This window comes from Plectropomus leopardus, chromosome 3 (assembly GCF_026936395.1).
Source record: "Plectropomus leopardus strain MGB_pleo_1.0 chromosome 3, ASM2693639v1, whole genome shotgun sequence".
NCBI lineage: Eukaryota > Metazoa > Chordata > Actinopteri > Perciformes > Serranidae > Plectropomus > Plectropomus leopardus.
Window position 1 is genome coordinate 15,594,733 of NC_142178.1, and position 59,694 is coordinate 15,654,426.

General features: G+C 39.1%; 7 protein-coding genes and 1 pseudogene across 13 annotated transcripts; 1 reads left to right on the plus strand and 7 right to left on the minus strand.

Moving 5' to 3' along the window:
* Positions 1–1,402: 1,402 nt before the first annotated feature.
* On the minus strand, positions 1,403–6,533 carry LOC148189945 (uncharacterized; annotated as a pseudogene). Its single transcript, XR_015776102.1, has 8 exons — positions 6,525–6,533; positions 5,507–5,592; positions 5,335–5,384; positions 3,485–3,778; positions 3,244–3,322; positions 3,053–3,142; positions 1,916–1,974; positions 1,403–1,833 (listed from the first exon to the last, which is right to left on the minus strand). The product of XR_015776102.1 is annotated as an uncharacterized LOC148189945 (transcript).
* Positions 6,534–7,130: 597 nt separating this feature from the next.
* On the minus strand, positions 7,131–9,601 carry LOC148189946 (uncharacterized). Of its 3 annotated transcripts, none has more exons than XM_088075270.1 (6): positions 9,369–9,601; positions 8,788–9,120; positions 8,603–8,704; positions 8,431–8,484; positions 7,673–7,789; positions 7,131–7,515 (listed from the first exon to the last, which is right to left on the minus strand). In XM_088075270.1, the coding sequence occupies exons 1-6, from the start codon at positions 9,406–9,408 to the stop codon at positions 7,304–7,306; spliced, it is 858 nt and encodes a 285-aa protein (XP_087931396.1). In that variant the 5' UTR covers positions 9,409–9,601; the 3' UTR covers positions 7,131–7,303. The 3 variants fall into 3 exon arrangements, with proteins under 3 accessions (XP_087931396.1, XP_087931395.1, XP_087931394.1); XM_088075269.1 differs by having other exon boundaries at positions 7,131–7,518; positions 8,788–9,117; positions 9,369–9,600; XM_088075268.1 differs by having other exon boundaries at positions 7,131–7,518; positions 9,369–9,599.
* Positions 9,602–9,779: 178 nt separating this feature from the next.
* LOC121942485 (uncharacterized) lies at positions 9,780–13,082 on the minus strand. Its single transcript, XM_042485702.2, has 5 exons — positions 12,902–13,082; positions 11,516–11,827; positions 11,212–11,268; positions 11,031–11,129; positions 9,780–10,404 (listed from the first exon to the last, which is right to left on the minus strand). The coding sequence occupies exons 1-5, from the start codon at positions 12,996–12,998 to the stop codon at positions 10,058–10,060; spliced, it is 912 nt and encodes a 303-aa protein (XP_042341636.2). The 5' UTR covers positions 12,999–13,082; the 3' UTR covers positions 9,780–10,057.
* Positions 13,083–13,230: 148 nt separating this feature from the next.
* On the minus strand, positions 13,231–15,862 carry LOC121942531 (uncharacterized). 2 transcript variants are annotated; one of them, XM_042485759.2, is made up of 6 exons: positions 15,657–15,862; positions 15,218–15,550; positions 14,925–14,957; positions 14,779–14,820; positions 14,477–14,604; positions 13,231–13,892 (listed from the first exon to the last, which is right to left on the minus strand). In XM_042485759.2, the coding sequence occupies exons 1-6, from the start codon at positions 15,721–15,723 to the stop codon at positions 13,569–13,571; spliced, it is 927 nt and encodes a 308-aa protein (XP_042341693.1). In that variant the 5' UTR covers positions 15,724–15,862; the 3' UTR covers positions 13,231–13,568. The 2 variants fall into 2 exon arrangements, with proteins under 2 accessions (XP_042341693.1, XP_042341695.1); XM_042485761.2 differs by lacking the exon at positions 14,925–14,957 and having other exon boundaries at positions 15,657–15,840.
* A 2,821-nt stretch (positions 15,863–18,683) lies between these two features.
* On the minus strand, positions 18,684–21,955 carry LOC121941665 (uncharacterized). Of its 2 annotated transcripts, XM_042484492.2 has the most exons (6): positions 21,744–21,955; positions 21,336–21,656; positions 20,536–20,670; positions 20,410–20,451; positions 20,154–20,302; positions 18,684–19,818 (listed from the first exon to the last, which is right to left on the minus strand). In XM_042484492.2, exons 1-6 carry the CDS (start codon positions 21,778–21,780, stop codon positions 19,390–19,392), a joined length of 1,113 nt encoding a protein of 370 aa, XP_042340426.2. In that variant the 5' UTR covers positions 21,781–21,955; the 3' UTR covers positions 18,684–19,389. The 2 variants fall into 2 exon arrangements, with proteins under 2 accessions (XP_042340426.2, XP_087931398.1); XM_088075272.1 differs by lacking the exon at positions 20,410–20,451.
* Positions 21,956–24,215: 2,260 nt separating this feature from the next.
* On the minus strand, positions 24,216–27,545 carry LOC148189947 (uncharacterized). Its single transcript, XM_088075709.1, has 5 exons — positions 27,100–27,545; positions 26,197–26,373; positions 24,708–24,803; positions 24,570–24,589; positions 24,216–24,457 (listed from the first exon to the last, which is right to left on the minus strand). The coding sequence occupies exons 1-5, from the start codon at positions 27,137–27,139 to the stop codon at positions 24,308–24,310; spliced, it is 483 nt and encodes a 160-aa protein (XP_087931835.1). The 5' UTR covers positions 27,140–27,545; the 3' UTR covers positions 24,216–24,307.
* A 2,315-nt stretch (positions 27,546–29,860) lies between these two features.
* Positions 29,861–33,535, minus strand: dnajb1b (DnaJ heat shock protein family (Hsp40) member B1b). Its single transcript, XM_042485833.2, has 3 exons — positions 33,154–33,535; positions 30,813–31,405; positions 29,861–30,646 (listed from the first exon to the last, which is right to left on the minus strand). Exons 1-3 carry the CDS (start codon positions 33,371–33,373, stop codon positions 30,413–30,415), a joined length of 1,047 nt encoding a protein of 348 aa, XP_042341767.1. The 5' UTR covers positions 33,374–33,535; the 3' UTR covers positions 29,861–30,412.
* A 3,863-nt stretch (positions 33,536–37,398) lies between these two features.
* Positions 37,399–56,122, plus strand: tecrb (trans-2,3-enoyl-CoA reductase b). Of its 2 annotated transcripts, XM_088075711.1 has the most exons (12): positions 37,399–37,501; positions 42,239–42,289; positions 49,816–49,867; positions 49,990–50,034; positions 50,147–50,250; positions 50,564–50,679; positions 52,657–52,762; positions 53,585–53,657; positions 53,757–53,800; positions 53,951–54,008; positions 55,296–55,384; positions 55,577–56,122. In XM_088075711.1, exons 1-12 carry the CDS (start codon positions 37,487–37,489, stop codon positions 55,748–55,750), a joined length of 927 nt encoding a protein of 308 aa, XP_087931837.1. In that variant the 5' UTR covers positions 37,399–37,486; the 3' UTR covers positions 55,751–56,122. The 2 variants fall into 2 exon arrangements, with proteins under 2 accessions (XP_087931837.1, XP_087931836.1); XM_088075710.1 differs by lacking the exon at positions 37,399–37,501 and having other exon boundaries at positions 41,990–42,289.
* Positions 56,123–59,694: the final 3,572 nt, after the last annotated feature.

The window sequence follows — 59,694 nt, forward strand, 5'->3', positions numbered from 1 at the left end:
TGCAGCATGTGAAACGTGAAATGCAAAGATGCAAAAAAGTTCAGATAAACTTTTGAACAAATAAGTACAATTTTAAAAAGTATTTATAATTTTTGTAAATGCAATATACTATTACTCTGTTGTTAAATGGACATTACATTTGGTGAAGAGCACAGACTTAAGAGTATTGACTTGTGACTTGCAAAGCAATGACCTGGTCGCACCTATGCCAGTAGTCTTTGGTCTTCTACCATTAGCATGTTAAATTCAAGTGATGGGAGACAAAATCAATAGCAATGGCTTTGTGCAAGATTGCATTAAGAGGATTATCTGAAGCTTCAGCAGAATAAGTTAATCAGGTAATATAGTTATATGGTTAATATCTGCTCGATAATTTAAGTTACAGTCCTTTCAGTGTAAAATCCCTTAAATAAAGCAACAAGAAAACAAGATTTATTCATGATATTCAGAACACATCCCCATTAATATTCATGTTTATAAGTCAAATTATTTGCTAAACAGTCTTAATAAATGCTAACTAGCTAACTTGTAAACTCTACATTGCGTCAGATTTTAGGGTGCATCACTGAAAAATGCTACAAAACTACTTTTCTATATTCTAGTTTATATGATATGTATGTACAGGACAAATGAAATTCCCTCACAGCAGGTTTGCCTCAAACTCCACAGTTAAATGGATAGGTTGGACTTTTTGAAGTAGGGTAGTATGGGGTACTTATCCACCTTACCTACAGTAGATGGTGGTCGGCACACCACACTTTGGGGGAGAAAGCTGGAGTCTGACAAGGAAGCTAAGCAGTGTGCTGCAGTGGATGGGGTCAGCAACAAAATGTATTTTAGCCACCTAAAATAATCAAAATCTTTCAGTACAATCAATACAGTGTTTAAGTGTACATTGTATTGAGTATATTGTCAATGCTTTACCTTAACGTTAGCGCTTTTTGACCTGGAACTAAAGCTGTTAAACTGCCCTCTTCAAAGCCATCTAGAAAAACAATGATTTAACATTGCTGAACACAGGAGCACTTTGCTGCTGCCTCCGTCAGTTAGTTAGTTTGTGTTATTGTGTGACTTTGGTGTTTAAAAGGGTTACTTCAGATTCACCAAAGTCACACAATTACATAAACGTAGTAACTGTCGAGGCAGTAGTAGACCAGCAGCTCCTGTGTTCAACAAGCTAAATTGTTTTTATGAATGGAGTCTGGTGGCTTTGAAAAGGGCATAAACCTAACTGGAAATGAGCTGGTTAATGGCTTCCCTGTTGAAACGGACTGTCTGATGGGAAGGTAAAGCTCTGAAAAATACTCTCAATACAGAATGACGTTATAAATGTGGTAGGCAGGACTTTTTTTAAGTGGCTAAAGTTTTGCTACTGCCTACATCCACAGCAGTACATTGCTTAGCTTCTGTGTCGGACTTTAGCCTGCTTCTCCAAACTGGTAATGCGCCAACTGACATCTCTTGATATAACTATGACCTCATTCAGTCCCACTTCAAAAATCAGAACTATCCCTGAGACTTCAACAGGTATCTAACTCACGCTTCCCGAGGCTTTGTGACAATAGAATAGAGAGTCTGCTCTGCTGCTGGAGGATGGTTGGCACCCTGAGACCTACTGACAGAGGAGTAGTCACAGGCCAAGGAAACGCTTTTATCCATGTCAGAGAGTTCATTCCCGTTTGTTGAGACACCCACAGAGTCCATATGGAAATTGACGCTGGCATAGTGGAGCTGCTCTGCTGGAGGGTTGACGATTGCATAAAGTGATGGCAGCGCGTCTCCTGAGCTCACCTGCTGGTTCCGCATCTGTATGTCCTCATAGTGATGATTTTCCTACAGTGGAACAAGGGGAACGGTGTGATAGATACAGCCATTGTACTCATATGCAAACCCATAAACACACACACACACACACCTCTGTATTATGGTGAGCGTTTGTCGTCTCCTCTGATAAGTTATCTGCAGCGCAACACCCTGAAAGAAACAAACATTTGAAAAGATGGAATCATCCAAATATTTTTAACTGTCTGTATTTAAAGTCATTACAGTTGGAATCATGTGCAGCTTTTCATTTATGTCCCTAACACTTAAACGTCCTGCTTAACTGTTTGGTGGAGCACATTTTTAGTCATAGCATCTCGCACACACAATAAAGTTCATATAATTTCTAACAAAATATGCTCTACCAAAAAGTTGACTTGGCCTTTTATGGTGAAAACAGTAAAGCTAAACTGATGAAATCAAAACAGACTATTTGCTAAGAAATAAAAAAAAAAACCATTCTGATCATTCATATTTGTTGTTACATGACTCATTTGATATTATCCATTACTTATATGATGAAATATTTTTGTAATTAGGATTTCTTTTTAACTAAAACCATGCCAAGGCACTGATGCAAAGATCATAAATGACATTTTTTTTATGAAATTAAGGAAAAAAGGATCAATATTCACTGAAGTTACTACCATATATTTAATGTTAGTCCATTATATATTTGATGAAAGAAATACTATTTTTTCATAATTTCTGAGATATTTTAAGTACTGTAATAGTAAATATCTAGACTACATGCTTGGAAATAACATTAGTGTTGGCAACTTATAATTCTATGGTCACATTTATATACATTTATATATACTTTGGCATGCTAACATACTACAAACATTTTAACAGTAAATGATTTGTAATTTTGATTTTTTTCTTTCTGTTTTAGCATTACCATAAATGGTCATCTCAACCGTTTGGTAGAGGCCTATATTTAAAAAACTATGACGTCTGTTTAGAAACTAAACATGAATTTATAGCCCCAAGAACATACAAAATGCAAAGAAAAAAAATTCAATTGCTTTTTTCTTAGTGAGGACTTTTATGCAGTCATTCACCATTAAAATCAAATGATAGGTTTTGTGAGTAAATATTTTAATGACTTCCAAGATAACTTTTTGCCATTGGAAAAGAGGATTCAACACAAGAAGAATGTTTATAAAATTACAAATTCATATTAACACTTTTGTGTGTATGTGCGTGTGTGTGTGTCTATGTGCCTCACCTTTCCTGGGGAGTTTGTGTCTGCACAGTACAAGTACAAGCACAAGTATCAGGATCAATACCACACACACGACCACAGCGACAAGCTCTCCTGCAACCAAGAGACGACAAATGAAGCTGTTGAAAAATGCATGCTCTCAGCAGAGTTTTATTATCTGCAGAGGTTTGAACAGTAGTAATCAAAGTTGGCACCCATTTTCAAGTGGTCCATTTTGTTTCCTGCAGAATTTCTCTTTGGGTCTGATGTCTTTGTTTTGATTTCACGTTTTAGCTGTCAGAAGGTTAAAAAACACCAGAGGGTTAGAGGTGTGACAAAAAGAACAAACAAGATTACTGTATGCAAAACACACACACACACACACACACACACACACACACACACACACACACACACACAGCAGTATATGTCAGGAAGTCAATACTCACTCAAAATATGCAGGTGGATCTCAGTCAAACATGCAGTGGAACTGTCAGCTCTTTCTGTAACACACCAGTATGCACCAGTATCATCCTGGGTCAGTTTGGAAATGATCACAGCGTAGACTCTTTGCTGTTTGCCGTCTCTCAGAGAAAACGTGTTTTGTATTGTGTAACTTGAAGTGTGAGTTGCTGTCAGATTTTTGCAGTGAGGGTTGTTTGACGTTGCTTTCCTCTGCCGTTGGATAGTTGCAGTTGATGGTAACAGAGCTTCCATGAAGCGCATTCAGGCTCACTGGAGGTTTGTAACCTGCCAGACAGTTCAAACAAGCCTGATTATGAAACTGAAGCCTGATCTTTGCACGTGAGGCAGCAAACGTAAATCTCATGGTCTCAGATTCAGTAGCTGAAGGTTCATGTCCAACCCAATCCTGTCCCCACCACACACACACACAGTTTTCTGGTGAATGCACACAGAATCTGTCTTTTTTGTGGTGGTGGACATATATTCTAGTATTTTACTTAAAGGGATTGTTGAGATTTTTTGAAGTCGGGCTGTATGAGGTACTTATACATAGTGCATTACATACAGTAGATTGCAGGTGGCATGCTCCCAGTTTGAAGAAGCAGACAGGGCTACCAACATACTTTAGGCACTTAAACAAAGGCTTACCAAAAACAGTCTTTATCCATCTAAATGGACGCTATATGGAGAATATTTTCATCTCTTTACCTTACTGTCAGAAATTCCTTTCCTCTGGCACTATTATTTTCACAACTTATGTATTCCTGTGGATAAAAGCACAGCTGTGCTAAACACTGTATTATACTTCAGGTCAGCAACACTCAAAACTTAAGGCCTCTATGCACAATGGAGGTGACCAATAAATTACATGAATATGTAAAATACTTGCTTGAATCAAAATGATTTATACCTACAGTAATGCAAATATGCTACAGCTGCAACAGGTCTGCTACCATCATGATGCTCTGATGTGATGTTCATTTTGTATAACATGATCGGTGGATTATTTACGGCACAAAAGCTCAGAAAAATGAGCTTATTCCAAACAAAAACATTACCTCGCTTTAACGACATGTATTATTCACTATACGTAATAAAGCACTCACGACATAAAAACAACAGTTCGAAAAAAATAGATTAAAAATAACGATGACTTTAGCCTGCTTTGTTAGCACAGTATCGGGGTAGTTTGATCAGATTTGATAAACAGTAAAGAAGCAACCAACCAAATGTCAATAGATTCTGATTCAATATTGTTAAATCCTCAGTGCATGTGAGGGCATGTTATTACTGAGCCATGCCCAGTTCAAACCATCCAGTGAAACAGAGAAAAAAGGTGAGCTTGCTCCTGTGACATCACCTGCAGATGTTTTCAGTGCTTTAGAGAATATAGAGAATAGTGTGTATATACAGCATAACAACTCTGTCACTCATAGCGGACTGAGAAAATATCTTTTCATGACCTCTAACAATTACAAGTATTCTGAAACAGTTGCAGTTTGTTATGATGAAGCTTATTTTAACCACACAGTTTATATAACTGGACAGTTTAATCTATGCTTCATATTTAATAGACTGATTAAATGATTTGTATATAAAGTCATATAACTGTATCTTTTAAATGAATATTGAGTGAAAAGTACATTTCTGCGCTGTAGTATAAATTAAGTATAAATTAGCATGAATAGAAAAATCTCAGAATTGTTTTCCAGTGCTGCACTCGAGCATGTCCGATGTTTGAGCTGCCAGATGTATGATTTTCTAGCCATTATTTTATTATAACATCCAACAAGTGAGCGCATCTCTACAAAAGTATCTTGCATGATGTTTTACATACTTACAGTTAATGTTGCAATGTTCCCCTTCATTTCCTGACAAGACACTAAACTCACTGGATGTTAGAAAAATAGCAAAAAAAAAAGTTATTCATCATAACACAGTCAACGAATTTACATCAAAATATTTTTTTCACACTCATCAAAAGTAAACACAAACAGAGAAAAATGTAATTACCTGTTTTTGGGTAAATGGTGACTTTTAGAGATATTCTCATTGTCTAAAGCTAAAATTCTCTCATTTGTCTCGACGTCAGTGCTGTACTGTCAGGACCACTGTCGCACCTTCTGTTTCTCTGTGCAAATATTAGTGTGTCAGCCTCTGCTCTCTAGCACATTACTAGAAATTTGCATTTGCATTTTAAAATGAGGATGTAAAGAGAGAGATAGTGAAACAGAGCGAGAATGGTCTTCCCCTCTGCTCCATCACCTGTTTAGATGTAAAACCCAGTACGGCTTTACTTCACAGAGCAACGTCCACAATGATTCTCTTATCATTTGATCAGAATAATTATAGTACCATATATTTATATGAAGACTGCAGATATTCTCAGTATGTGCCTAATACACTAATGTGTATTGTTCCCAGAGGGAGGGTTCGCAGCGCAATGGAATATTCAAAACTTGGTCTGAGGTACAATTGAAAACCTGTGTGAACATACTGTAGGTATGCCGGTATCATGTGTGCACCTGGAAGATAGCAAAAGAAATCCACTTTGATATTTCCTTGAATTCCTATTTACAAAAAGTGCTTTTATTGTGAGCCTCCTTTCTGCATACATCTTAATTTTCATTAAAGCAACTGGCAATACAGTATATTATTGTAAAAACTCATAACATCACATGCAATCAACTGATTCAAACCATTCAGACCCAGGCTCCATTGTAATGGACATTAGAGCGTTATGTAATATTTAATACTTTCCTAAAATTCCACCAGGGTATACTATATGTCTTTGTATCAGTATGCGTCGCTAATACTCATCCCCCCCTACGACCCCCAACGGTGAGTGCACTACTTACTTTCAGCTTTTCAAACTAATAAATACACTATAGAAACCAACAAAATGTAAAGAAAAGTAATATTCTCACACCTTTTTATCATATTAAATAGAAAAATAAAATTGTACACCTTTTGAATTCAACTTTCTCACAGAAGACTAACAAGGCTCAGTTATCGCTTGATGGCGTTTTACCAACTTCATTCAAACTCAACAGAAACAAAAATAACTCGTTCAAACCATCTTGGTTACTCATGCTGGTAATCTAGCTACTAACTCCACTGTTCCAACAATCACCAGCTCTGGTTTGATTGAAATAAATCTCTAATTAACCAAATTAGATGTTAATAAACAAACATATTTATCTCGGGGCTCTCCCCTGGGGACCATTAGCTTTTAATGTTAGCAAACTTTAGAGATATATTACTGTGGAATTGACAATATGTGGACTTTTAATTTTAGCATTTATCACTATCCTGTACAAGTGAAGCCACAGGGGCTGCTGTTTATTATAAGTAACATAGTCTTATTTTTGACATTTCAGTGAAAATATCCATCATGGTAGACATGCAAAAAGACATTATGAGTTAATTTGTGCATAAAAATTCTCGCCTCATTTGTCATTGGAGAGAGCTAAGAAGCGAAATAGAAAACGAATGTCTTATGACTGGAAAAAAAGCTTGAGGATGAATTGGATCTTTTATGACACTTTTTAAACTGCTTGATAAAGGGTAGTCAGTGTTTTAGAGAGTGTGGTACAGCATGAATGGTGGAGGAAATTCAATTTAAAATCCCCCAAGCTGTTATATTTTTTTATTTTTAATTCTATATGTAAAAAGAAATGAAACAATACAGTCAATGAATAAAATACCACTGTGATCATATTTACAATGATTTAATTGCAGGCATGAATGATTGACAAGCTACTAACTCAAACAAATGAGGATAAAAATCAATAATAACAGCAGCAGGAACTATGTTTGTGGGTGTGTGATGGTGGCGTACACGTCAGAGGGTCCAGCGGCAGATGTGCTCAGTCTCCTGGGCTCAGCAATTGCCTCTGTGCTGAAGCAGATTGTGGAGTACAGCAGATGTACGTTCTCGTTGATGCGCTGGTCTCCAGCCTCATCGGAGGGGCTGCTGACGCTGCAGATGTTCTCCTCGTACCTCGTCGCTGCAGGAGCGTCTTCTAATCGAAAACATTCATTAGATCTCAACCTATATGAATTTTCATGACTGCTTAAAGAATAAATTAAGTACAGTTCCCTTGATTTTCAGTCAAAGAATCATTTGGTAACAAATAATGTAGACAGAGACATACGAGTTAAATCAAGGTCACTCACCTTCTGCTGTATCATGTCTGTGTTTCCTTGGTCTAAAGAACCAAAACACCAACAGACCCAGCACTGCAACAGCAACAGCAGCCGCAGCAGCTGCCGCAATCAGGTACAGCTCATTTCCTGCCAATGGTGACCATGGAGCGAGGGGAAATAAAACATTAAACACCACGTGCTCAAAGCAAAAAACTATAAAAAGATAGAAAATGTACATAAAGAGTGGAGCCTATAGTTATATATCTCATATCTATTAACAATTTAAGTTTAACAGTTTGACAGAAATTTTTATTTAAAGGACCAAATTTAAATTTTTTTAAAAAATCGAAAATGCTTTTTAATTTATTATGATTGCTGATTCTTGCTTTAATTCAGTAAAAACATATGTAAATCACATTTAGTATTTGAATAGCAAAGTAGCATAAACTCTCACTATTTAAAACCTACAAAAATACAAACCTCTGAAAAGAAACTAGGTGACATTTCAGCATGTCACTATGCTTCACGCAGATGAAACCCATTTCCTGATGATCTTAAACCTTATATAAACCTATTTTAAAATGTACGTAAAGCTCTGTTTTTTAAAGGTGATTTACAGAAAACAGATAGCATCTTTGCCCAGATTTTTTAAAAAGAAAATGTGACTTTTTTTGTGTCCTTTTTTTAAACTGGCTCATTAGATAACCTTTTTTGTTTTTTTAAACTAGCATGCTCCTCAGACATTTTCAGATTTTTTCCTGAATAAAGTGCTGTGTGTGACATTTTACCTGTGTGCACATCTGCAGGTGATGTGGACCATAGTGTTGTATTGATGGCCATCGCTGTCATTGTGTAAAAAAAAAGCCATATATTTTTTGTTTACATAAATAGCATGTGAAGATCTATATAGAGTATATAAATCAAGCTGGACATTTCTATATTACACAGCATTTAAATAACCTGGGGTTCGTTTTGATTGTTGCTGGTTCCTGGTGATAGTTTGAACTGTGGTTGAAACAGGAGGACTTGATTTGACCGGTGGAGGTTTAGGAGCTGCAGGAGCTGTCAACAAAAGATTACAGATGTTCAGGAAGGAAGAATGAACACGAGTTCAGTGAAAGAAAGAACAGCTAACTTTGACATACCTTTGTAGACTCTGAGCTCGATTTCTGTTTTTGGATCAAAAAAGTTTGCATCTATTTCACACCAGTAAGTCCCAGCGTCCTTCAGGGTCAGTTTATAGATTGTGATGTGCAGGATCCTTTTTTTTGTATCATCACAGAGTTCATATTTCCCTTTCTGCATCCCCTCTTTGCACATTTTCGTAGTGGTTCGTAGGAGAGTCTTCCTTTTACCGTAATCACCCTTCGAGAAAAACTTGGGATATTTTTCATACCCAGAGTCATATGGACAGGAGATGTGAACCGGTCCTCCCTCCTGGGCTGATCGATGCACCTTTGGTTGTTGGCATCTGACTGCTTTAAACAAAAATAAATACAGGAGATTATTGTTATTATTATATTTTTGGTCATGGCTACATGTGCAGAAAGATTTTGCTTTGTCTCTCAAACAATGTCAGCCTTTAACTAGATGCCGTCATTGACATTCCACAATCGTCTCTATCTAAAATGGCACAAAATATTCCCAGCAGTATAATAAAGGATATTAACACTTAACACTATAGCAGGGAGATCATTTCAAATCTGCAGCTAGAGTGTGTACTCACCAGAGAACAGCCAGACGCTAAGAAGAAGCATTTTCTTCATTTCACTCCTTGTTACTTCACCTTCGCTTTTCCCTGGAGTCCACTCGTTTCTCCACACTTAACCAACTTTTAAACCACTTCACTTAGTTGAAAACCAATCTGAGGATTTCATCCTTTTCAAGAGACACTACTGAAACACCACAGTGAACCAGGAAGTGTTGGAGTTGATCACAAAGTGTGGGAAAGTCACACGATGGCCTCTTTGCTCACATCACCTTCTTAGTTTCTGTCTGTTTAAAACTTTGTGTGTATGTGTGTGTGTGTGTGTGTGTGTGCCATATTGTGGGTGTGAACGTGTTGCACTTCTCTACCATCTTGTCAACAGCAAACAGACACATGGAAAATACAAAAAAAAAAAAACAAGAAAGAAAATCTAGTACACATCAATTTTATTTTACAATGTGATTTCATTAAAACATTCTAAAATCTATTGAACATGATGTATAATTATTTATAATTATATAATAACAATAATATATAATTTCAGAGGAGTTATCTACATATTTCCAAGAATATCTGTCCTGCATGAATGTTAAAAAATGAATAAATAAATTCCAAATTTTTAAAATATCTATTGGATTTGCTGTTTAGCATTACACAGACTCCTACAGCAGAGGAAGGTACGGCTCTGAAGATTAATAGCACCCAGGTCAGACATTATGGTAGATTTTTGATTCATCTGTTGCTGTGTGTTTGATAGTGGAGTATGTAGACGCTGCAGTGCGAGGTGTGACAGTGCTGCAGTCTGTGTGTTTGTTGAAGCTAACAGTGGAGTAGAAGAGGCCGTCAGGTTGGATGTGAGCCTCTGATGAAACGGCCACGTTGGAGTAAACATCGTCTGAGTGGTCTCTGCTGGTATCTTGGTGCTGAACGGGCGGTGAGCTGTTAATCCTGCTGTCTGTGTCTTGATCCTCATTGGCTGTTGAAGAAGTAGTAACATGGTGTTCATCTTGTTTCTGACTGGATACTGTTGCATAGGCTGTGTCATGGTCTTTTCCTGTGATGATACATTGACAAAATTTTAGACCCCTGTGAGATGAAAACATTTTTTTAATTTCACTTCCTGAAAAACTATAAATCTTTCTGGTATAATGAAGAGAGGGTGGAAGGTGGACTACTGCATGCAATTTTATTGTGTTTATATAAAACTTACTTAAAATGGTGCATTGCCAATTTTTGACCCACCTAACCAAACGGCTGATATTTTCTAGTAAGCTTAACATAACCCACGGGATGTGGGTTGACCTGCACATCAATATTAAAAAAAGTCTGGGAAAAGATTTTTATGTATGTGACATCATTGTGATGTCTACGAGTGGAGTGGTAACATGATGCGCAACACAGTATATGTGTACATTGGGCTGCACAATGTGGAGGCAACCTTTATTGACTAATGCACTCTGTAATGTTTTATTCAACTGACTGGCCGCAGTATTTAATAATAATCCATGGGGTTGATGCTTGTGGTGGATCTTAGGGTGTTCTCGACAGTTGTTAGATCATCATGAGGCTGTTTCAAGGTGCTTGTTGTAGTGCTCAGGTCCGAGTGTTGCTAGGTCACTTCGAGGTTGTTTAGGATAGGTATTTTAAAAATATTATCATATGAATCTTTTAGTGTTATACCAGAAGATGCAGCCTTTCGATGCCTGAAGAATATTAGAAGGACCATCGCCAGAGCCAGCACTGTCACCCCGAGACCTGCTCCAATGTACACCAGCTTCTCTGAAAAAGAGACAACATCCTGTCTCAGTGATGGTGTGTCACACACACATACATATTTACACACAACCACACAGTTGCTTACTAGAGGATAAAGCTTTAAAATTTGACTTTGGCGCATCATCCTTAGGGTCCCTGTTCCCTGAAAAAAAAAAAAACAACTTATGTTAATTTTGTTCCTTGTCTCTCAGTCACGTTTCATCTGCTGTGTCAGAGTCTCATTTCTGTACTGTCTGTGTTGCAAAAAAGAGAAGATGTGGGGGCAGACTATGTTGTGAAATAGCGGCCATTTTCTTGCGAAAAGGAAATGGGACATAGGTATTCATTTTTTAAGTGATGAAATAGCAACGCCATAAACACTATTCATAGACAGCGCTCAATCAACTCACCCGGTATGACTGAGAGCCTCACTTCAATGTATGTGTCAACACCAACTCTGTCTATTCCACACCAGTAAGTTCCTGAGTCATTTTCCGTCAGACGAGAGATGGTCACGTGAAATGTGTTTCCTGTATCTTTGATACTGTATTTCCCATTTGAATCCTTCTTATTATTGCTGCTCCTTATTAGGACGTCTTCATTTCCACATGCTGCCTTGCAGAAATATTTGATGTTGGAAAATGCGAATGTGTGGGAGCAATGTATTGTGACCTCTCCTCCCAACATGCCTGTTACTGTCACAGCCTCAGTTTTCCATAATCCTGCACAAAACACACACACACAGCAATAGAGGTTAGATTACACTGTATATTACCAACTACTAACTAAATTAACAAAACAGGCATATCCTGTTCTTCAAAACAGTGGTTTGCAAATTTTAGAGGTTTTTGATCCTCTTGCCTCCTGGCCTCTTGACACAGGGTTTCTGTGAGTTGTAGGCAGTTTATTCTGTTTTGATTGTTTGATTGTACATTTTGTATTTTTTAACCTCGATCACCATTTCATTCGCCCCTGGGGATTTGGGAAAGGCTCCCCTAGAAGTGCACGCCAGTCGCACCCCCACAAATTTTCGTAGGGATGGCCAGATGGGGCCAGTGAAAAGCGTGGCACACCAAAACTAAAAGCCATAACTGAATTCTCAGGAACTTTTTAACAGGAGCTGTTAAAAATATATCCGCTAGTTGAAAACTTCGTCAATATGAAGAGCTAAGAAGTGGCAACCAGATATACTTTGTTTTTTTATTTTACAGTTAACATCACTAACTATCCAATGTGTATAGACTGTGACTGGTACAACATTTTGAGTTTCACACCAATCCTGTTTTAATGTGTTATGTATCCGTATAAGCGTGTGTTGGGCAAGTCATTGCTCTTAAAATAGACCTGTCGTCCTTTTTATAAAAAAAAAAAAAGAAGAGAGACAAAAATACATTGGAAATCATTGGATATCTCCAGGTGAGATTTTAAGGGATCACCAAAATTTGGCCTCAATTTGGAGCGTTCCTTCCTGACAAGCAATACCGACATGAGCACAGATGAAATTGTCCCCATTTGAAGCAAACAAATCTCACTGACAGATCTCAAAAAACTCCAGCTCACTTAGAGTGTTTTAAAAGTCAATGAAATTTGTGAAATATGCTCAAAAGCAACAGCAAGAAATGATTGGGAGTCAGAGGCAGCTTCTATGACCCTTTCACAAAATCATGAAGGTCAATTAAGAAAATGAAAACAAAAAACATTCGCCTGAGAAAGCTCACAAACACAAAGACACGAAACATTTAGATAGAAGCAAGAGAAACAGCGAGACATAAGTTATAGTATCTCTGTAAACTTACCTCCCAGAAGAAAGGCCGAAATGAGGAAAATCATTGTCATGTTGCTTGTATGATTCGTACTTCTGTCACTTTCTTTTGCCCGTTCTTTTCTCACCATAATTTCATGTCTTTGTAATTTTCTTCGGTTGAAGACAACTCTACACTTATCTTAGGTTCCTCTTTGTTGTTGCATTTCCTATTTTTAGCCAGCTTCCTCTCTCGATATCTCCCCATCAAACCACTTAAACCATGTGAGAGGCATACCAAAACAACTCTCCCATCTCCTGCTTGTTTAAATGTTAAGAGATCAGTAATGCTTGCAGGTCAGTAACACAAGGACAACCATTAGATATTAGCACTTGGTTTATTTTGGTGAAATATATCAAAAAGCAGAGAGAGACATTGAATCACTGGATAAAACAGCCAGTCAGTTCTTCTTCATTGATTTTGTTAGCTAACTCTGTAATTTTGTCTGTGCCGTCGCAAAAAGTTTCTTCAAGAAATAACAAAAAACAGCAACAATTAACGCACTACCATCCATACACATTAAAGAATCATTCTGGTTTTTTTTTTAAATACTTTTAATGTTGCAGTTTTGGTCAACCTTCCTAATAATAAAACGTATCTCATCATTGATGAGAACTGGTGAGATCTGGGAACGTGTCATTAATTAACCTGGAATAATGCTTTAACAGTTAATCTGCTCTTTGACTCCCATGGGTCCATGTTTAGGATCGCTGTTTCCATGCAGGCTGTAATAGACGTGCTCCTCAAATCGGCTGAGATCCAGATGTTGGTACGGACAGGTGTGTTTTGGTGCATCCACATCAACATATTCACCAAGGCAGAGCGTGACGCTAGACTCCCGCTGCTTTGGTGTGAAGTGGGAGCAGAGGTCAGGTGGTGGCGGTGGTAAGGCTGAAAGATCGGTGCAGTCCAGAGTCGAACAGCTGCAGCGGAGTCCAGGTTCAGCTGCCACACCAGGCATCATTGTCTCGTAGTCAGATGATATCTGTGGGAACAGCAGAGACCTGCTGAGACTGAACTGCTTGTTCTTAGCACCTTATTCAATGTTTTCAGGAGGCCAATAACGCTGTATTTGAAACCGTAACACAAACATTATTTGTGACCGTTTCAGTGCTTAACATTTTGGCATGCAGTAGGCGGAGTAGTCCAGACTGATGCATACTGGATTTTATCTAAATCATTACAGCATCCTGGTATTTTTGGAACACTGTAGATTTTGCCGTTGTTTACATCCTACACGCTACATTTTGGCCGAATTAGTACGTACTACTAGTATTGGTTGGTTTCGAATAGCCTATGAGTCTACAGCTGCATGCTAGCAGCTCTATACTTAGGCACATTGCCACTTAGAGCTAAATGCTAACATCAGCATGCTAACATGCTCGCAGTGACAATGCTAACATGTTTATGTTCAGCAGAAATATAAAGAATATGGAATATGACCATATGATCATCAACAGGTGACATCAGTCACTCAACTATAAATCTAAGACAGACATTAAATGTCTGCAGAACAGCATTGCTATCCCTGGAGCCATGCTGCTTCTTTGTTTAGAAGTTTTTACAAACCTCTCTATTTGTGCGTGGGCTGGGTCTTCGTTGTTTAACAGCCAGCAGCAGACAAAGCGTAAACAGGCATATAAACAGCATTGCTGAAATACACATCACTGCAGTCATGAACAGCGGTAGGTGAAGCTCTGCAGGAGAGAACATATGAAGTTTAAAAGGATTCACAAACATAAAATCATCAAATTATGTATACTATGAATATGCACGCACACACACACGCATGCACGCACACGCGCACACACACACACACACACACACACACACACACACACACACACAGACACACACACGTTGTCACTCACTGTCCACTGGGAGGTCTTTTGGAAGGTTGGGTGATCCAGTTACTGGAAAACATAAACACATAAAAGCACAAAGTATTTATATACAAAAATAGAATAAACACACAGACCTATCTCAAGTATTGTGCAGTTTCACAGATCTGACTCACTTTGATAAGTGATTAGGTCCTCTGGAGGGTTTACTGTTGTTGAACAAAAAACACACTATATATGTATATATTCATAGACAAAGAGGAACATGTTTGGGTTGGGAAAAGTAACACTTCTCGGTTCTTATTCATGGTATGAGTGATATGTTTAGATCGAAACCACCAGGTGGACAGACAGTACAGAGATGGAAAGCTTTAAGGCACTTACCAGAAACCAGATCTTATTATGTGTAAATGTGTGTAACTGAGGACCATGCATAGGCACTGATCCTGTGCTGTATGACATACTGTACCTTGGGAAACGTTCAGTCGCATGAAGCTGATATCATCAGGGTAAAGGCTTATGTCCACTCCACATCTGTACATCCCGCTGTCCTGTGAGGTGAGTTTGTCCACCCTGACGATGAAGAAGGCTCCGGTGGTGTTGTCGTACAGGGAGAAACGTCCATTTCTCTCCCACTGGTCATGTTTTTCTGTCCGTATCAGGTGGGTGAAAGACATATTGTCATCACTGTCATAGCAGAAGTATTTGGCATTGTTCTGCCGGCCGTTGCCATATTCACACCTGAAGTCAAATCTCTGGCCTTCCACACCAGTAAGAGTTTTGGTTTTGACACTGATCAGAGCTGTCAGCCAGAAAAAGCTGTGTTAGATGTGTAATCATGTAACAGCATTTTAATAAGAAGTTTAACAGCAAGTTAAAGAAATCGTAATGCATAGCATGCAGCCCACCTTGGATTTGTAATACAGTAACGATGACAGTTGTAGTTGTTCTCCATGAGATCCAGGTTGCTCCCATCACTCCCAGTTTACCTTCAGTCCACACACTCCGATTCTTCCCCAGCTGTGCAATGAAGCAGCGAACTAGACTAAAGGTTGTGTGGGTGTTCAACCAGATGCTTTCGTGTCCATGTGTTTAAACCTCTTCCTCTTTCGTAAACAAACCTGTCCACACATGACCTTCAACCTATGAAAGTGAAATCCTAATGGCTCAAGAGACTTAAAAATAACCTTTATGGGTGTGTAAATCAGATCATATAAATCTGTTTCTTTTTCTTAAGTTCAGAACAGGATGCAGATTTAATACCCTGCATTCTTCAAGACAATTAATCCCCTCCGCTGCAGTTCATCTGTGCCATCACAAACCGCAACTTGGTTTTGCACCACTTCCTAACATGCACATGTGAAGAGGTTTAACACTGGTCAAAGAATTTTTTTTGGTGTGCTTACTACAATGTTGTTATTATTAATCTATAAAGCATTCATAAATATTTATTAAAAATTAAAGAACCACCAATTAATTTATGTTTTTTTAAAGAATGGATTGAATAACTTTGTATAATATGATATGGTTACAGTCAGTGATTAGCAGTGCTGGGATGATCACTTTGAAAACTTAATTGCTTACAGATTACTAGTTACCCTGTTAAAGTGTAACAAGTGCTATAACTGTTTAATTACTTCCCTCAACTAATATAGCATATTACATCTGATTACTTTTCTAAAAAAATGTTTTAAACTGGGCAATAAAGCTAAAAATGTCTGGATATATGCTGTGCCCGGGGCGACCTTTAGCTCACCAGGTAGTGTGTGAGCGCGTGAGGCCTCTGCAGCGGCTCAGGTTCGAGTCTGGCCTGCGGCCCTTTGCTATGTGTCATTCCACCTTCCCCGTCTATCTAAAACTGTCCTGTAAATAAAAGAAAAATGCCGCCCAAAAAATAATCTTAAAGAAATATGCTATGCTTAAAGAAAGCATTCCTGCATGGCAAAAAGATGCAAGACAAAAGAGTGAATGTTATGCATTCTACGTTAAAGCTTTTTATCAATGTGAATATATTCAGCTCTAACCCACTTGAAATCTCCAACATTTTGATCAGTAACAGTAATTTAATTACATTTTTTTTTTCTCTGTAACTCTAACTGATAACAGTTATATTCATTTTGGAATTTAATTTTGTTCAACTAGTTACTTCCTAACACTGGTTACTAGCTGGTGGACATGGTGGAGCATTTAGCAGGTGGATACAAACACAACTACAAAAGAAAGCAAGTGCTGCTCTGTGTTTGCCAAACCCCAAGCAAGTGCACCTGACTTAAAAGCCAGTTTGACATCTAGTGTCCAAACCATGTAACTAAAACTTCTGGGTCCTTCACTTGATGCCATGGGGCCCACAAAGACTTCTTTCCCCCATTGACATAAGGCACCCATTGGAGACATTGGAGACATCAAAACATTGACAAAATGATTCATTTCACCACTGGGATTTGAACCATTCGGTTTTTATAACATTTCAAAGAAAAAAGAGTTGCACAATTCATTTCATTGATTTTTATTTATAAGGAGAATAGACAATCAACATTTCTGTAAATGTACCAGTGTTAGACAGCAAGCTAATTTTCTACTGGAGTCCTTCAGTAAGATGTTCTGAAACCTTTAAAATGATAAATTTCACATAACAACTGCAGCAGGACACCATAAAGACATCAACAGCAACAACAAACAGGAACTCCCAAGTCAGACCACAAGTCAGTGCGAAGCAACAACAAACAGAGAACATCAGTACACAATAATAGCAGAGCAACAACATACAGCTTTTTCACACAAATAGCCATGCAAATCATTTTACCCCCATTAATTTAGTGGAGGGCTGAACCTAAAGTTAGCTGTTTAGCTGATGAAGTCTCTAGTGCACCTGCTCTATGGGCCCAAAGACACAGAAGATCGGCGTAGTTTTATACTTGGAAGTTGAACTTTTTTGGCTTCAAGTGTCACTGAGGAACTTTCATTGGCCCCGCCTCCAACGCTGGATCCATTTCCCTGCATACATCACTAGTGTTTTCACCATTTAGCTTGTTTTTCTGCAATACGCCCCCGAAAAATGAAGATTACATTGTGTTAATGCCTTATAAAGTATGCTTTTTAAAAAGTAAAAACCTGTTATCCTTTCCTGTCATCTGTATATGAACAGTCATTATTAATAACATAGTTCTGTGAAACAACAGGCTGCAAGACTTGCCTTCCACTGGATGTTTGTCTTTTGTTATCTACATTATCGAAGAACGTACACCTTAAACATCCTTTGCTTTCCACTTAATTATGGCTCATTCATAGATTGGATATTGCATCATTATGCACACAAGATAAAATGTTTACAGTTTTACCATAATGTGCTGGAAATTATAATTTGGTGGGTTTTTGCAGTGGTCACTGCTGTTTGTCAGTGTCTTCACTTATATGACCAGCAGGAGTCACCAAATTCATAAGAACCTACTCAACATAATCAATATGAGCCCAAAAAGTGATATTTGTATGTTAAGGGACAGACTTGTCTTATTACTGCTGCTGACTTATTAAAGGTTAAAGCTCCCTCTCCATACTTACCTGCTCTCTGTTACTGCAAACACACATTCAAATATGTATTTGCATATCAGCCACACACACACACACACACACACACACACACACACACACACACACACACACACACACACACACACACACACACCACACCCACCCACCCACCAAGGGCACTTGTTTTGTAATTGGATGACAACTTTGGCTACCATTTATCTGCAAGGGGAAGCAACCAAACCATAACCTTACCCCAACGCTTGGCCAGACCTTAAACAAAAACCAATGGTGGTTCAAACCACACACACACACACACACACACACACTAAATCAAAAGAACTCTTTTGCCATTTCCCTACAGAGCTGAAATGCTATTTTATTTAGTAGAAACAGAGACCAGAAATGTGTTTTAGTGTATAAAAACACTTTATTACTCTTAAATAATATTTGAAATTTTGAAAGAAATAGAAAACAGAAGTGGAAACCAAAATCCAGTAACAGCACTCTGGCTAGTTAAGGGTAGTTGGCGAGATGGCCTGAGCTACACCTAAATTACTTATAGTTCCCTGTAACTGAAAAACACTTTAAAGTAATTGAGTTTGTGATACTTCATAAATAAGGAAGTAGTTAAATCTAAATAATCATAAGTAAGAAAAAGACAGCTTTTACTGCTAAAAGATAACTGGCTTGGCAGAGTGGAGATGCAGTAACCACCTCCTCTGTAGCCTCTGACTGGAATTCACATGGTTAAGCATTTACACGTTTAAATGTATTTAATTAAACATTTGTGCATAAAGATAAACAAAAGGCCATGCAAAAATATTGTGATGTTATAATTAAAGTCAGAAGAAAACAAAAAAGACAAAAGTAGCAGTTTTAGCAAAATCCACATTTTAAGTCTCACAGTTTAGTATAGTTTGGTAGAGTACTCATGTGTTAAGATTGTCTCTCTGTAAGCCCACAGACATGTAATAAATTAAATCAGTGCATAGAAGACCAAACCTGTCTATCAGCATATTTTGTAAAGGATAGAAAGTTAGTTCAAATTGAAATGCAGTTTTTAGTTATGACTGGAGAAGCAGAGGTACAGTTCAGCTGTCCAGTGAGAGTAACTCACACTACTCCTGATAAATCCAAACCAAACCAAAGTGATCTGGGCTTCACTTCTGTGGAATCACTGCGAGACGGGAAGTGGAGAGCTTTGCTTGTGCAGCTCTCTGTGTTTTGGCTTGTCGCACTTGTAGTTGCTGTAGATTTAAGACAGCCTTCAGCAGCTCTTTCAGATAAAGGAGGCAAAGGTTTGATGTAGATCCCAGAGCTTGGGTCATGCTCGCCTCTGTTGTTTGTGGCTGAGCATCTTGAATGTGCTGTACCTTTGGCACAGCTGATGTTTTCATAGATATGCAGGGAGGCGTTACATTCGGCTGCTGAAGAGGCAGGTGTTGCTGGGTCCTGCGTTGGCTGATGAGTACAAGAGAGCCTCTTTGATATTTTTTTTTGTGACTGCACTTCCCCACCAATGTCATCGTACTCACAGTCAACCTGTTGAGGTATCAAAAACAACAAAATTATGAACCCTGAAAAAAAAAAAAACCCCTGTTGCACTTCTGTCTTTTCATTTGACAATAACACAACTCCGGTGTCACTGACAGTTCTGCTTAGTCGTGGGTTTTAAAGCATCACCACACAAAAAGTCCACACAGTTCAAGATAACGGTACTGGTGGACTTTTGGGAAACTGAAACAAGGAAAGGAAACTTGATCATCGTCAGTTTTACTTCATTTGCTGTCAAGACAATCGTCATGTTTTTCTAGGTAGCCATTTGTTGGGCTGTGAAGAGACACCTGATGTGCTGAGCTCCAGCTTGTGTTTCGTACCTCTTTCACATCTGCACTGCTGAGGTCTTTGCTGTTGGAGCAAACTTGTGGCTGAGAATTCAAGGTTTCTCTGCAGTTCCTGATAATCACTGCCAGCATCAAGATAGTCAGTACGGCAACAACCCCAATAGTAGCGTACAATTCAGCCCCTGAGCAGACACAAGAGAGATTGCTCAATAATTTTTACATATCCGCAGATGTCAGTCGGCAGCTGACATTCATGCACCAGTTTCACACGCTGAGTGTAGAAAGGCACCTGTGCTGGTGTTCTGTCCTCCTCCATTAGTGCTGTTTGAGGCTGTAAAGTTGGATGGAATATTACTGTAAGGTTTTCCCTCTATGATTTACATTTGATTTAAATTTATTGATACTTTCTTCCTACCAGTTGAAAGGTTTGCAGGCCCACTGGTATCCGCTTCAGATGGTAATTCTGTTGAGTTGGAAATATTCTGATATGTCAACGTGGGCAGTCCAGATTCAAGGTTAGATATGACAGTTGTTGTCTCATTTGGAAGAGCTGTATGGGGGACAAGTACCAATACAACACAGTAAAAAAAAATTTCCAATCAAAAGTCCTTGATTCAAAATCCTACTCAAATAAGAACTATGTGACATTTAGAGCAATGATAAAGAAAGAAACAATGGCGTCAAGGAAGTCACTTGTGTTGCAATTCATATAGAATATAGAATTAATATAGAAGAGGTTTCACATCTTTGAGCTCGAACTGTTTTGTCAGGAAAGTCATCCAAGAAGGTTAAAGGGGAAATCTCTTCTTGGTGGAACTAATGGATTTGTTAAGCATGTCACAAAAGGCCCCAAACAAACACTGCTTTCTTTCTAAGGTGTCACAGTTGAAAATATAGGGGACCAATGGTTTATTATCCAAAAGTGTATTTGTATGCAAAATATTAGAAAGTTACTCCAGCTATCAGATAAATGTTGTGGAGTAAAACGTAGCCCTTAGTACTTCTGTCAGAAGTGTGGTGGAGTTGATTTATGAAGAAACGTGAGGGACGTTAAATGTTTTTGTTTTTTTTAATGAAATGAACGCATTGATTATGGACCTTAGCTGCATTGCAATGAACATGTTAATGCTGACAGCCCTAAAACATACATAAGAAAAGAAAAAAAATACCTCAATGATCTTATTTGAGGTAAGAGTAATCAGATCATGCACCTACCTTCCTTTACGGTAAGGTGCACTGCAGTGAATGTATCCAAGCCAGGCCTGTCCACTGAGCACCAGTATCTCCCTACGTCCGACAGCTGGAGTTGACTGAAGGTCACAGTGAAGACTCCGTCCCCTGTATCCCCTAGAGTTATCCTCCCTGACACTGCTCTTCCACCAGATTGCACAGTAACCAATATATCCTGTTTGCCTTTACATAGATCCTTACAGAGGTATTTATCGTTTTTCCAAGCAAGTCTGTGTGAACACCGGAACGAGACTTCTCCCCCCTCCAATCCCTCTACGTAGATGTCTGCTCCCTCTATCACAACAGCTGCCAAAATTAAATCATGTGACAAGAGTTAAAGCATGTACAAGCTGTTTAGATCAATTAATGTCTGTATTTCATTCAGGCACTTACCATAAAGAAGACAGTAGAAGACAGAAATGGTCTTCATTCTGATTGATAAGGTGCCAGTTTTGTAATATTTCTTTTCCTAGGTAGTCCCTCCAGGCCCTGTACGAAGACAAAGAACATCCGTCTATCCTAAAACCTACACAGTGGTGAAATGTTTAATCATGCACTATATAGCACCGTGCAATGAAATGACACCTAGGTAAGATGTCAACCCTCTTCCTGTGGTTCTTACTGTATGAGAGCGGAAGGCGAGGGCTGCCGTCACTCAACTCAGGAGTGAGAGGAGCTGTCTCTGATGCATGCCCACACTTAGTTTCACTACTGTCAGTTTATTGTGTCATTATGAGAATTTTGCAATACATTTGAATGTCGGTATGATTGTATGTAATATACACACACACACACACACACACACACACACATATATATATATATGTGTGTGTGCGTGTGTGTGTATGTATATATGTGTGTGTGTGTATATATGTGTGTATATGTGTGTATATATATATATATATATATATATATGCGCACACACACAAACATACTGTTTATCAGATAGCAGACATCACCAACACCAGCCTTACATTTATTAAACATAATATGCATTTGTATGTACATATGTGTATATATATTGGTATTATGACCATACTGTGCACTATGGCTTTGTATTGTTTTGTTATTATTATATGTTTGTGCTCCATACCATTTATCATCGTCATGAGCCGTATAAATGAAATGTATTAATTAGTGAAGTGAGGTGCTGGTAGTTAGACTTCATGCTGACCTAACAGGCTGCTGAATGTTGCCTTCGTCTTTCTGCCAAAGAGCATATTTTTCAAAATGTAAAAAATCGCCTTAACAGTAGTTCATTCACAGACACAATTAGGCTATAAGAACAAGTCTTGATCCAAATGTTAACAAAATTATAACACAAGATTGCAATGTTAAATTTTAGTGCTCACATCAGTTTTCTGATGCTGTGGCCAACACTCACAGAGTAAACGTGAAAGGCATAAAAATAGCCTTATTGTCATTTAAAGAAGAGGTGACAGACGTAGGGGAACTTAAGTGGAAAGCAACCTGTCAGTAGTTATAATATATGAGTGTGAATGCTTCTGGTTTGTTTCTCCACCGTAAGGCGGAGGTGTTAAAACCATAGGTTTTGAATGCAGTGATAGATTGACAGTGTAAACTTCTCTCTCATCTCTCCCTGGAAAGTTTACTCAGAGTGATAGGAAGCACTGAACACACTTTAGCAGACTTGTACATGAAACTCAGTATATTAAACTTTTTACCTTCATTTAAACACAAAAATCTATTTATAAACAGAAACTCTGGCGGATCTGATGAAATCAAGATATTAACATCAGCAGTTCATTTTGTTTTTATGGCTCTCTTGCTTTTAAGTGTTTCATAATTCCAAAATGAGCTACAGGTAATTCATTATCTTAATCATGCTTAAGCAAACAAACAAAAAAAACACCTGTAACACCCTAACAACAATGTAGCAACGACAGTGGAAGGCAGATATTAAATGGATGACAACATTCCTTTTAAATGTTTTAAATGTCGCCTTAAGACTGCATATTGTAATTTTTCTGAAGTTATGAGCTGTCAGGAAGTGGTTGTGAGGTGGAAGAATTGACATGTTAAATCATAACACAGCACCCTCTGCAGGTCTTACTGCAATGCTACTTTGAATTAATGACGCTCAGCATCACAAACTCTGCCAGCAGCACGTGTGGGCTACCATTAATCGTTTCTGTGCATTGTGCATTATTTGTTGTATTCTGTTCTGGACACAAAGCATCGTCTTATTCACATGAGCTTATTCATCATTACAGCTCTAATATATCAGCAAATCATATGTATGGAAGATTTAAAATGTCTAAATTAAAATAAGTCAAACTAAGAAATAAAGCAAAATACAGTGTATAGTGTTATATGCATTTCCTTTTTAAGTATGCATTTACAGTGTCATAATGACATGAAAACTTTTGCTTTGCATTTTCCAGAAGAAAACACTCAAACTGAGGTTTGATTTTAAAATGGCGTCGAAAATCCATGACACAGTGACGAACAATTCATTCACATTTTTATTTATGTTACAATAAATGCATGTATAGAAAAAGAAAAGCATACTACAACATGCTTTGCGAAATGCAAAGCCTCATTTGTTTGGTTTGTTTTTAATTTTGGCATTTTCAACCTTCCATACCTGTGTGTGCCACGTACACTTTTAGCCTCATCCTGCAAAACTAGTGGCCCCATAAACAACACTGTATTCACCGTCATAAGGCAGCACCAGATGTGTCTAACGAGGCTTAGTCAATATGTTAAAATGTGACTTACTTACTGCTGTTCTGGAAGATAAACAGCACAGCCAGGATGTCATAATTATCAATTTAGGAAAAGTAGAATCAACTTGCAAATTTACAATATCGAGCAAAGAATATGCACACACAGACATATATGTATATACATATATATATATGTCCTTTATTTGATTCAAAATACAGAGAAGAGTGTGAGACTAGCTTTCAGCTCAAAGACAGAATAAACCTTGCTTAGTCCAGGCTTTTTGGATCCAGTGCCTGGTATGCGGCAGCATACTGGGAGGCATCATGAATGCTGGACACTGAAACAGCGTCAGGTTCAACAGACTGCAGCCTGACTGCAGCCTGAGAAACATCTGCATTTTCCTCACAGTAATCAGGCTGTAAATCAATAAGAATCATCATTAAGAATGACATGATCTGAGCATTAAACTTGAATGCTTTAGCACATTTTAATCAAAATTAAAATTAGTAAATGACAAAATCACCTCACCTCACCCTTGTTGTGGCCTTCTGAAACAAAAAAAAGATTCATAAAAACACATAATTGTGCTGTTTTGATTTCAAATCCCACTATAGAGTGAAGGCAGTGTGTATGTGAATGTATGTCTGCGTGCGTGTGTCACCTCACCTGCACTGCTCCGGCAGTGTCCGTAGAATATTAAAGGTATGATGGCACAGACCAGAACAGCTAGGCTCACCGAAACGATGATGACCACCGTGGTGTCTGCAAACACAAGAGGCAGACGTTCGTTTTTGCTGGTGACAACACAGCCAACTTTACAACAACAGGCCCGTCAATCAAAATGACAAAGCCGTCCATGACACATATTCAGACGTTTTGACTCACATACAAGGTCTGAACATTCAGCTGGGGATTAGGGTAAGAGCAAAAAAGCCACAATTCTTTTTTTCCAGCTGTGGGAGGAAAAAAAAACAACTGCTTTGCCCCTACTTTGAAAAAACCCACATGTCTGGTCACTTTATTACTGAAACAGCACTCTATGGAAACTCTGCCTTATTCTACAAATAGAAACAATGCTGATGCAATACTTAAGGCCAATAAAAGATCAACAACATTTACACATTTAACAATGTTCTGTTCATTTTCATAACTTCACTTTTAGGTAGCAAAATGTTACAATAGTAAATACCTCTTTGAACCATTCTAATACTATGCAATGCATACTAACTAAAAAATGAAGTAGTTAGCTAAAGTAATAACCTCCTAACAGTGAAAGATGAAGGCCTTAAACAAAGATCTAACAGATCAAAGTTTTTTTTTTCTGAGGCCAGCATACTTTTAAAGTTCTTTGCAATGCGGGCGCCGCATATTTATGGCAGGGTGACTGAGCGTCTATTCTGTGCTTAGCTCTTCTTTTTTTGTCATTTTTTCTGCAGCCCCTCGTCACTGTCACTTTTTTCCCAGACATTTAATCACAGTGGAGAAGTAGGACAGATATTCCAAAGACCAGCTGTCACATCTTACACGCACGAATGCTGAGCAACAACGGTGATGGAGAAATATGATCGTATTCTACATTAGTTAATGTTTTCTCGTGACCTCACACAGATCTGATGCGTCCAGCGCAAATACTCTATCTTTTTTTTACTCCCATGAATAATCTGTATCATTTCAACCAAACAATTGAAAGTGTCTTTGCTAAAAAAAACGTTGCACCTCCAAAGAGCTCTCAAGCGCTCCCATATCGAATTTCCTGAGGAGCGCTTTGCATTTTCAGGGAAATAAAAAAACTGTATTGGTAGACACACGGGGCCTTAGTGTATGTGACCTGGATGCTACAAGTCTCCACATCACACTAGTTGCATAGTGGACCCGACTTGACTTTCAGACTCGCTGTGATGCCATAGAGTCATCTTGTTCAAACACTTGTTAAACTTTGATTTCAGGTTAGCACAGACACGTTTTCCACCTTCTGCACGTGACTGGGGAAACAGTCGTCTCACGTCATTCTGCACAGTGACGGACAATCATCTAAGTGAAGTAAAAATAAGCAGAAAAAGCATTTTGTTCTTTTAGTTGAGGGGGACTTTGAGCTGTTATCCAAGCTGCCCAAGCCATTCTGATCAAACTGTGTTGTAACACTGCTGTGAAATACCTGTGAGGGTAGCTGCTGCTGACTTTGTCTTGCCTTGTGTATCAGGGAGGGTTGATTCTTTGGGTGACCGTTCAGTGCTGACTGTAAATCTGCCTCGGGGCAGAGTATTTGCTTCAGTCTGCAGCGCGGTGGTGGCAATGGTGGTTGAGGGAGGAGATCCGAGAGGAACAGAGGAAGCTTTGAGAGAACAGGATCAGCGATGACTGGTGAGGAATTTTGTGTGCTCATATGACATTTTTTTGCATCACAAGATACAGGGACAGGGCATGTAATTACCCCCTGTCAAACTTTCCACGTAAAGCAAGACCACGCTGACCGCAACATGAAATTGGAATTGGTTTTAGCCAAGACAGAACCTGTAATATTTATATATTAATATATGTAATATGTATAAAAAGCTGCAATTAGATTGGACTGTTTCCAGCTGTTTTTTTTTGTTTTTTTTTAATATAAGAAGTCATAAAAATATATTTCCATCCTGATGGGTCCATCTGTATGTTACCTGTACAGTAGTTTGCAGACCACATTTTGATGCCATGGCTGATTGTGTTATTCTTACTTTTCACTTAACCATAGTTAGCCTAAAAACAGCAATTCAGTAACCACATATTCAGACTAATCTATTTCACATGGTTAAGGAATTGTTTGAGAAAACCAGTACACCTTTAAAGTTACTGTCATGGATTATTAAGACCAGTTGACACCTAAGAAAACACCATACCAACAATTATCCGTGCAACAAATGTGCACTTTCACAAATTTATTCAGCAGTAAGTCATTTACTGCTGAAAGGTTGAGGGTATCCTTTCAGTCATGTGCAAGTTAAAAATAAACTCAGAATGCAGCTTTTACATATAAACTATACTGATATTGATGTTAATCTAAAAATGCATCAAAACTCACCTGAGAAGCAGCAAAACACGATGACACGGAGAATCCTCATCCTTCAGGATTAAAAAAAAAAGTAAAATTAAAAACTAGTCCAAAGATGTGTTTGTACAGCTATAATTGTCTGTTTCACAGTGCCCCTTTAGCTACATTTGTTAAACAGAGAATATGCAGTTGCACTGTAGTTCTCAATCCCCCTTTTATCTGAAGAGCCAGCTCATGACTGTGAGACACCATGAACTCTTCTGTGTACATTTACTATTCAGGCTCTTGCTCTGAGTACTTCGGTTCATGAAGCTAGAGGGCATCTGCTGACTCTGTCATGGCTTTCAGAGAGCCACCTCAGGGCAACTTCAGCAAATCACTCGTATTATTTGTTTTTTTACAGCAGGTTTAAGTTTTTAAGTTACCAATCTACTGCTCTAATCAGGCTAGTTTTAAAGGTTTAGTTTGACCTCAGGCAGAAAGGCAGTGTTACAATGCACCAGTCAGAAACAGCATTTACTTGGGAGCTGAGTTTTACATCTCATTTAATTAAAAACCAAGACTCTCCATAGTGTTGTTGACATTTTCTGTGGATGCTCCGCTTGACTGCAATACCCTGATGACTTACTGTCATGGACAAAAGTCTGGTCTATGTGATGAATCATCATTAATCATTTACTGTATTATTCAGTTTGTCAATAAGACTATTGACTGACTTAAAAAAATGTATTCATGATGTGTGGAGATGAGACAAGGTGGGACTGAGAGTAAAATAAACTTGGAAAATATACAGAGGATGTACATAGACTTTAGCCTATAAACAATGGAAACAGCTACAGTGATGTCACTCATTGGTTTGTAGACTGAATTTCAGTCATCGCCATCTTGTTTTTTCGGTGCAACCATAAATAAGTAGGAACTAACTAAGGAGGAGCAAGGGGTGGATCTGAGAAGCTGAGGACACTATTGGCAGACAGCCTGACACTCATGTGGCCCCGCCCCATTGATATGTGTAACTTTAAGCCTTGGTAAAATGTAAATAAGTGAGAAAAAAAATCACCTGGGGGTCTATGGGGATTGATTCTGTGTTGGGGCCAAACTCAAGTACCCATTTGAGGAACTGCAGTTTTTGGCACTTTTGTGTTGGAGTCATTTTTCAGCCTTCAGAGGTTGCTGCTTGGTACAGATGCAGCCACCAAGAATTCCCCATCCCCACCAAACGCTTTTCGGCTGCCAGCTGGCTGTCAGTCAGTTTCCAAACAGTTACCGGTCAACTCCCATTCACTGTGAGTGCCCTCTCCCCCGCCCTTTCCTCCTCCGGTTTCCTTTTGGAGCATGTTTTGATTCCACTGTGAACAGACCTGTTTATCAAATCGCAGGGTGCCACCATGGGATGGCACTTCCTTCACAAAAATGTGTAAACCAGCGACGTACAGTGAAACCCTGATTTTCAGTGGCAGAATGTAACAAAGTGTATTTACTCAAGTACTGTACATACTATATATATGTGTGTGTGTGTGTGTGTGTGTGTGTGTGTGTAATCCACTACATTTATTTTAAAACTTTGGTTACAAATGACTAACTATAGTTTTTTTTATACTTTTTTTAAAATTCAACCTAATAAGGGTCTGGTGACCAAAATGTTGTTGACTTTTTTTGATTTTTTTATTGTTTAAGTTTAATGCTCAGTTTATTGCAATTAATAGGACAATGTGCAGGAATTCTCTTTTTCTCATCGATTTTTTAAAATCAGTAATATAAATTTGCACAGTTTGGTTCATAATATTATAGGTTAATCCAATCAGCAGCATATAGCCTCAAGTGATTAAAATGTGCTCCACCTTTACCAGCTGCACCATTAAATTGATCGACACATAAATGCATCAATATAATCCAATTATATACTGTGATATATGAATATCAGATGGGGCATTCTGCATTAAGAGTACTTTTTCAACTGGTACTTTAAGTATATTTTGATGCTAATATTTGTATACTTTAAGATACAATTTTGATTACAGGGCCTCTACTTGTAACAGTATTTTTACACTGTAGTATTTGCTGCATTTACTCAAGTTTGTAGAAAAGATTTTCACACACTTACATCTGTCAGTGCTTTTTCTCTGAGCTTTCGGCCTGTCAGACCTTCATCAATATGTCACATGATAAAGTGAGACACTGAAAATATGTAAGTGAGCAGAAATCTTTTCTACAAGTTTGGACTTTGTGATGTTTCCAGCACCTTGCTAAAACTAAGCAGGTTAGAGCTGTGGCTGCCCTGCATCATCTACTTTTACTCAGGTAGAAGATCTGAATAACATCCTCCACCACTGCTGATTGTACATTTTTACATTATTTAATTTAAAGTTCACAAAAAACTTTTGTCTAACAAAATCGCACATTGTGTATCAGCTTTTTCCAACTCTTCACTGAAGCATGTTTAACAAGCCTATTTCCAAAAATTTTGAAATGTTCCATTAACGTGTTCTTAAGAGCATTATTCTGATACATCACAACCACAGTTCAATATACAACTTGCATAAGTGTGATGTGGAAACATGAAACATCCAGTGTTTCCAAAATATGTCATCAGTCCCTGCAGAACTCATGAGCTACTGTATGTATAACCCCATACTTGCAGATGGCAACTCTGTCCCCTTTAGCCCCCTCCGCAGTAAAGTGAAATCATCCCGAAGATGTAGCCTGCGGAGCCTCACTGACTCTCTGGTGTTAGCAGAGGCTGCAGGGAAAAGTCACACAATCTTACTGAAGAACTGTAAGGTCACTTGGGTTACTGTTTACAGCACCAGGCAGTTTTGATTTATTTATTGTTCTATATATAACAACGCTCGAAGATTCATTTCAACAATAAGTACTGCTGCAATGCAGCTCATACATCTTTTTCTCCATCAGTATACACTTCACAAGTGCTCCATATTAACAGTGTAAACAATTTAATCTTCATGTTGCAATTTAATACAAAAAAGAAAACATATCTCCGAGGGAAGAACCTTTAATACCAACAAAACAGTTCTCAGAAAATAGCGCACATATATTTTACAATATGCTCTTTTCATAAAAATCTAATCTTATTCAGTAACCCAAACACCAAACAATATTGGTCATATTTACATTCTACCCTGTGAAATGCTGCAGTCATTCATGATGAGCACTTCTCCAAGGAGGGTTTTACACAGTGTACACAAGTCTGTCTCAAAAGTCTGTGCCTTATTGTCTGATGTGATTTGTAACGCCACATGAATGTCCATGTGATGATTGACACAAACAATGGTTGGCAGCTTAGTGTCATGTTTCTAAAGTGGCAGATGTCTGTTGGTCTTGTTTAAGATCGCGGGAGGACCTGAGCGATGGTGTCCCGGGCGCTTTGGCTGAGCCGTTCTGGGAACTTGACCTCATACTCCACTAATAGGTCGCCTCTGCGATCAGGGCGTTTGGGATAAGGCAGCCCCTCGCCACTCACTCGTCGCTTCATCCCTGGCTGTACAATGTCTGTTGTTGACACAGTCACAGATCTGCCGTCCAGTGTGGGTGCGTTGACTGTGCAGCCACATAAGGCCTGATGGAACAGAAGGACAATAAAAGTGAAAAAAAGATCATGAAAAGGCACTGAGGAAAATTCATTCTGCTTTTCATTTTCAGCTGTCAGTCTTCAAGCACTCTTACAAGGTGTTTTTAACAACAATAAGTGACCAAAAATGAAGTTATATTTCCTCTTTACTTACATCTCTGAGTGGAATCTTTGCTGTGTAAACAATGTCCGAGCCGTCGCGTTTGAACACTGGATGTGCCTTGTCCTTCAACACAAAGACTATGTCAGCTGGAATAACTGTGGGAGTCTCGTCGCCCTCTTTGGGAAATGTGATTTTCGTGCCCTCTTTCCATCCCTTCTTTATCTGCACTTCCAGGATTTTATCCTCTATTCTAACTGATTGCCCGCCGGGGTTCAACCTTTTGCGAGAGATCTTCATTTTCTTTGTGCAACCCGACAGAACTTCCTCCAAGGTCACATAAAGATCGCGAACCACAGGAGGGTCCTGGTGCTTCTTGACAACGCTAGTGTGAGGGCCCATTCCTCCCATGCCTGAGCTGAAGGAACGAGGGAACCCGCCTATTCCACTGCCCCCCATCCCAAAGCGGGCAAAAGGGTCGTCAGTGTCCATGTCCTCATCCATGCCTCCATTGCGGCCAAAGAACTGTTCAAAAGGGTTGCGTCCGCCAAAGAACTCCGAAAAAATGACATGCGGGTCGCCCTGGAAGGTGTAGCTAAAGTTGCCAGGACCTCCACCACCACCTGGTGCGCCTCCGCCTTTGAGACCTGAGTGAGAAAAACAACCAGTTAATATAAGCATCTTTTACGCAGATATTGAACTACAGGGCTGCAACAAAGTACCCCCTTTATACACAGAACCAAACGACAGCGGCATCATTCTGCTCCAGTGTGTGATTATAAACCGCATCGCAACATCACGTGATCAGGGAGTCATGATCGGCATGACTTGTAACACACACCTCTGCCTCTAGTGTGACAAATAATATATGCATTGGCAGCGCATTCTGAACAATAACACACATCACAATCATTTACAGTTTCTGTTATATGAAAGCTGATCTCATCCTCTGCTCTGTTGGTAAGGAGTTCCTGAATCTCATTGTTTTCGCAGTTTGCAGACATTTGTGGCTGCATATCTTCTTTGTATGAGCTGCTAAGCTGAGGGCTGCTTTCAAAATCTCCCACGGTGGGTCGCAAACATAAACACATCGTCAAAATGTCATACCCAGGCTGCCCATGGTCACGTCTTTTCAGCTTTATGGTTTACACAGAGTTCATTACGCTGCTATTACTATCTCTGTTCCCAGCTCAGAGGCGAGACCACTCTGTCCACTTTTTTTTGCCATTGGACGTTGCATACAGCATGGCAAGGTGGCATAACAGCGTGATATTCCCACCTTGAACAGGGAGTGTCAATGCAGCTTTACCCAGAACCATTCAGCTCCAGTGTATGTTTATGCACAGCATCCAGGCATCCCGCAATCAAAAGAGGCATGGCGGGCATGGCGTTTAACACGCGAGTGTCCGCCTGTTTTCCCAGTTTGTGGACATATTTGTATTAGCCGATATGCCAACAGCTGCTTTGTAAATCTACCACGGAGGGTCGCACTTCGGGCCCGATGCATTTTTATGAGAGCTTCTCATTGGTGCATGAAGCAAAAAAAGCTCTTTTTCTGGGTATAAAACACTCAGATCTCCTAGCCCATAAGGCATGAGCACTATGACTGTGACCAAGCTGGTAACTTCTGCCGGCAGAGTGCCTGACTTTCGGTTTAGCGCTTCTTTAGTTTGAATGGCGGTCTAAAAATGTTTATCTTGCAGCTTTTTTAGTCTTTCCAAATTTTATCGAACTGGAATCGAACAATGAATGAATGAAAATTGATGCTCACTAAAAAAAAAATTATATATAATTTGAGACATCTCTTTCAAGATGTAAGTCAATTGGGAAAAGTCTTTCTGGGCCAGTTAGCATCTCGTGACCGACCCAGACAGTGTAATTCCACTTTTGGCCACTATGTAAAATTAGCATCCGAGCCTGGCGCACTTCCCTGGGGCTGGTCCATTCCCGATTGAGAAGCGAGACCAATCTGTCCCCCTTTTCCGCGATCGGACGTTTTACACAGGACAGCGAGGCGGCAAAGGGCGCGATAGTCCCACCTTGATCAGGCAGTCTGAATGCGGCTGTAATTATTACTAAATAGGACGGAATGCACTTTCCAGTTATACTTTGTCACCCAGTTCGTGTACAAACATGTAACGTGAGTTTTCTTGTCTGCACAGCCTCGCCTTTCTTTCCTGGCTCTGAAACAAGCCCTGACTGGGGGACAGAGCAGATGGAGCCATTACACTCACATTATCCGCTTAGTCCCTGACATGTCAGATATCTTTTCGACATCACCCCTTTGGACATCCATATGATCGCAAAACACGGTGTAAACCTAACGCAGGCTCGCTTCACCCTCAAAGTCGTGCAGTTAATTGAACTGTTAATTAACTCATCAGTAAAACCTTACCTTCTTCACCAAAACGGTCGTAAATGTCCTTTTTCTTCGGGTCGCTCAAAACGTCGTATGCTTCAGCTATCTCTTTGAACTTCTCCTCGGCTCCCGGTGACTTGTTTTTGTCGGGATGAAAGCGCAGAGCCTGCTTACGATAAGCTTTCTTAATGTCGTCCTCCGACGCTCCTTTCTGAATTCCCAAAATGTTGTAGTAGTCTTTACCCATTTTGACCATCCAGCGGCCTCCTCAGTAATTGTTGGCACTGTCCGAAAACTGCTGTTCGCGAACTTAAGAAGTCCGTCCTCAACTCTGTCCTCAGTGTCCACTCAGACCGATGCGCCTCACGGATATTCAATATAAACTGTGTCGAAACTTCCAGAGTTTTCCATAAACAGCCCGAACCATCTCAGCTGTGACGGCTCAGTCAGGACACACCCACCCTGACGCTGTGCCGCCTTCAGGGGCTGTCGGAAATTTGGTTATTCCTGTACAGTAACATGCCTTGCCTTATCAGTCTACTACACCCAACCGCTTATAGCTCTGCAAATACAGTATAGCTTAGCTGTAATCACAGTCATAACTGCAAAAATACCTACTTAAATACCAGCCCCAAAGACATGCTTTGCAATGGTTTCTTAAGTATGATAGGACAAATGTAGTTAAAGAGAAATCCTCACATTTGACAAGCTGAATAATAACCTCCCCATGATAACCTGTGGTGTAATAAAACAAGTAATAATACTTTGTGGCAGTATGGGGGTATGTGTACTTTGCTTACGTCTTCATAATTATGTTAACTTTCACCTAACTCCACTACATTAGTCCTAAATATTTTAGTTACTTACTAAAAAAAATAGGATAATAAGGAAGGGAGGAGGGATGGGCAGACGGATGAATAAAGGAATGGGGGGTGAATCGATTTTGTTCTTTAAATCCTTCAAATTGTAAAAATCACGTTTTTCTTCACGTATAATATATGCTCCATTTTAAACATAGTGTACATGGTAAAAAAAACTGCTTGCCTTTTAATGACATTTTCTTGTATTTGTCCTTTCAGTACTTAAGTAGACCTACATTCAAGTTACTTTCCTCCAGTCTATTGCTGTTTCTTGTTGCTGTTGCTACTCTGCATGTCTGCATGTTATGCTTAGTTGTGTGTCGTTGCTTCATGTGCGTGCATGACTGTTTGTGCTAAAAAGCTAAATGTTGCTTTGCTATTGTTGTCTTGGCTTGTGTTTGGTCTTGGGAGTTCCTGTTTGTTGTAGCTTCTACTGTCTTAATGTTGTCCTGCTGCCATTGCTATGGGAATTTTATCATTCACAGATTTCAAACGATCTTGCCAAAGGACTAAAGTTGAAAATTAGCCTGATGGCTAACAATGACACATTTACAGAAATGTCTTATAAATGTAATAAACAATATGAAGTACAGTATTTGAGTAAATGTACTTAGTTACATTCCACCAGTATGTAGAAGTAGTCAGATCTTTATTGACACGAAAGCTCCAGTATTGCAGTGTGAAAATACAAGAAAAAAATCTTCGTTAAAAATGTTACACATAAGAATTATCAGCAAATGCTACTTACAGTAGTGAGTATTTGTTTTGCCCTTGTTATTTAGGCCTTTATATTATCATATAAACACTGTGTTATTGTGAGGCTTGACAAGCAAAAAGGTTGGAAACTACAGTTTTAATCTTTAACATTGTTTTTATGAACTAATCATATGTTGTATGTAAAATCTTAAATTGTAAAGTGGTTAACTATCTTTTTTTGCAGCTATAAATGTACTGACATGGTAGACCATGTCACGCAGTCCCCGCTAATGCCATGAACAATAAATAAACGAGGACAGACTTCCCTCGCTGAACCCTACCATTCCAAAATCAAAGTGTGGATAGATTGCTGGCATGGGTTTTGTTATGTTTGGGTGTGGCCCAAATTCAAGACTACTAATCCTCCTGCGTACTTGCTGTGGTGTGGTGCACTGCAGGGACATGTAAGGCATAACTGGGGCACTTCATGCTCAGGGAGGCCAAGGTTCTCCAAAACAAATAATTTCTATCTGATCACACTTCTTAGACATATAAGGCTCACTTGAATAAAACATAGGCCCACTTTGAATGAAGTATAAATGTCAGTTTTATCTGGGCTTATCCAAATCTGTTTTCAGGCTTCACAGTGTGTATGGAAGTTGAAGAAAGACAGGCAAGAGGCAGAACAAATGATCGCTGTCATCTTTGGCAGAATTAGAAACTGCCACTGAACTTCAAAGGAGTGAGCTAAGTCTGACACTGTGCTCTGTCATGAGTCTTGTATTTGTGCATTTCTAGATTTTCTAAACTTATTTGTACTTGCAGTGCAGTAAAGTACCATTGTATTGCATGAGCTGATGTCATTTATGCACCAAATTTAGTAGAGAGAGAGAGAGCGCATCGACAACTCATGATGGACAGCATGCCCATAAATGTTATTGACAATATTCCCGTTTAGTTTGACTCAGGTTCTGTAAAACTGCTTTGTGTGACTTACAAAAAGCGGAGCCAAGTGTACAAGTAGTACCTGAAGGCAGTATGTCAGATTCAATTCACAACACTCCTGTTCATGCTTCAGCTTTTACACACACATTTCTATCAATGGTTATTTTGGGCAGGTAACAGTGTTCACATTAAAATAGTACCACTGAGAGTGAATACAATACTAAATTGATCACAAAATGTTATACACCCTAAAGACATTTAATCTGAAAATATGTTCAGGGAAAAAAAAACAAGCATTTTGATGTAACATTACAGTCAATATTTCTTCTTAAAAAGTGCTGTAATACACATTCACAAGCAAACACAACAGCACAAGTATTGAGCCTTAGTAGGTTTTTGTTCAGTTGTCATGTTGAATTTTTCAACATTTCTGGCAAATATTACCCAGTGCATTGCACTATGAAGTTACAGTTAGCTACTAAAATAGTGACTACATGCCATTTTTTTGGATACTTTGTGAAGTGAAGCAAAACCGGTTTGTCCGGTTGAGATTTGTACTGCCAGTTTAAATCTAAAATATCAATGGGGGTGTTAACGTTTTCACAGACCCACCCAAGCTAGGATTATTTTTTCAAGCAGGAGCTCAGAAGAATATTCTTTTAGAGAGGCCATATTTCCATTTTATGTACATTAATTTTATATAATTTAGGGCATCCGTTTAAAGTGTCCACATGCACATGTAACCATGTAAGTGAATCAGATAACAAAAGTTGAGAGGTCCGGGATATCAATAGAACCTGTATACATTTTTTGTGTTAGGCTGTGTTTCCACACTTCACATTTATGTGTCCTTATTTTGTTGTTGCTCTCATGGATTGATTACTGAATGGGCCTACTGGGCACAGGTCCAGTGACACAAAAAGTCAGGGGCAGGCCTGACCTTTACCTGCAAAATGTCAAATGTGAAATGGACACACAAAAAGAGGCTCGGAATAACTACAGAGAGACACAAGATAGCAAAAAAGACAGAAAATTACCCCAAAGCCGATAAAGTAACCACAAGGAGACACAATTAATGACGTAGAGACACACAATGACCATATTAAAATCTGTGTGTCTTGCTCTTGTGTCAGAAAAGGGGTGGGGCCCTTTGCATAGCTGCGCTAATAATTCACCCATGGTTATTGTAAATTGTTTTATTGCTGGTCAAGAAAAAATATTTATAGGATAAATGTGCCTGACCAATCACTGTTACAGTTTGTTTAATGTTAGAAAAAGACAACATAACAGGCACGTGGGAAACTTTATTTGGGTGTAGGCCTAAAGGACAGTGTACACGCAAGGAAAAAACAATGTATACAGAAATGCATTTAAACAAGAAAAAGAAAATAAAGAGACCTCACAACATGCAATTGTGGGAAATAATTTAGAACAATGTAACACACCAAGATAAAGAGACTGCAAAATAAATTAGGAAAAATAATGGCTTTTAGCCTGGAAATAAAGCTAGGGAGGTCACCAATTCAAGACATTATTTTCTATACCGTTTACAGAAATGGGCCACAGTCTGTTGGATCAGTAGCTAATCCTGCGCACAGACAGACATATGGATAAATCTATTTGTTCAGCGTAGCCGGCCTCTCTGTTTGCTCAAATCTGATTGGTTTCGTCGCTGATAGTGAGGACCGTGTGGACCAATAACGTTACTGGTGTGGACATGTTTAGCTGAATGCCGTCGGTTCTGATTGGCTGCGGCAGGGACGTAGTGCCCGCCCATGATTACCTCATCAGTCGTACATTACTCCTCTGATTGGCGGCGGCTCTGTCACTCATTCCGAGTATTAAGGAAGGGGGTGCAAACTGCCAAGATGAAGCACTACGAGGTAAGCAGTGTCTATGAAACTCTAAACCTTCAATGGGCCACTATATGAGGCCAGAATTCAATCTGTGACATCAGTTTTGTTTTTTCGTTAGTTTCAGTAAAGGCAAATTCCTCCAGAAAAGTGAGATGTAGAGCTTTAAACATGAGCAGTGAGGCTCGCACACTGCGGCAGCGCTGCCTGTCATGTGCAGGTTGCTATGACCGGGGATTTGTGGCCTCTCGTGCACGGAAATTAACGCTTGCATCGGTTCAAATCGTATCTAAAAGTCAAGCTGCACTCCCAAGTAAGACGATTTTTACTCGTGTTGTGTATCTGCTGGGTCTCCGATAAACGCTGAGCGTCTTTGTCAGCTGAACAGAGAGCCCTCTGTGTGGGATAATGCTCGGTATTACCGCCATCTCTGGCCGGAATGGCGCATGGCGCTTCTTATCTTCTTATTACCCAATAATGCAGCTGAACAGGCAAGTGCGCGAGTCCTGCTAAATTCACCCTCGTGGCTTGTATGTGATGTATGAATTAACGTGTCATCATCAGCGTCAGTCAGACCTAATGTTGACATCAAAAACGTATTCAAGAAACAACCGACAAATGCTCACGCTGTCTGTCTCAGACACATGCAGACTGGACTCCTCACACAGGCTTCTGTTTTTACTGTCTTGACTTTTGAAACCTGAGCGAAGTGGCTAGATTTCTTAAAAACAAACTGAGACAATTTACACCCCTCCTAAAAAAATAAAGAGAAAAAGTTAAAGTCAAAAAAATGACTTAACATGTTTGAAAATAATAATTCTGCAAAAATCATTTTAAAGATATAATTATGACAATTATAAATTTAGTTTAGTTGAAAAATTTCCCCAGCTTTTATCCCCCCCCCTAAAAAAAAGTAAAGTAATTTCTTGCAATTTGCTGAACAGTTCTTGCCAAGCTGCTCATTGCCGTTTCCCCCATGTTTTCAGAAGACAGACAAACCGATTTGCTCTGATTTTGAAGTTTTAAATACTTGTGAAAGGCATCGAACGCAGCCCAAGAAAAGTATTGTCAATGTAGGTTTTAAAGGGTTAATGTGAAAGGTTTCTTTGCCACTTAACCATTATGCTCCTGCAAACACTGAGAGCTGCTCTAAGTGTTAACACATAGAGTTTCATGGGCACCGAAACCCATCAGACAGGATTTGTACTCTGACAGAAACAGACCCAACAAGTGGCCGCTCCGGTTCCCCTCCTTTCTGTTGACAGATGTTGCAACCTGTGAGGAGAAATTCAACATTTGAATTTTTTTCCTTGACAACTCTAGTTGTGTCAGAGTTCATTTGCATTGGCCAATGTGTCAGTAATAGGCCACTCCCGTGACCCCTAATCTATATACTTGTCTCACCCTTCCATGGTCATGGCCATTGAACCTGAATGATAAGCTAGGAAATACACCTTGTTACAACATTCGCTACAGTATCTTCAGTTATCACCTTCTACCATGTGCTTTGATGCAGCTGAATAGCACTCGTCTGCATATCACTGCAGTATGTGTGAAGCAACTTGAAGAGTGGGAGAAAAACTGAAAGGCTGACCTTGTATTTGCGGATCATGCTGGCTCTTCAGACAAAGCAACATCAGTTGGCCACTATTCTGTCCCCTTTTTGAGCTATCAAAATTGTGAAACATTATAAAATGCTATGAAGTCACCATTTTTACTATTATTATTATTTTATATTTATTTATGTTATTGGTGCTTCATTTGAAGTTTTAACTAGCAGTTATCAAAATACGGCACATGTTCCACATTTTGCACTTGCAGTACACCTAAGTTATTGGTTGCAGTGGTAGAAAAGCAGATAGAATAGATAAATAAAATCATAATGTTTTGATATCATTTTTTAAAAAAACTTTTGTTAGCCTACTAGCACAACAAGATCATTTGCTTTATTAGTCCACCAGCTATATTTTGCGGCATTAAAAGCTAAAAAATTAATTACTGAAGTGAGATGAAAAGACTGAAAGCTTTATCTCATAAAAAACCCCAAAAAAGAGATGCTGAAAAGCTTTTTCTTTTGAGAAAATTATTTGCAGTTGAGAAATGGTAAAAATTTCAATATATTACAAATTAAATTTACTACTCAGCATACAGCAAACATTTAAAATCATAGTAATAATATTTTATTGTACCTTAAATATTGTGATAAGATTGCACCCAGGTCAGAGGGTCTGACTGGTCACAGATTATGCTGTCACACCAGTATGCAACTATGTGTGTGCAAAGGTTTTTGTGCATGTGGTCAGTGATACTGAACGATTAGCCAGTAAAAGTCATTGCAATAGCATTATCTCAAACAGCCATGCTAACTGGAGTCACAAAAATGTGGTCATTACTGGGTGTGGACTATCTGACTGACACATTAGTGCACATGTTAAAAGATAAATGCTCACATCAGTGCAGAGAAGTGCATTTTGAGTTACTGATTTTCTTTGCATACTTAAATATTTTTTATCAAATTTAGGAAAAAAAGAGCAAGCTTCAATAAAAATGGTTTTAATTATTTACTTTTTGTATATTGCGTTCTTTACACGACACAACGTATTGATCTAAATCTAAACAGAAAAACTTTTAGAAAATAAAAGTGCTGAATTAAATTTTTTTTCACAATATCTTGTTTCACATTTGGGTCATTAGACAATTAGTCATTAGTCACCAGATAGCACCAGAGAGCTGCAGCACTTTGACAGAGATCTGTCCTGCTTACACACTGACCACCCGTCAGTATCTGAATGTGTGTACAAAAGCGATACAGAGCAAAAACCCTCTTCATCTGTCTAAACAGGTAATGTGTCCAAAAATAACTATTTACCTTATGAGAGAAGGCACAGGTAAAACCAGCAAATTACAGCAAAAGTCCACTGTCGCAAATAAAGCCTCTTTCTCCCTGTTCACTCTCAGGCCAGAGTGCGTTACCAGGACGGACTGTCACTGCCAGACAGAAGCTTTATATAGATGAGATGGGGGAGGTCCAGTGGCAGTGGGTATGCCTGGCACAGAAAAGAGATGGGCTTATTTCTCCAAAGTCCCAACCGCAGTGTCAGGTGTCCTGCTTGATTTAAGCAGGCGTGAATGTTTCGTTTGTACAGTTTTAAAGCGGCTCAGCTCATTCAGGTAAACACCATGACTAAAGTTTTAATACGTGAAGTTACCTCTGGCAAATTAAATTTAAAAAATGAAATGCGTGCCAACTGCAACAAAGTTAAAATGTTTTGGTGGGTCTGTGAACATTTCTCAGGCGGAGCTCTTCATGAGTCCCTCAGTTGTAGTTTGCGGAGTCTGAGTCATGGGGTGGATGATTGATCAGTCGATCCGATCACAGCTGATCAGATTGGTGATATGAGAAGCAGCCGCTGCATCTAAGTAAATGCAAACTTTTCGAGCTGGCTCAGGGAATAGTTAAATTTCTTTCACTGCGTCTGGTGTTCTGCTGCTCAGTCTGGGCTCAGGCAACGCTCTACGCACAAGGTGTGTACGACTCGGTACACGCGGCCCATTGTCCAAATTTAATGTTTGAGTGAAGTGGATGAAGGCGAGGTTGACCTTTTGCAGAAAATGTTTCAAAGATACATACCCGGCCTAAATGTCTGTGCCACTTGTAACGATATGTCTTTCATTCATTACGGAAACTGTATGCCACCTGCTCGTCATTACAGAGTGGAGGGGTGGGGGTCGGCTTCGTTAAAGGGAATGCCCAGACTAAGCCCTCAGAGTCTGGAGTATTATCACCTCCTGGTCGCAGGAAAAGGCACCTCCTTGTGGGCGATGTAGAAATTCGTCTGCACAGTTTGGTTTCAAGATACAACATGCTGCAAAAGTCAAGAGATTTGTGTGTGCGTGTAACCCTAAATTTGTTAATTCAGGTATCTGCAGATGGACTGTCGTGCAAAGTGTCTTAAAAAGTGAGGCCATGACATCACCACTTCGGGGTAGACGGGTAGGGGTCTGAGGGGAGAGGGTAGTCATGCAGAGTTGGCAGTAGATGTTTATATTTAGCTGGGGAGAGACAGGGAGGGGTGACAAACTTGGAAAGGGGGGGTTGCTGTTTGACGTAATACCTCTCCTCCATCTTTCCACTTAGCGGGTGGTTGAGAGGTGTGGGGGGTCATCAGGTGTTCTTTTTTAGGGGGGGTTATGTTTCAAAACCAAGTCACTGCAGTGCTGAAATATAGCTGCTCTCTGCTCTAGAAGTTTCCTTCATGAGACACACACAGATGATCTACTGCCAACAGTTTGCCAGGGGGATACTGGGCATTCCTGTGTTTGCAACTGTGCACACACATGTGGCATATGTCCACGCTCCAGGGGTCGACTGGCAGTTAAATAAAGCAACGCACCAGAAGTGAAGGAATGAGCGAGGGGCGGAGAGCGAGGGAGAGCGAGAAGATGACAGAGAGGAAGAGGAGGGAGGGGTAGAGGAGCAGGGGAGATTTATTTCCACAGCTGAGTGCCGCCCCTCTCCTCTATGGTTTGGATCTCGGATGGATAGTTGAGAGGTGAAGAGTGACGAGAAAACCGAGAGGTAGAGCGAGGGGAAGAAGGGAATAAACTGAGTGTAGGAGGAGGACTGTGGACATGGATGCCCTAGCACTAGAGGCCACCAGCAGTAAAAAGCCAGCTAACGGGGCGGTGGCCGCCCCGCTGCCGGCTCCCGCCCCAGTCAAACGTAAACCTGCTAAAAAAGCTAAAAAGGCTGTTGTTTTCTTTGAGGTGGAGATACTGGACGCCAAGACCAAGGACAAGCTCTGCTTCCTGGATAAGGTAAGAACATATTTCTTTTTTCTAATTTCTTACATTTTTTTAAATCTTGATTACAGTTAATATACATATTTTTTTTTCAACCTCAATTCTGCAAAACATCTTTTAATGTACTGTATGGGCACCTTCAGTCGCCCGTGTGCCCGTGCTGTGTGTCTGTATGTTTACTAAATGCAACAGGTGCAGTATGTCTAGTCCTCTATCACAGTAATAAGCCTGTGAGTGTGAGTGAGTCAGGCGATTTCTAGAACATTGTCGAGCTGCTGTAGTTCCTGTGGGTGTGTAAATGAGACACACACACACACTGGAGCCCCTTTTATGCTTGCGACAAATCACTGCTGTGATCTGGGTAAGCTAGGTGTTTCTGGCACGCACACATACAGGGAGTAGACACAAGATCACAAACAACTGTACAGATGTGCAAACCATCATGACAGCCCTCACACAAATCCAACCTTTGGGAAGTTTACAAACACGACTTTTCATTGTGACTGTTAAAGAGCTGCTGACTCTGTTTTCGTTGCATGGACAGATGTAATGCTGCTGTAGGTACAGCTCACATTACGTAAGGCATTACAACACCACCACAACCTATGGCCTCAAAACTGCAGGTGTGTTTGAGCAGCGTCTGCACACTGAATGTCTCCTGAAGATAAAAAATGTCTACATAATGTTCATAGTATTATATCTGTGCTATTACAGCATCCATAATATATTATTTGTGATATCCATGATGCACATTTTAGCGTAATGCAGGAAATACAATTTCAAGTCAAACGTATAGAGCACTTTTTACTTAGGAGACTTCAGAAAACAAACCAATAAACCTCACTTTTCCATGTGAAATGAGAAAAGGTTGAATAATAATAACAAATAGATAAACATTATTTGGAACAATGCATTAATGAAATGCAGCACACATCACTCTATAATATCTACCTTTGGTGTCACTTGCCTTTTTAGTTACGGTTTAGAAGTTGGTTGGCTCTTGTCATGCTAGCTTCTCTGTTTCAGATGATTGAACTGAGGCTGAGGAAGCAGGGTGGGCCGTCCAGTAATAAGAAGATGGGGATACAATCCCTGAAAGGGCAGGGTATCAATACTCGATATATCACCCAATTTGACCTAGTGTTAAGTAGTGTTGGAACTTCTACATTGATACTTTTATTTGATTAATCTTGTTGCATGGGTCTGATCCCGTACCATACCAACTCCCTGCCAGAGCAAGCTTTCTGTTACTGCCGTCTCCAGAGCTGCTGACGGCTCAACTCTTTTGACTGTCTTTTTTATAATTGTCAAGTAATGTTAGTCATGTGACATTAACAGTTTCTCTCTTCACTGTGTGTGTACACCCAGGCAGACTCTCACAAATGTTACTGATGTAGCACTCAAACTCCTGCAGCAGCAGCTTACAGTCATTACAGTCTGTGCTGTATTGATGTCGGGCACGGTGTATTTACCAGACTTCAGTGTGCTGAGTTGCATCCAAAACATTCAAAAGTATTGCTTTTCACATCATGGGTATCGAATTGAGTACTCTATTGATAGCGGTAATTTTTTCACAACACCCAGCCCTAATCCCCTTAGCACGTTGAAGTGTCCTTGGGCAAGACACTGAACCCCAAATTGCAATGGTGTGTGAGGGTGCGTGAATGCTTATCTGAGTAGCAGGTGGCACCTTGTATGGTAACCCTGGCCCCCTGTGTATGGATGTGTGTGTGAATGGGTAAATGTGGTATGTAGTGTGATACACTTTGAATGGTAGGAAGACTAGCGAGGCACGATATAAATGCAGGTCCATTTACCATTTCCTGTGAACAAGTTGCACTGCAGAAGAGTCAAAGGATATCCGCCGTCCCAACACTGGCAGCTTATAGTTAGCAGCAAAGCTAGAAAACGCAGCTCAGCGTTGGAAAATGGAGATCAGTTTTTACATATTAAGGTGTACACAAAAAGGAAGGCTTTTGTATCAGAAGGGAAACCATATGAAAATTTGGAGAAAATATGTTGAAGTTCTTAGGGTCAGTCTTATTTTTTTTTGTGGGGATTCTTCTCACAGCATGAGCAGATGTTGAATTTGTTGCAAAGAAAGATCCCCAGTTGAGTAGAGAGGACAAAGGCAGCATACTGAGGGAAAAGAAAGGTAGTTTGCATGTGACATATTGTCTGCTATTGTGATATGAGACTAGATATTGTATTAGAATTTGGATATCTTTATATTGTTTTCTTTTCCTGCTTTTAAAGGCTACATTATTGTAAAATGATGTAATTTTCTGAACTTACAAGAGTGTTCTAGCTGTTTTATTATTACCTTTACCTACTTAGTCATTATATCCACATTGCTGATTATCAAAAATCTCATTGTTTAAATTGTTTGAGAAAGAACCAATATTCAACCCTAAAATATTGTTGCAATATCAGTATCGAGATATTTGGTTAAAAAAATATTGGAGTATTTTATTTTCTTCATATCTTTCAGCCCCCTAATACACTGCCTGTATGAATGCACATATTGCCACCTTTGAATTTTAAGGTGATTTCTGCAATCTTAGCAGTTACGAGATATTAAGTTGAAGTTTTGCATTCTAAATAGCATAAAGGATATAAACCTTTTGTTTTCTAAATAACAAGTTAAAAAATGCGTGTAACTAAAAAACACCTCACATAATGTTAATAAGTTGTCACTGAATAATATATGAATAACTCCGTTTTGACAAAAATGTCACATAGAATATAAGGTGATGGTTGCTAACGTACTAGAATATTTTGTTTTTGCAAATATAAGTTGTATTATTATTTTTTTTAAATAGAAGCGGACTAAAAGTGACACACAGCAGTTATCACTTTCTTAATGGTTTGCCGGATATTTTACATCACGTTATGTGCTGAGCTCTTGTTTTGGGTTGTACCATGTTCAGGTAGAGTGAAGCGTAAATGTCGTGGTATTACAGTTAGGCTTGTGTGATTCTGACTCATGGATTTGGGTTGTGTTTACATTTTGGATTTCAGAGTATCATTGTTGTATTATCCACCTTTACTATTATAGGACCTCTAAGCTCATTGTTTTATCAGGTATATTTGCAGTAATTTGTACTTGGCCTGTGCTTTGTTATCCTTGTGTTAGATGGCTTTTAAGTGTTACTGACAGGCCTGTAAGTCAGTGCTGCTGCATTAAGAGGGTTTAGTGTATTGTTGGTGTGAGACCTGTTGGTGTATAGAGTTGCATTAGCCAAGTTTACAGTGGTGTTAGTCCATCACCCGGGCCAGACTCAGCTTATCAACGGCTGCTCCTCAAGACCAACAAGTATAAAGTGCTATCCTTGTTGGATTATACCCAGTTGTCGGCTTAGCAGAGTTTCCATGGTGATAGTGTGCACGATCTTAACACATTTTGGGGAGGACGTTTCACAGGATTGACAGATATAGATCTGGATCTGAACAGAGGGTCCTTTGGGTGACTGGTTTCCTAAAGTTGGCCAACAGAGCTAAACCAACAGACTGAGTTAGAAATAAAACCCAAGTTTTGTATCACGTCTGGGTCAGGGTTAATGGGACAGACTCAGTGCTCTTATTACTAACTGAGGCCTGTAGAAAGACCAGCAGGGGTCACAGAGAGGTGGTCTCCCAGCGATGTCATCCTGCTGAAAATGGCCTGTGGTTCTCTAGACGACGTAAACAGAAGCCAAGTCTATTACAGTCGCAGACCTCCTTCAGTCTGCTTTAGATGGCTCGCACAGTCTTTGGGGAACTCTCCTCCCAGAAAATGTTTGGTCTTTAACTTCCACGCTTCCTTGAATGCCATAGAAGTTAAGAGATTATTGAGCACAATGTTTATACTGAACAGTGCTGTCCTTGGGAATTATTTATACATCTTGGCCTTGTATTGTTTCTTCAGCCAAACTCAAAGCTCATTAACAAACATGAAAAAACTGACATGTCCTTCCTATGCAGTACAACCGTTTTACAGCTTGAATTAAAATATCATGTTTGAGACATGAACTTGGTGAATGTTTACATGATGCAACCTTTGTCTTATTTTGTCACACCTATATTTGGGCAGCGTGATTGCTTACAGCTATACATTTCACGTGAAGGCCAGCAGGGAATATGTAGTAGGTTTACTGCTAAAATGTTTTGACAAACCTGTCACCAAAGTCATAAGTCAGAGGCGTGAGAGAAATTTGATGCAGATGCCTGAGTAGCTATAATGATATAATGTGCAGATCGTATTGCAGAGTTTGTTTTCATACCGTTCAGGAAATGTCTGACTTTCAAGTTTCATTAATTTTACTTCAAAAATTACAGTGACTTCAAACTTGTATATGACAGACAATCCATCACTTATAAAATAATAAAGGGATGATAGTAGGGATTGTAAAGCACAGGTGTCATCATTATATGATAACATATGGATTCTGTGGACGACAACATGATATTTGCTGATATCACAAAGTCTGACGTGATACAATTTTGATTTGATTGAATTCAGGGGCCGCTGATCAATAAGAGACAATATCAGTAAATATCCCCACTGTATTTTTCTTGACTACTTACCCTTATCTGCTCGGTGCTGAGCTGGTTGCATTGTTTGAATGTTTAGGGAGTGGGTGTGTAGCCGCCTGAAACATATTATTCAAGTTAACATTTTGACAGTCTTTGCTGATTTCATATCAGTGCGTCAAGTTAAATAATTTACTTTAAGTAAGAGAATAATTTAATTCAGATTTTTGTTATTACAATGGTTAAAAAACATTACTTACCTGTATACTTACCTTATGGTGAAGGGAGAAAATTTATTGTACTTACCCTTTAGAGAGGGCGCTGTCGCTTTAAGAAGGAGAGCAACAAAGACGTGCTGTATTCAGGCTGAAGCAAAATATGCTTGTGCTGAAGTGGGATTTTTTTTGTTAATAAAAGTTGCAAAACGAAGATGGACGTGTTTTTGGCAGTTCATTTTGAGGGGAAATGGTGACAAAGACAGCTTATGGGAATTTAACAATAAAGATGTATCTACAAGATGATGGTGTCAATATTATCAATGCAAAGTGAAAATATCGACAGCTCTAGATGATTCACCTCTCTCAAGCATGTTTCAGTCTCTTTAAGTTCATTTTTGTAACCTTTGAAAACTAAGTGATTGCTTGAAAAGTTGGTGAAAGGCATTTGCAAATCGTAACATCAGCACTTTGGAAACCAATCAGTCAGTGGAGGCACGGAGCACATTTCACCATTAGGCCAACAGTCCAACATACTTTAAAGTAAAATCAAAAATATTGGTGAAACAGCACAATGTCAAAAGTAATTTTAAAACAAGAAGTGAAAGCATAGACAGGCAATGCTAGTGAGCCGTGTGGTAAATGTGCTAAAACACTGCTATTTTCATTTTGTATCGGTCAGATCATTTGAAGAAAGTATAGTTTTAGTAAGTTTTTTTGTCAACCTGTATTTTTTTAGGCAGAGTGCCTCAGTCACTAGACTTAATTAAGGACAGATTCAGCTTTTTCTCTCCCAATACCAGTTCCAGTATCTCAACTCAGGTTATGTCCATCTGTCCTATTCTGGTGAACACTATATTTAAAAAACATGCTGTAAATTCTTCATATTTGGACCCAACAATGAACTGATTAGAATTTGACGGTGAAAGGTCACTGTGACCAAGCAAATCATGTTTTTGCCAATAACTCAGGACTTCATACACTAATTATGACAACATTTTACACAAATGTCTAATAGGATAAAATGATGACGCGATAACATTTTATGTCAGCTCCACTGTGACGACATAATGTTCTGCAAAAACACTTTGCTTGCCATTTTTCAGTAGAACCTGATTTCTTTTTAATGTTCAACTTAAGCTGCAACACCACTTCAAGTGGAAATGAAATTTTTGTTGTTCATTTTTAATGAACTAGTTTTACTATAATGCAGAATTGTGACTGTTTTTTTTTTTATTTGTTGTGACTGGGAATCATAAAGTTCTTCTGTAACACTACTTTGAGGTGGAATTGCGATTATATTACTCATTTATAGTGTTCTCTACTTTTATTACAATGCTACACTAGGTGGATTTGAGAGCAATTTTTGAAGATATATTTTAGTTTGCTTTTTATTTTGTTGAATTAACAAATGCTGCACTAAATGGAATCGTGATAAGAGCCATACAAAAATATTTTTTGTTTGTTCAATTTTTTTAGTATAATGAATAAGATTTTTAAAAAAACAGGGTGGTGGACAGTGAGGTGAAACAGCGAGGTGAAACAGTTTTGATGCAGACATTTTTTTCTTGTATTGCTGAGCAAATTAACTGTCAAGCATATACACTGGATTGATTTTAATAACTTTAAAGTACTTAAAGTCTGCATTGTGCCGCTCTGTTAGGTAAATACAAGTATCAGATTGGGATGCGGTATCGGCAGAAACTCAGAATCAAATGACTGATCAGGATCAGGGGCAGAAAAACTTGCTCAGGACGTCCCTAGTTTGAAGCATTATCTACTGTTGTGGCTACAAATGAGTCTGGACAGACATGGATGTGAACTGTAACTTGAGTGGTTGGTGGAGGCGTACAGCTGCGAGGTGATAATTCTAGTTTATGTGAGATAACGAAAAAACAGAAAAATACCATAGCACACCAGACTGAGCCTGTGGCCTGCTGTGACTGAATGCATTTAAGTATCAACACTGAACTTTCAAATGATAAAGAAACTTTACTTAATGTTAAATCATGGCCTACACATGGTGCACTCAATAAGTTGAGCAGTACCCTCGTAGATGCAGCCTATGACCTTTATCATCGTCACTGAATGAGTCACTGAGCCGAATCCTCAAAGAGCTAAACTAAAAGCCTTTTCATCTCACAGACGGATTTATTGCAGCCTACGGAAAACACACATTTTTGACTCAATAAGTAGGATTATTTTATGAGAACATATATTCAAAACGTGTTAGACCTAAACCTTGTCACAGTCAACATAAATGTCTGTTGTAAGTGCAGTATGTCAATCTAGGAACATAGATATCCTTCTGCTTTTAAAGGGTGGTTTTGTTTGTCCATGAGAGAAGGGTTTGCACAGAGGTGTGTGGTATGTAAGCCACTTTAACTCAAACAGATAAAGCCAGTTGATCAGATATTGGAAATATGGTTATGGCTTTAAGTCACCTGACTCCAGCTCAGACCGGGGGGTTTCACTGCTCTGTCATCCCGCCTGTAACAACTGTGTGTCCACATTTGCCTCTGTGTGTTCTTCATGTTCCTGTTTTGTGGTCATTGTGTTTATATTTGGGGTGGCTGGGCTGTTGCTGGCAGCCTGGCACAAGGTCGTGTACTTTGGCTGTGGTGATCTTCTGTGTGTGTGTGTGCCTGAGCTCTTTGAAACCCTAATACCAGCTGTTAAATAAACCACGTCCACAGGGTATGTGGGCACAGCCAGAGCTAAATTTACCACTAAACACCATCATAGATGGAAAACGGGGTTATTAGCTGTTCCTTTGTGTGCTCCTCCAATTATTTATTGTGCTGTTATTTGTAGGTTGAGCCAAATGCCACCATTGGAGAGATCAAATCGATGTTCCACAAGAGCCGTGAGTGCCATCTCTCTGCAGGCCCCATAAATCAGATTTAACACCAAGCATGCTGCACATGCAAATGCTCATTCTTTGTCCTGTCTTAAGATGTCTGTGACGCGTTTGTTCATCTGTTTCAGATCCTCAGTGGTACCCAGCCAGACAGTCCATTCGCCTCGACCCCAGTAAGTCAGCCAAAGTGTGATTGTCTATAATTAAAGTGAACAAAGTTGAACTCCATTCTCAAGTCATGGTTTACTAAACATCTCATTAAGCAAACGTGTGTGTGTTTCTCAGAGGGAAAGTCTCTGAAGGATGAGGACGTTCTGCAGCATCTCCCTGTGGGAACCACGGCCACCTTCTACTTCAGAGACCTGGGAGCCCAGATCAGCTGGGTCACAGTGAGTACAACACGTCGTGCTGTTACAGGTCCAACTGTCCTGTCAAGCCCACATACATCAGCCTGCCAGTGGGATCAAGCAGAGCTATATTGAGGTTTCCCGCTGGGTGAAAAGGGAGAGTGTGTGTGTATGAGTATGGGGAAGGGTGGGCTGGGGGTTTGTATTGGCTCTGCCGTGAAAGGGAAAGATAGAGGAGAGAGAAGATATGTTTATCCTGCTAATGCATCAACAAAGCAATACATTATAGTATGACACCATAGCTTCAGTTTAACCACGGCTCTGACTTATCCAGTCCTACTTTCTTTTTTTTCAGGTCTTTCTGACTGAGTATACCGGTCCTCTGGTCATCTATTTGATGTTCTATTTCAGAGTTCCCTTCATCTATGCACCCAAATATGACTTTACCACCAGTAAACACTGGGTCGTACAGTGAGTATCCAACACACCTTCACAAACTTTGTATTTCTAAGTAGAGCCTTCTTGTTCCAAAGAGGGCAATTTTGAGTTGAATAGGTCTTCGACTTGGAGGTTGACACTTCTTGAAAGTCACTCATTTGCTTTCCTGCCATGAGTTAGTCAGAGGATTGATACAACTCTCTTATCTGTTGGTAAAATATGGATCTTTGGCCAGCCACATAGCAAACAGCAAAGTTCCTGGACTGGGTGTCTTTCCTGTTGAGTTCTTCAAGCACTTCTGGTTAGTCATATCACAGCTGATTTAAAGAATGAAAGCCACATTCACTCTCACCCTCAAACTCGTTTTGTAAAACATAGTGGAAACCCTCCTGGTTGATCCAGTTACTATTTCCTGTCCCTAATCAACAGACATTAAAATATTAGCATAGGGCTTTGACTGTATGGATTTTTTCTAACCACAGTTAGAAAGCATCGCCGCAGTATTGTGATTTGCGGCCAATGCTGAAATACTGTTCTGTTTCGAAACTTGAGCATAAGCTTTTTGTGATGTTAATTACAACTTCAGTAATATCTGATGTCTGACATTCAACACACAGTTCAGAGTCCACTCGCTCTCCAGAACAGCTCCAGTCTCAGTCTTTGCCATCTGTGTGGCACGGCAGACTTTAGTGTTGATAGGCTATTACTCATGACATGTAACCAACCAATCAGATCGTGCTGTCAGACTGTAGACAGAGAGGGGCTGCGTCAGAGCCAAAGTAGTGCATTTTTCAATCCAATTTATAAAACTGGCGCCAATCAAAAAAAAGATGACCTTCATGATGATGCAGCCCTATATTAGCAAGGCTCTAGCTACAATACATCCAGACAAGACCGGTTTTATTAATGGAAGGCATTCATCAACAACGCATGCAAACTAATTTAACTTAATGCAGCTGTCAACTAATATTAAATTACACTCTGAAGAAAAGCGTTTGATGTAGTTGTGTGATTTCTATTCGCAGAGCCTCAGAAGCTTGGATTCAGAGTTGTATAATAAATAGGTTAGAACACTGTGCATGTCATCTCTGGCCACCATCACTTTCAATGGTCTATTATCTCTAGGTTTCACCGTACACAGGCTGTGTAGGAAAGGATTTGATCAAAAAATGCTCTAAAAGGTGTCTTCATCCTGAAACAAGGAAGAATGACGCACTGTGCTGCACTAGAATTAAGAAAAAACAAATTTTGTTTGGAGAAACAAAGCGATTTGAATGGGGAAATAAACTGAAATGTTATTTAGAAAAATAAGATTTAAATTACTACAGATTAAAATGACTTGATAAGGAGATTTTGTGTATGAATATAGATCATGTGTGTTCAGATCTTAATCTGTAAAGTAGCCAGTAACAATAGCTGCCAAAGAAATGTGTTGTAATAATTATCCGTTTTTGTATAACTTAATAACTCATTAAAACTGAACTTATTCATAAAAACGATCACTTTAACAAACATTAGGGTGATGAGAAAACCATTTTGGGGAAAAAAAATATTTGAGGTGTACTTTGAGTTTATACTTTGGCTTGTGTTACATTCACTAAGATGGAGGGCCGGACTTTATGACCTATACTGCAGCCAGACACCAGGGGGCGATCCAGGTTGAAAAGTGACACTATCGAGGAAACTGTCATGTTGTCCATTTTTATATAGATTTTATGTAGTAGAAGTATAAAGGAGAAAAACACAGAGCCAGACATTTCTGGACATTTTTTCTACAGAGTGGCAGCAGTCAACTTATCTAACTCTCAGCAACAAAGCAAATAAGCATTTTTCCCCAACCCAAACTATTCCTTTAAGCCATGCTCCTCTCACATCGATGTGGAAATGACCCCAAGAATCCTAGTGGAAAACTGCCAGTGCTTTGTTGTCACTAGGATTAGATGCCATATACCTGCATCCTCTTTTTAATAACTATAGTAGAGCTTACGCCAGTGTCTTTGCTTTTTCCAGTCTCGCCTGTATGTGTCACTCCTTCCACTTTGTGAAGAGACTGCTGGAGACGCTGTTTGTCCATCGCTTCTCTCATGGCACCATGCCGTTACGCAACATCTTCAAGGTGAGACATATTTTCCCACCCAACTCTGTCACATTCTGCCTGGTCCAGACTAACCAATATCAGCCCAGTCACAGCCCGACACGGCCTTCCAGCAGTGTCCGCTTGGATTGTGAACAACAATGAGTGTCATAAGCGACAATCAGTCGTTTTAGTGTGTCATAGTAAAGATCACTTCCTGCCTCTACTTCAAATATTAAAAGCCTCCTATTATTTCAGTAGAGATCATCCTTTTATTTTCTAAAAAGGCTTTTATTGTGAAATATTTATAGGATTTTTTTTGTGGAGAACTCAGTGACTTGCAGTTTTCATGCTCTATGTTCACATGCGACAAATCATGTATTTCTTGCCATTTTGTGTTACGTTAGGCTACTACAAAATAGTTTGGCTGAAACCGAGTAACTGAATTTATAATAATAATAATAATAATAATAATAATAATGATAATAATGATAATGATAATAATAATAATAATAATAATAATAATAATAATAATAATAATGATAATGATGATAGGATGAGAATAATCTGATGACATCATGGACATCTTTAAAGACAAGCAGCTATGATTGTTCATGGACGAACGTGTAGACTGTCTTTTGTCAGCTTTGAGTTGCGGCAAAATTTAAGACTCCATTACCATCTAATCTGACACAGTGACTGTCGGAACGAACAAACAAGTCTCGTGGTCTGAACCCGGCATTGCGTTTTTACGTGCAAAGATGTGATGAGTTTGACTAATTTGCCGTTCAGTTTGTCATTGAAAAAGTGCATCTCTTACCAACACGAGGAAGTCTCATGTCCCCGTCACAATCTCTGTCTCAGAACTGTACCTACTACTGGGGCTTTGCAGCATGGATGGCGTATTACATCAACCACCCGCTGTACACACCACCCAGTGAGTATACATTCACCATACACTCCACACTCACATATACCACTGAGTCACTGTAACTCCTTTTCATCATTACGCGTGTTTCACTGTGTCTTGTTACAGTCTACGGGGAGCAGCAAATCAGACTGGCCCTCATCATATTCTTGGTAAGAATCTTGCTCCCCTCGACACTTTGCTCTGTACTTTATCATGCATCATTTGATTCAACAAATAAAGAGACTAACCCTAACCCTGATTTAAATGTTTTAGTCATTCTTTACACACTTTAAACACCTGCGTCACTTTTTCTCTCTCAGTTCTGTCAGATCGGCAACTTTTCCATCCACATCGCTCTGCGGAACCTCCGTCCACCAGGTACACACACGCACACACACACACACACACACACACACACGCATGCACACACACACACAGACACACACAGTTTAGGCCAAAGTTAAGCATATTGTTGGGACACTGTGATATTGAGATACACATGATACATAACTTTTGAAATTAAAGTTGCTATGTAGTTGATTAAAAGAATAGGACATTTGTTGTGGTAATGAACTGTAGTTCTTCACTTGTGTGTACACAGCTTAACTGTGAAGAAAACTCAATTCGAATCAGTTTTATATTCAAATTTGTTGGTGATTTTCAATGAAAGTCCTAGAAAACATGATTTCACATCTCAAGTATTTGAATAAATAAGTAACAATCGCAGTTAGTTTAAAACAAGATACTGATGCAAATATTGCTAATTTCTAATCAGTCGATTGATGTCTGTGACATTATGTTTTTCCAGCGAGGTCCCACCCACCAGTGAGTGGGGCACAGACAGAAATCTCTCATGTGAAATAAAATTGTTCATACATGGGCAGAAGATTGTGTGCTCATGTAGCACTCCATCGCTCTTTCTAAGAAGATAATTGAGGTTTTTTTGTATTTAATGGGACATAAAGTGTAAGCGAACTTCTTTTCAGCTCTCCCCCACTAGCATTTCCATGTGCTATTTTTATTAACTTTGCTGTTGCAAAGACAGCTGGATGGCTTTACAACCATAACGCCGACATTACATAGACGTTACACAAGGGAGCTGGCAGGGTAAAGTCTACCTGATGTCAGATCCAGCAGGTTTGGACATTTGTGTTCCCACATACAGCTCATCCAGTTAATGTCTAGATTAGTTTAGTGCTGCATCGCATGTGTAAAAGGGGTTATTGATATTATATAGTAACTAGGGATAACCAACCAGTGAAAAAATGATGCTATCCTCTTCCTGTTTTAGTTGCGCAGTGGTTGACTTATTTCCTTTGTGCTATAAATCGAGCCCTTGTTTTTCTTGGTCCGATCGTACCCTGCGGCAGACTGAACACTGAACTGCATAGTGAAAGTGAGGCTTATAGAGAACCAGTCTTAATGCAGATGGTGTCATTATTATCTGTAGCCATTTTATTGTACAGTCAACATTTAATTCATAATGATTAGTTAAAGCAAAAAAATAATCTATTTCCACTTTAAGGTCAATTTAGTATATATATATTTTATATCATCATCAGTCAGTATGTTTACATTTTATGTCAGGCTTAAATATAAACATAGGAACAAACAGATGCCTTTAAAAAATGAACTTCTTCATTTTATTTTGCTGCCCTCATGCAGGCTCTAAGACCAGGAAGATTCCCTATCCAACCAAGAACCCTTTCACCTGGATCTTCCTGCTGGTCTCCTGCCCCAACTACACCTATGAAGTAACGTGTTTTATTTATGTTTTATTTATAGAGAGAAAAACAATTAAGTTTATGTTTAAAAAAAAAAAATCAAAACAGTTGTTGAACAGCTGTAAGATTTAATGTCCATCTACTTGTATGGTGTCAAACTTGCAACTGCTGCCCTCTTGTGGTGCGAGTCTGCGTATAACGTCCGTCCTCTTCCTCCTGCAGCTGGGCTCCTGGCTCGGCTTCACACTAATGACTCAGTGCCTGCCGGTGGCCTTCTTCACCTTGGTGGGTTTTATCCAGATGACTGTGTGGGCCAAGGGGAAGCACCGCAGTTACCTGAAGGAGTTCCGTGACTACCCTCCTCTCCGCTCACCCATCCTGCCCTTCATCCTGTAGAGGAATACTTGACTGCTCCCTTGTCCATTCAGCTCTCCCTGCTGCTTGTAATACTAAGTGCTCTACACTTGCTGTGTTTTTTTTAATTACCCACAAACAAACCCATTCTGACTGGTTAATTGACGTTTGTGCATTTGGACTCCCAGAACAGATCTTCACCTTCAAACTAAGTGTATCCTGAATTACAAACTGTACATAAATACATTAAGATGTCCAGCACCCTCATCAGATACTGTTGTTGTGAAGCTGAATCTGCATATGGTGATATTCAGTAAAGCTTTAGTTTTTATATCCATTCATCATTCATTTGAAATCATGATGGCATGTCTTTTTGTCTGAAGTAATTTATTAAAAAAAAAAAGTTAAACCAAATTGTTGTTGGGCTGCTCCATTATGTATTACTGGTGTTCCCAGCCTGGGAATATTGAGGCTTTTTGCACCTCTATGCGAGCGATAGCTGAGGCTACACGTGTCGGGCTGGCCCATTCACGTGAACAGAATATTTCAAGAAAGAATTGAGGAAATTCCTTCAAATATACCACAGAGATCCACTTGTCCTCAAGGAAGAACTGATTAGATTTTGGTGATAAAAGGTCAATATCAGTGATCTTGCATACATACCATTATTGTGAAAGCGATATCTCAAGATAACCTTGAGGGATTTTTTTTTCAAATTTTACGCAAACGTTCACTTGGACTAAACAATGAGCTGATTAGAATTCGGTGTTCGAAGGTTAAGGGTGCTGTGGCGTTGCATTCGTAACATTATCGCAAATTAAATATCTAAAGATGGCTTCGAATGAGTTTCCTTAAATTTGGCACAAAAGTCCAGGTCGATCCAAGAACTAACTCATTAAAATCTTGAGGTTGGAGGTCAAAGGTCAAGGTCACGGTTACCATGGCTATGTTAACCGCTGATCAGATTGATAGATGAGATGAGCTATTTGCAGATTTTTGTAAATGAACGACAGTTGAAGGCCTGAAGAGGAGTGAACAGTTTAGTTTCACTTTTAATGCACCTGAAGTTTTGCTGTTCCTCTCTGCCGCTGCTGCTGTTGATGACTGAATGCCGATTTAATTCAGCTCTTAATTAACAGTCCGGGTCCATAGAGACTATGATGCGGCAAATAAGACTATGGCGAGCAGGTCGTTTTCTGGTCGTTTTTTTTTTCATGCCACATTATGATGTGTTTGGACCGTGTTGCAATTTTCTGTGCTTTTGCATGTTTAGGCACACTATTGTAGGCGGTTTCCAGCTGATTTTGGGATGTGTCAAATTTCTATGTTTTCGCAATACTATAGTATGTTATTTTATTGACATGCCATATTATGGTGCATTTGGCTCTTCTTGCAACATTCTATGCCATGGCATGTCTCAGCACACTGTTTTATGCTGTTTTGAGGTGTCTTCAGCTGTTTTAGTGTCATGTCAAATTTTGAGATTTTTTTGCCATACTATAGCCTTGCTTTTTTGGTCATTTTTTTGACATGCTATTTGTTGGCGTCTTTGGACATGTTTGCATGTTTAAATGCCATGGCGTGTCTCAGCACGCTATTTTATACTGTTTTGAGGTGTTTTCAGTGATTTTTGGGATATGTCATTGTTTGAGATTTTTGCCATACTATGCCCTTGCTTCTTTGGTCATTTTGTGGACATGCTATTTTTGACGTTTTTTGCCATGTTTGTACATTTAAATGCCATGGCGTGTGTCAGCGAGCTATTTTATGTTGTTTGGAAGTGTTTTCAGCTTTTTTAGGGACATGTCATATTTTGAGATTTTTGCCATACTATAGCCTTGCTTTTTTGGTCATTTTTTCGACATGCTATTTTATGGTATTTTTGGCCACATTTGGACATTTTAATGCCATGGCATGTCTCAGCACGATATTTTAAGTTGTTTGGAAGTGTTTTTAGCTGTTTTTGGGAGATGTAATTTTTTGACATTTTTGCCATACTATAGCCTTGCTTTTTTGGTCATTTTTTCGACATGCTATTTTTTGGTGTTTTTGGCCACATTTGGACATTTTAATGCCATGGCGCGTCTCAGCACGCTATTTTAAGTTGTTTGGAAGTGTTTTTAGCTGTTTTTGGGAGATGTCATTTTTTGAGATTTTTGCCATACTATAGCCTTGCTTCTTTGGTCATTTTTTTAACATGCAATTTTTTGGTGTTTTTGGCCACATTTGGACATTTTAATGCCATGGCGCATCTCAGCACGCTATTTTAAGTTGTTTGGAAGTGTTTTTAGCTGTTTTTGGGAGATGTCATTTTTTGAGATTTTTGCCATACTATAGCCTTGCTTTTTTGGTCATTTTTTTCAACATGCTATTTTTTGGTGTTTTTGGCCACATTTGGACATTTTAATGCCATGGCGCATCTCAGCACGCTATTTTAAGTTGTTTGGAAGTGTTTTTAGCTGTTTTGGGAGATGTCATTTTTGAGATTTTGCCATACTATAGCCTTGCTTTTTGGTCATTTTTTCAACATGCTATTTTTTTGGTGTTTTGGCCACATTTGGACATTTTAATGCCATAGCGTGTCTCAGCAGCTATTTTAAGTTGTTTGGAAGTGTTTTTAGCTGTTTTTGGGAGATGTCATTTTTTGAGATTTTTGCCATACTATAGCCTTGCTTTTTTGGCCATTTTTTCAACATGCAATTTTTTGGTGTTTTTGGCCACATTTGGACATTTTAATGCCATGGCGTGTCTCAGCACGCTATTTTAAGTTGTTTGGAAGTGTTTTTAGCTGTTTTTGGGACATGTCATATTTTGAGATTTTTGCCATACTATAGCCTTGCTTTTTTGGTCATTTTTTCAACATGCTATTTTTTGGTGTTTTTGGCCACATTTGGACATTTTAATGCCATAGCGTGTCTCAAGCGCTATTTTAAGTTGTTTGGAAGTGTTTTTAGCTGTTTTTGGGAGATGTCATTTTTTGAGATTATTGCCATACTATAGCCTTGCTTTTTTGGTCATTTTTTCGACATGCTATTTTTTTGGTGTTTTGGGCCACATTTGGACATTTTAATGCCATAGCGTGTCTCAGGGCGCTATTTTAAGTTGTTTGGAAGTGTTTTTAGCTGTTTTTGGGACATGTCACATTTTGAGATTTTTGCCATACTATAGCCTTGCTTTTTTGGTAATTTTTTCGACATGCTATTTTTTGGTGTTTTTGGCCACATTTGGACATTTTAATGCCATAGCGTGTCTCAGCGTGCTATTTTAAGTTGTTTGAAGTGTTTTTAGCTGTTTTTGGGAGATGTCATTTTTGAGATTTTTGCCATACTATAGCCTTGCTTTTTGGTCATTTTTCGACATGCAGTTTTTTGGTATTTTTGGCCACATTTGGACATTTTAATGACATGGGGTGTCTCAGCACGCTATTTTAAGTTGTTTGGAAGTGTTTTTAGCTGTTTTTGGGAGATGTCATTTTTTGAGATTTTTGCCATACTATAGCCTTGCTTTTTGGTCATATTTTCAACATGCTGTTTTTTGGTGTTTTGGGCCACATTTGGACAATTTAATGCCATGGCGCGTCTCAGCGCGTTATTTTAAGTTGTTTGGAAGTGTTTTTAGCTGTTTTTGGGACATGTCACATTTTGAGATTTTTGCCATACTATAGCCTTGCTTTTTTGGTCATTTTTTTCAACATGCTATTTTTCGGTGTTTTTGGCCACATTTGGACATTTTAATGCCATAGCGTGTCTCAGCATGCTATTTTAAGTTGTTTGGAAGTGTTTTTAGCTGTTTTGGGGACATGTCATATTTTGACATTTTTGCCATACTATAGCCTTGCTTTTTTGGTCATTTTTTTCAACATGCTATTTTTTGGTGTTTTTGGCCACATTTGGACATTTTAATGCCATGGCGTGTCTCAGCACGCTATTTTAAGTTGTTTGGAAGTGTTTTTAGCTGTTTTTGGGAGATGTCATTTTTTGAGATTT

Coding starts and splice junctions, on each gene's coding strand:
- LOC121942485 (XM_042485702.2), bottom strand. CDS start 12,998: ATGGTGAGAAAAGAACGGGCAAAAGAAAGTGACAGAAGTACGAATCAT. Junction 11,828..12,901: donor TTCGGCCTTTCTTCTGGGAG/GTAAGTTTACAG, acceptor TGTTTTGTGCAG/GATTATGGAAAACTGAGGCT. Junction 11,269..11,515: donor GAGGCTCTCAGTCATACCGG/GTGAGTTGATTG, acceptor TTTTTTTTTCAG/GGAACAGGGACCCTAAGGAT.
- LOC121942531 (XM_042485759.2), bottom strand. CDS start 15,723: ATGGGAGCAACCTGGATCTCATGGAGAACAACTACAACTGTCATCGTT. Junction 14,958..15,217: donor GCGACTGAACGTTTCCCAAG/GTACAGTATGTC, acceptor GTTCAACAACAG/TAAACCCTCCAGAGGACCTA. Junction 13,893..14,476: donor GCCCACGCACAAATAGAGAG/GTTTGTAAAAAC, acceptor CTGTTCCCACAG/ATATCATCTGACTACGAGAC.
- tecrb (XM_088075710.1), top strand. CDS start 42,104: ATGGATGCCCTAGCACTAGAGGCCACCAGCAGTAAAAAGCCAGCTAAC. Junction 50,251..50,563: donor CCCAGATCAGCTGGGTCACA/GTGAGTACAACA, acceptor CTTTTTTTTCAG/GTCTTTCTGACTGAGTATAC. Junction 50,680..52,656: donor AGTAAACACTGGGTCGTACA/GTGAGTATCCAA, acceptor TGCTTTTTCCAG/TCTCGCCTGTATGTGTCACT.
- dnajb1b (XM_042485833.2), bottom strand. CDS start 33,373: ATGGTCAAAATGGGTAAAGACTACTACAACATTTTGGGAATTCAGAAA. Junction 31,406..33,153: donor CGACCGTTTTGGTGAAGAAG/GTAAGGTTTTAC, acceptor TTTCTCACTCAG/GTCTCAAAGGCGGAGGCGCA. Junction 30,647..30,812: donor CAAAGATTCCACTCAGAGAT/GTAAGTAAAGAG, acceptor CTGTTCCATCAG/GCCTTATGTGGCTGCACAGT.
- LOC148189946 (XM_088075268.1), bottom strand. CDS start 9,408: ATGAAGAAAATGCTTCTTCTTAGCGTCTGGCTGTTCTCTG. Junction 9,121..9,368: donor TAGCGTCTGGCTGTTCTCTG/GTGAGTACACAC, acceptor TTTTGTTTAAAG/CAGTCAGATGCCAACAACCA. Junction 8,705..8,787: donor CGAGCTCAGAGTCTACAAAG/GTATGTCAAAGT, acceptor TTTTGTTGACAG/CTCCTGCAGCTCCTAAACCT.
- LOC121941665 (XM_042484492.2), bottom strand. CDS start 21,780: ATGAAGACCATTTCTGTCTTCTACTGTCTTCTTTATG. Junction 20,303..20,409: donor AGGACAGAACACCAGCACAG/GTGCCTTTCTAC, acceptor GTGTCTGCTCAG/GGGCTGAATTGTACGCTACT. Junction 19,819..20,153: donor GCAGTGCAGATGTGAAAGAG/GTACGAAACACA, acceptor ATACCTCAACAG/GTTGACTGTGAGTACGATGA.
- LOC148189947 (XM_088075709.1), bottom strand. CDS start 27,139: ATGAGGATTCTCCGTGTCATCGTGTTTTGCTGCTTCTCAG. Junction 26,374..27,099: donor CGTGTTTTGCTGCTTCTCAG/GTGAGTTTTGAT, acceptor GTTCTCTCAAAG/CTTCCTCTGTTCCTCTCGGA. Junction 24,458..24,569: donor AAGGCCACAACAAGGGTGAG/GTGAGGTGATTT, acceptor ATTGATTTACAG/CCTGATTACTGTGAGGAAAA.